This window comes from Lactuca virosa, chromosome 1, assembly GCF_052849685.1.
Source record: "Lactuca virosa cultivar CGN04683 chromosome 1, Lactuca_virosa_CGN04683_v6, whole genome shotgun sequence".
Classification (NCBI taxonomy): Eukaryota; Viridiplantae; Streptophyta; class Magnoliopsida; order Asterales; family Asteraceae; genus Lactuca; species Lactuca virosa.
This window is the reverse complement of record NC_136426.1, coordinates 11,127,458-11,199,546: the sequence shown is the minus strand read 5'-3', so window position 1 is coordinate 11,199,546 and position 72,089 is coordinate 11,127,458. Positions and strand designations below refer to the sequence as shown.

General features: G+C 36.1%; 5 protein-coding genes and 1 pseudogene across 8 annotated transcripts; all 6 read right to left on the bottom strand.

Annotated features, from left to right (window-relative positions):
• Positions 1-26,984: 26,984 nt before the first annotated feature.
• Positions 26,985-27,620, bottom strand: LOC145111308 (uncharacterized). Its single transcript, XM_079047598.1, has one exon. It carries the CDS (start codon positions 27,618-27,620, stop codon positions 26,985-26,987), a length of 636 nt encoding a protein of 211 aa, XP_078903724.1.
• A 5,391-nt stretch (positions 27,621-33,011) lies between these two features.
• LOC145111305 (V-type proton ATPase subunit H-like) lies at positions 33,012-38,399 on the bottom strand (annotated as a pseudogene). Its single transcript, XR_013710238.1, has 12 exons — positions 38,340-38,399; positions 36,154-36,333; positions 35,976-36,069; positions 34,981-35,059; positions 34,769-34,883; positions 34,524-34,685; positions 34,201-34,326; positions 33,989-34,121; positions 33,774-33,881; positions 33,529-33,692; positions 33,325-33,439; positions 33,012-33,251 (listed from the first exon to the last, which is right to left on the bottom strand). The product of XR_013710238.1 is annotated as a V-type proton ATPase subunit H-like (transcript).
• A 132-nt stretch (positions 38,400-38,531) lies between these two features.
• Positions 38,532-41,902, bottom strand: LOC145132472 (Regulator of Vps4 activity in the MVB pathway protein). 3 transcript variants are annotated; one of them, XM_079067284.1, is made up of 7 exons: positions 41,792-41,902; positions 41,432-41,538; positions 40,999-41,131; positions 40,758-40,861; positions 40,332-40,503; positions 39,697-39,837; positions 38,532-39,558 (listed from the first exon to the last, which is right to left on the bottom strand). In XM_079067284.1, the coding sequence occupies exons 2-7, from the start codon at positions 41,482-41,484 to the stop codon at positions 38,725-38,727; spliced, it is 1,437 nt and encodes a 478-aa protein (XP_078923410.1). In that variant the 5' UTR covers positions 41,485-41,538; positions 41,792-41,902; the 3' UTR covers positions 38,532-38,724. The 3 variants fall into 3 exon arrangements, with proteins under 3 accessions (XP_078923410.1, XP_078923394.1, XP_078923402.1); XM_079067268.1 differs by having other exon boundaries at positions 41,700-41,831; XM_079067276.1 differs by lacking the exon at positions 41,792-41,902 and adding an exon at positions 41,628-41,782.
• An 877-nt stretch (positions 41,903-42,779) lies between these two features.
• LOC145132468 (uncharacterized) lies at positions 42,780-44,389 on the bottom strand. The gene has a single exon (XM_079067254.1). It carries the CDS (start codon positions 44,268-44,270, stop codon positions 43,143-43,145), a length of 1,128 nt encoding a protein of 375 aa, XP_078923380.1. The 5' UTR covers positions 44,271-44,389; the 3' UTR covers positions 42,780-43,142.
• A 1,789-nt stretch (positions 44,390-46,178) lies between these two features.
• On the bottom strand, positions 46,179-47,279 carry LOC145132458 (ATP synthase delta chain, chloroplastic-like). The gene has a single exon (XM_079067242.1). The coding sequence runs from the start codon at positions 47,209-47,211 to the stop codon at positions 46,459-46,461; it is 753 nt and encodes a 250-aa protein (XP_078923368.1). The 5' UTR covers positions 47,212-47,279; the 3' UTR covers positions 46,179-46,458.
• Positions 47,280-61,788: 14,509 nt separating this feature from the next.
• On the bottom strand, positions 61,789-66,461 carry LOC145132449 (transcription factor TGA4-like). Its single transcript, XM_079067232.1, has 9 exons — positions 66,048-66,461; positions 65,157-65,341; positions 63,993-64,064; positions 63,433-63,492; positions 63,278-63,355; positions 63,110-63,170; positions 62,717-62,988; positions 62,302-62,529; positions 61,789-62,170 (listed from the first exon to the last, which is right to left on the bottom strand). Exons 2-9 carry the CDS (start codon positions 65,316-65,318, stop codon positions 62,015-62,017), a joined length of 1,089 nt encoding a protein of 362 aa, XP_078923358.1. The 5' UTR covers positions 65,319-65,341; positions 66,048-66,461; the 3' UTR covers positions 61,789-62,014.
• Between the last annotated feature and the right edge of the window lie 5,628 nt (positions 66,462-72,089).

Genomic DNA, 72,089 nt, shown 5'->3' with positions numbered 1-72,089 from the left:
AACATTATAATATAAGAAATCTTGTAAATATATACATGACATATAAATAGGTTTTGAAAAGAATTGGTAAGTTTTGTCATTAGAAATAATAGATTTTAGATTTCAAGACATTTCAATTGTATTCATTCTTGTATAAATGTTATGACTTTGTATTATTTCTTTATAGTTAGCACTTAGCACATGTAAACCTTTACCTACACGTGTCTAGGCTAGTTTGGCAGACTAGCTAAAAAACTAGTTAATAACTGAAAAATTAATTGATAATTGAAAAGCTAGCTGGTAAAAGATGATGTTTGATAAAACTAAGAGATATTTGGTAAGATGTCAAATCCACCAAGCAAATTACATCCTTTGTTTTCAAATAAAACGTAATATAATGGTAAAAAGGGGGGTTTTGTGATAAAACTAAGTGGTATTGAAATGGTTGTATTCAATCACCAATGCAATCGAATAGAACTAGTGTGATAAAACTAAATAACTACACTCCACCCTCGCAAATGATGCCGGAATGCTATTGGCTATTTTTCTCCACTTCACAACCCCACTACTCAAGATTCCCTTGGTCCCCTCCACACTTCACATGATTCAAATTTGGCCAATCATATTCAAGCTTTAAATGTGGATAGTCCAAGCCCAAAATAAGAATCCAAGACCCATCTTCATAAGCCCACCTCATCCAAGTCTTCAACATTTTAAGCCCAAATCTTCTTTGATGGATCCGTAGAGCCCAATGACGCCTCTAAAGCCCACAAAGCTCGTCTCCAAGCTAATCTACAACTGCAACGAGCTCCAAAACCCTGCAAAATACCTCATGCAAAATAGAAAGTACCCGATATGATCCATGATACAGAAAATAAAGAATATACAATGCAATACTAATAAAAATGGCTATAAAATATAAAATAAATTATAAAAAAGAAGGAAATAAAATAAACTATCAAATCATCCAAGGCTTAATCCTTACTTGTCCTCATGTAAGAACAAGATTAAAATGAAATCGGATGAGCTAAGCTAAAAAAGAAAAAGAAAGATACCATAGAACTTTGTCAACATCAGTCAACATGGTCAGAGTCAGTCTTGCATGGACCCCACACATCTTCAAAATGCTCCCTACTTTAGATCCATAAACCACATTCTCGAACCACTTAAAGGGAGAATAAATCACGTCTGTATATGGTTGCGGTGTACAAGAAAAAGGAAACAGAGGATGCTCCCAGTGGGGGCACTTTACATTACCAATGCAGAACATAATGCATGAAGGAAGGGGTCCTCTTCGCATACGATGATTCCTACATTTTTCAGGCTAAAGTGTATAGTAACGAAATAGGGTTTGTAGCACAGCCTCCGGGCAAACATCCGGTTTCAGGGGTTTCTCCCTTGTACTGTCCTTTACCTTCTACCGTCTCATCTTCATTGCCTTTTATCACCAAAATCAAAAGTAAAATAAAATAAGAAAAATCTACTCAACCTAAATCTAAACCTAACAACCTAAATCTTTAATCTTGAACTTCGTTATTTGGTCTTCAGTCTCCTTGCTGCTTGATCTTCTGTCTTCTTATTTCTCTCCTCTTTTTTTATGGAGAGAAGTCTTGAACTTGGATTCTTGTTCTTCTTTTTGTGTTGCTCTTTTTCTTCATTTTTCTTCTTTGTTTTTGTTGCTTTTCTTTAATCTTATTTATTGTCTCTTTTTGTCTTTTTTTTTTCCAATTGCTTCATTTTTTTGTGTTTTCTTCTTGTCTTTCTTCTTGGAAGGTCTAAGGAATTTCACCATAAAGCATAGTACTCCAATAATATGAAAAATGAGTAATGGATAGAGGCTATAATGAACACCTAATGATCTTTGAAAATGTGTCAAGATCTAATAAAAAGGGTGGGGAATGACTCAAAGATGGGTGTTACAGGAAAAAAACTTGGTCCCAAAAATGTGAATTAGGGACCCACCTCAAAGTTCATAAAGCACCTCAATGTAAGGTGTGATAAACATAATCTATCTAACTATCTACTCTAGACCCCTAGAATAATGATGACCTATCTTAAAAAGGTGGTGAGAATCTAACTAAGTAAGGCTCAAAAGAGACTTGGGAGTACTAAGGGGTGTTCCCCCTACAAACAAGATGCAAATCTTCAATGTCTTCAAAATAACTTATCGGGCTAATTCTTTTCTTGCACATGTCGTCCTGACCAACCATATCCCTCTACACCAAGACCCAATCAAGCTACCTGCATCTTACCCCCACATAAGCGGTCTTAAAGTAGTCTATGAGGCTCATAGAGTGTCCCATTTGTCCAATACAAGGAATTACATATCAAGACCCAGGACCAATCTATGATTCAATACATATGACTCGGTGCTATGGTACATGTAGAGATGAGAAGAAAGAGAGAACAAAAATGCATGAAGACCTAAGCTAGAATGCAACTAAAAAAATATGAAAATTAGAAAAGAAAGAAACAAAATATGCAATATTTTTGAAATTTTTTTAATGCAATTTTTATAAATGCCCTAAATGAATTACTCTAAATGCAACTATATAAAACCTAAATGCAAACAAAATAAAAGATAATAATACCTCGCCCCAAACTTAAAATTAAGCATTGTCCTCAATGCTTAGGATGAGAGTAAGGAAGGATCATACCAGGATCAAGGTGGTGGAGGCTCGCGAGGACAGTAACCGCCCTCAGGCCGGAAATGATGTCGAAGATCCTTCATGTAGCTGTTAGTGTGAGTCTGTTGCTCCTTAATACGCCAAATGGTTGCTTCATTCCAGTTGCCTTGAAAGTGAAAGGCAGCAAGCTGACTGTATATACCAAGAGGAAGCTCGGGTCCCGACTAGTGCTGCTATTGAAACTGTTGTTACTCAGGTTGTGGATGGAACTATGCTCCAGAGGGCTAACCATGAAAGTATTGTGGCACTTGCTCGACAGAGCGGACATTATGGTCCTCACACTCAAACGGTCTTTCGTCACCATCATCGTCCATTTACATTTCATCATAATCATCATATCCATCATCACCATCATCATCATCACTCTCCTCCTCTACGCGTACCTCCTCGGGAAGGAACCAGGTCTCAGGGTCAACAGTGGTAAAGGTTGAGATGTTGGAATGTGGTAAGATGTAAACTGGCTCTTTGGCATGATTGAGCCAAGCAAGTTGGTTATTACTAACAGGGAGCATCAATTCCATCTGGACAAGGGTTGTACAGCGAGAAGGTAGATAGGCGGGTCATCCACCGGTACATAGTCAGACTCGGGAAACTGAAGGCCCACACCCAAACCAATTAGGGTAATAAGTCGTCCAATACAAATCTCGTATATGGTCCTGGTGCGTATGTTGTCACATTTGTCCAAGAAAAAAGTGGCAAAACCAGGAGAAGACCAATGGGAGTGAGACATGCAATATAGGAAATATAGCTCGACCGTGTTCATTTGTCCCGGCTCGTGGCGACCGAAGATGGAGGTTGAAAAAATCTGGTGTGTGATTCTCCAACAAGGATGGATGATGTAAGGATCTTTTTGTCGACTTGGATTGAAGTTTGGAAGACCAGTGAGTCAGGTCCAAAAATCTACTTTTGGCATGCTCATGAATTGAGTCCATTGATAATTATAGATGTCGGAGTTTTGGTTGTCGTATGTGCCCATGATAGTGTTGAGGGTGTCGTATGTGAGTCGGTGTTTCCGACCATGGAGTCTAATTGTGAGCACATCCATCGTGTCATCCCGTGTATAAGTGGAGAGGAACTCGAGTGTGGGTTGCTTGTATGTACGCGCGGAAAGATATAGGTAATCACTCCATGTTTAAGAACAAGTCTTTCAAGCAATGGTCAATCCCAAGGTTTATCATCGACTCCTGGTGGTAGAATTTGGTGGCTCGGATTGCACGTTTTTATAGATTTGACTTGAATTGCTTGGTTTGTGCACTAGTGATGGCAGGGTTACCATCACGATCAACATGCTCAGTTGAGACTTTTTTAGATGATCTTGATGATTGAGCTTCGTGGGAAGAACCATGAGACACGTGAATGGTTTTGTTCTTTCCCATTGTACCTGTTAATAAAACCTACCAAATACAAAAACTTAACCAAGATTATCCCTCACACTCGCCTCACACCAATCCAATCAATTCAAATATAAATAAATCGGGCAACCAATCCAAACTTGAAATTTGGCACAATTTAATTCAATCAAATCAAATCAATCCAACTCTAAGCAATGTAATTCAATTATAAGCAACCTATTGCATAACATAAGTCTAGTAAATTATAAATTGAATGCAAGAATCTTAAAAAGAATGTACCAAATTCGAGTGTCGAAACCCGAAAAGAAAACCGTGAAAACTGCACCCCAAGCTTGAATTTGATTCAAAAGGTCGAGTCTTTTGAATCTCCGGTGAGAAACAAGAATTCTGAATTTTTTCGTCAAAAGGAGTGGCAGCGGCCGGCGGCGACGGCAGACGGAGGCCGGCGACATAGCAAGGATTTCCAGCGAGCTTGTTTTTTCAAATTAACCACAGATCAGCGTGCACGGAAGTATTTGGTGAAGAATGCCCCAAGAAATTTCGAATTTGGATGGAAATTAGCAAAGATATTGGGTTTTTTTGTTTTTCCGGCGAGCAAAAGGGATAGTGGTGGCGCTGCTGTTTACCGGTATAAAAGGGCTAGAGGTGATCGAAATTCGGTAGTGGTGAGGATGGGGGTGGTCCGGCGGTGGGAACAACGAAGGAGGAGGGGGCAGTAGGTGGTTTGGTGGTTGTGGATGATTTCCGGCGACCAGGAAGGAGGAGGTTCCTGTCATGATTGGAGGGGTAGGGAGGAAGCCGTCGGCCATTGGAGACCAACGGAGGTGGCGAGGCTGACCGGCGAACAAGTTGACAACGACTGGTAGGCAGAAGCGGTTGGTGGTTCCTCATCGGCGGCGGAAGAGATGTGTAGGGGGCTGTCGCTATTCGACGAGAGTGATAAGGGGGAAGGGTAGAGACAGATGGGTAGGGGTTATAAGGGTGGGTCAGGTTTTGGGTTAGCGGAGGGGTTCACCGGTTTGGATCAGATTTGAAAGGTGAGTCAACCGTGATAGCTAGGGTCGCGCAAAGGGAATGAATGTGGGCATGGTGGCGCACGAAGTTGCGAGGGTGGGAGGCAGGCGCATAGGGATAATAGAATGCACCTCATGTTGGAGTAACTTTGAGTTCGGATTTGTGCGGGTGAGCCGTGGGTCGTGCAACTTTGCGCGGGTGAGGAACCTGGCCGCGGAAATTGCAGATTTTTGACACTTTTTGCAATTTTTTGCTCCACAAACTCCGGTTTTCTTCCAAACTTCACCAAAATCATTGTTAAACCTCAAGATGCTTATTTTAGACCCACTTCAAGCCTAGAAATATCCAAACTTCAAGCGGATGTTATTTATTCATAATGCATTTATTTAATGTCTTTGCCAAGACATAGTCCCGCTTCCTTCAACCTTCATAAATCGGAGTTTCCAATGTTACGTTGTCGAATTCTCCCGTGTCAAATCCTTCATAAAATGGTTTTAAATGGTACCCATTCACGTTGAAGATTTGATTCGTTTCCAAACTCTTGATTTCAAACGCACCATGATCAAACACTTTTATAAAAATAAAAGGTCTGTGCCATCGAGATCACAATTTTCCCAGGAATAGCTTTAAACGCGAATGACAAAGAAGAATTTTTTTACCCGGAATAAAATGATTTCGAGTGATGTCCTTGTCATGAAACGCTTTTGTCTTTTCATTGTAGATGCTTGCATTTTCATAAGACTCGTTTCTCAACTTTTCAATTTCTTGAAGTTGCATCTTTCGGTGCTTCCTGGTTTCTTCGATATTGAAATTTCACTTTTTAACTGCCCAATATGCTTTGTGTTTCAATTCCACCAATAAATGACAAGACTTTCCATAGACGAGGCGGAATGGAGACATGCCAATTGGAGTTTTGTAGGCGATTCGCTACGCCCACAATGCATCTTCTAACTTCAAGCTCTAATCTTTTTGTGTAGGGTTGACCGTCATCTCAAGAATTTGCTTGACTTCTCTATTTGACACTTCGGCTTGACCATTTGTTTGTGGGAGGTAGGCGGTTGATATCCGGTGTGTGATACCTGATGGATTATGAGCATAACATCATTCCTATGGTGTTCATGCAACCCTAATTGCTTTGATCTAGGTTTTTCTAATTAAGCATACAACATTGAATACCAAAGCAATAAACCATAATTTACTAGCATACAAATCTGAAAAAACACATATGATTAGGGTTAGAGAATTTACCTTGATTGTTATGTAGCAATAACAATCACAATCCTTCTTGATCTTGACTTCTGAAATCTTAGTGCCTCAAGTGTTGCACCTCTAATGGAGTCACAAACACTCAAGCAACAAGATGACTTTAGGAGAGGGAAGATTTTCGGCCCTTAGGGTCTCTTAGAAGCATTAGCCGAAAATCCCTTAGTCATGGGGTCTTTTTATACTTGTGGCTGCTAGGGTTTTAGGTGGAAACCCTAATATGACTGCTTAAACCTTAAGCAGCCCATTGACTCCTTCCTTAGAGCCCTTTGGAATAAATCTTATGGGCTTCCCCATAAATTTCATCCACTCCACTCTGTGGAGTCCATCAGCCCAACCAACAACTAACAGTTAATTGCAATATCAGTCCCCTTTATTTAATCAGTCTCTTTTGATCACCAAATTAATTTCTGATCAATACTAATTAAATAATATGATTTCCAAATAATATATTAAACTTGTAATATATTAATAAAACCATTTCCGAGTACCAATTTATTATTCATATAATAAATTCTACTCTCTCTCTTCTTGGCATCCTATCAAGTTGCATGAGTAAAGGCAACCCAAAAGGACCATGCTCATAATCGGGTCAAGTACATACCAAAATAGTTATGGGCTTAGACACCTAATCCAACAGTCTTTCACTTGGATAAGTCTAATAACTATTAAGTACGACTTCAGAACCTGATCAGCAATCGTAGCTTTCAAAAGCCGTTGTCAACTCTGATCTTATCGGAACTGCGTCCTTTAGATAAAGGATCATATATTCCTCCATTCTAGATATCGTATGAACTGAGACATGGATTTTAATCATACTCTCTGTTCATGTGTTGTTTCCCGATTTCCGATTTATGACGACTGACAACAGACTACAATTGAACACATCAACTTAGTCCCAACTTGGCCAAGCGCTTAGGGGTTTCATCACTAAATCATCGAGGGGCCTACAGATATCGCTTTTATCCCACTTTGGGTAAAAGGAACGGATAAACTTCGACTCAAATTCTCGCTTGTACCTACTCATCAAATCACACACAACAATATGTTTTATAACACCAAGTTACTGGTGCGTTTACATATTATCAATGCGCAACCGACTTGCAAACTACAACTCGCACGTCTCCATTTCAAGAATATAAGATATTATCGTCTCACTAATCACTCGTGATAAAGTCCATGAAGTGATTCAAGTGAGCGTGGGTTTAATCCAATACTCAGATCTTATTTCAGGAGTACTCATCAACACTGCAACAGACTTTTGCTATGTCTAAAACGCTTCAGACAATCTACAGTCGGATTCATGACAGTCTAGCTTCAATACCTACTTCCAAAGTATTTATCGACTGTGGATGGTTTGAATAATCTTATTATCCGAGAAGTCAAAACATGCAAAGTGAAACACATGAATAATACTAATCCTATATGGCCCTAAACGTTTGAGTATAAATAAAACACCTTTATTTAATCACCATATTGATTACTCATTATTCATTGTATAATGTTTCGGATAATCAACTTATTACTTGAATTATAACAATAGTTGTCCCATGCTCCAAGCATGCACATTCTGTTTTCCTATGATCCATACTTTGTGAAACAGATCAATTGAACACATTTCCAGTGATACTAATTTCACAACTCCTAATCCTTGTCATAAGTTTAAGAATACCAAATTCTTGCCACTATTAGAATATGTTAGATTCTAACATTTTATGCAACGATCCTTTTGTAATGTCACAGAACCAAAGCCACCAAGACTTTGCCAATGATATTACAAAGTGCTCTATTGGAGATTATTACAAGGCAATTCCATAGACATGAAGTCTCACATTCAAAGTACATTCCTTTGAACATCCTTCTTGCATAAAAGTTTCTAATCTAGACATAGATTCTCGATATCCAACTCCCAATATGGAAACATTTCCATATTTGCCATACGACAACTCATTATTAATAGAATCATATCTAATCATAATAATAATGTCATTATGGTCCATACGTTACTATACTTCCAACTGCCCACAAGTGACCAATCCTTGGCGAACCTTAGATTGTCCTTGACGGTCGTTTAATTATTTTAGTCAAATCCGGTTCTAGTTCTTTTCCCTCTTAATGCCCTAGGCATTTGGAAAATTTTAGAATGTTTGAATATTACAGCATATGCAATCGATCCTATACCCGAAGCGTATAGGACACGATTCATAATAAAAAAAACGTGATACTTTACCAGTTTCTCGCTATAATATTGCCATATATAGAATGCCCCTATGTTAAATCTTTTCAACATAACATTCATATATGTCCTTTGACTAAGTTTAATTAAAATTTCTCGATCTAAGCTTTTAGATTTGAAACGAAGTATAATATTCTCTCCCTTAATTATAGCAAAACAACTTTTCAACCCCTACAACTTTGCAAAGTGAAACTTTTGTTTTCTATAATTAATATTGCTAACTCGCAACACATAAAATAATAATCATGCTTCCACTAACATGATGATTATATCCATACCAACATAACATTTATGCTCCCACTAGCTTTGACACGTATTTAGAAAACAGTTGGACTTCTAGAAATCAATACTTATTGACTTCCAAAGTTCATATTTCTAATACGATATGCTTCGATAATCCTTTATCTAAGATTCTCAAACTCATACACCTTTCCTTAGATAGCTCACATGTGTGTCTAAACCATTTCAGAACCTACAACAGTAAGTCCCGAATGTTCAGACTTATTGCCATTTCTCACAATTCGAACTATAAAGAGGGATGCTGTAATCATAATCGAATTTGAGAATGCAAATATCACAATTGCTATCTCCTTAAAATCTCTCTTAGTGAAAGCGTTTCCTCACAATCATTTTATGAAACGGAGAGAAACCTTATGACACTTAGATTTTATGGTGTATGTGCTCTTATCCATGTGAATTTGTCATAACCATAATCATAAGATAATGTTTGTGACAAATCCAAACTCTTATGGACAGAACTTGTTCATTCTTAATTTCTTGCCATCAAGGGTCCCACCATTGCTTCCAAGTTATTGAGCATCTCACCCCTACCTATCAATGTACTTTCCATTGATCAGGGTGTCTTGCCTCAATGCAATCAATTGAGAAATCATAGAACTCACATGCATAGTTGACTAAACTGGAATGGCACAGAAACAAGAATATGTCAGCATGATAGGTTACAAACCTCAAGTCGTGTGCTAGTGTTTAATAATAGGTTTACTCTTCATTAGTTCTTGAAACTTTTCAAGATCATTTAGACTCCCACAGACCTCTTGACATATAAGATTCTCTTGTCAAGAAACATTTCTTGACAAACAATTATTCAAGAGTTAGTGCAGATTCTTATCAAGAAAAACACTACGCACATTGGTCTTAGTTGGTCTTTTTCTTTTCCAAGACATCACAACTTACCAATTTCAAACGTGCAAGAGTAAGAAAAACATTTTTCTACTCCACATCTGATGAGTGTGTTAAAACTTCTTAAGATGTGTCACTCAAGTCACAATCTTGGAGTATGACTCTAAGACTTGATTTTGGAACGAAATATGACTCATCCTTTTGATTTAACCATTTCAACAATTTCTGATTCCTCTTCTTAGACATACTAGTGCACCAAGGTTTCCTTAGAGGATCAATTGTGATATGGTTTCATAATCAATGAGACGATCATAAAACATGATACTAAAGTACTCTCCCATCTTTTCAGATTGGAGAAACTTTTATCTTTCTGCCCAATTGATTCTTCTTATTCGTTCTGCCATTCATTGAATCTTTTCAATGATTCAGAATTACACTTAATCTTGTAAGCATAACCACATTTACTAGACTTTTAGCAAATCATGACGAATAATCTTATTGTTATTTGTGGTGGACTCGACCAGTGCACAATATTGCGTACCAGATCTGTAACGCCCCATTCCTGGTATGTAATTTAAATATTGAATTTCCTTTCTTAGGGGTACTCAACGAGTCAGTAGCCCCGACTCGTCGATTAGAAGCGGGAATACACGTGGACTTAGTGGGGCGACTCGACGAGTCCATTCCCGACTCGGCGAGTCTGCCAGTCTGGATGAAACCCTAATTCTTAGGGTTTGTACCCTATTTAAACGTCCTTATAGCCCCCATCCCAGCCTCCAGCACCTCTAGAGCGTTCCCCTCAAAACCCTAGCCCTCCATTGGTGAGTTGAGTGATTCCTTCTTGATTTTGAGTGTTTTGGTGTATTCTTGGAAGTGTAGAAGAGAAGGAAGGAGAGAAGGTGCAAAGGAGAAGAAGGAGATCCAGAAACTAGCTTCCATTTGCTACTTCATCTGGTAATAAAGCCTCTACCTTGTTTATTTTCCTAGTAGATCTTCATATATGCTTGTTTCGCCACTCTTGGGACATTTCAAGGTCCAAACTCGAGATTGGAGCTCCCATAGGGTAGTGAACTATAGATCAGAACATCATGGAGCTCCAGGAGCTCAAAGTAGCTACCTTTATGCAAAGCAAGGCCTTGTTCCAAACCCTAGGTTCCTATTTCTAGCTTATTTTGGTGTTTTAGCTTCATACCTCTATGCATGTACGTAAAGTTGGCAACTTTACGTGTTATATCGGCCCTAGAAGCTCAGATCTATGAATTTGATGCACTGGAATCGATTAGAATCAACTGTATAGTGAAGACATTCATAGGACTCGACGAGTCGTTCATTGGACTCGGCGAGTAGGAGTGCAAACTCCCGATTTCTCCGATTTGAGAGTTGCGAGTCGAATCAGTGAGTAGAAGAAGACTCAGTGAGTTAGAACAAGGATCTGGAAGTAGAGGGACTCGGCGAGTCTACGCCCCGACTCGGCGAGTCGAGTCGCGAGTTAGAGAATTGTGAGTTAGGGAACTCGGCGAGTCCATAGTAGGACTCGGCCAGTAGAGTCAACCTGGAAGTTGACTCTGACCAGGACTTTGACTTTGACCAGGGGGTAAATTGGTCATTTACTCCATGAGGAATGAACAGTTTATTCAGAATGTTATGTGATTGTAGCCGGGGAGTCGCCGGAGCAGCAAACAGGGATTTCTCACTTGGGATATCAGCAGCCAGTTATACGAGGTGAGTTCTCCTTCAGTAGGAACGGGTCTACGGCACCAAGGTCGGCCCGTAGTATGATATGATAGTAGCTGAGTGTGGGCGGGGCCCGTATCCTATCTTAGCAGAGTGTGGGCGAGGCCCGTATCTCATAGTAGTAGTTGATTATGATGACAATAAATTAGCTTTACATGTTGTCTGTGTGATACTTGTATGATGGGTTTAGCAGTTGAGTGTGGGCGAGGCCCGTATCTCATCATAGCCGAGTGTGGGCGAGGCTCGTATCTCGAAGTAGTTGAGCATGGGTGAGGCCCGTACCTCAGAGATAGTGGAGCGTGGGCGAGGCCCGTATCTTCTAGACAGTGGAGTGTGGGCGAGGCCCGTATCTCCTAGATAGCGGAATGTGGGCGGGGCCCGTATCTCCTAGTTAGCGGAGTGTGGGTGAGGCCCGTATCTCCACGAGTGTGGGTGAGGCCCGTATCTCCTAGTTGTTGGATTAGGTGTCTAAGCCCATAACTATAATTGGTATATACTTGAATTGATAGCAGCACAGTCCTTTTGGGTTGCCCTCAACCTAGCAACTGGACAAGGAAATTATGAAAGGAGAGATATTAATTTATAAGATTAATGAATTAATATAAATGATTTATTAATATGTTAAAAGATTAATATATTAATTAGAAATCATTATGTTTAATTAATAGTTAGCCAGAAATTAATCAGAATTAATTTTGGGGTTAAAAGAATTAATTATAAAGTGCAGGGACTAGTTTGCAATTAACTAATAGTTGAGTGGAAGGTTCCAGAACCCCCTTGGAAGGAGGTGGACGAAATTCTTAGGGGAAACCCTAGAGATTTCGTCCAAGGGGTCCAAATAAGGACTTTGGATCTTGCTTAGGCCCTAAGCAAAGGATAACTAGGGTTTTCCCTAAACCCTAGATCCCTCAGCTATTTAAGGAGCCTCCTGGCTCACATTTGAGGTCACTGATTTCTTTGGAAGAAACCCTAAGGCCGAAATTGCATACTCTCTCCATCCTCTCTCCTCCAAGTTTCCTTCTTGCTAGTTCTTGGGTGTGATTCCATTAGAGGCATTACATTTATGGTGTTAAGCTTCCAAGAAGATCAAGATCAAGATCAAGAGGATTATCAATTGTTTGCTATAACAATTGAAAGGTATGTAACTCCTAAACCCTAGTTTGTTAATTTCGAAATTAGCCTCTCTCCTCTAGGGTTCTTGTTTTGCAATTCAAAGTTATATGTTCAATAGTTAAAACATAGATCCAAAGTAGGTTGCATGTGAACTTAGGAATTGTTTTCTAGTTTATTTGTTTTACCTAAAACCCATCAGTGGTATCAGAGCCATTGTTTGTTTTAAATTGAATTGCTATAATTGTTGAATTGCAAATAAGGGTTTATAGCTATTAAACCCTAAAGGCCAAATTTTCGATTTCTAGGGTTTTGGATAAAAGGGTTTTTTTCGAAAACCCTAGCCTCCAAAGAACCCTAATCGAAATTAGGGTTAGGGTTTTGAAATCCCTAGCCTCCTCCCTTGTAAATTTCGAAATTGCTAGAAGTTTTAGGGTTTCTTGTTTTGGATAATTGTTACTTAATTAGATTAATTGAATAATTATCCTTACCCTATTTTTCGAAATTTAGAGGGATAAGGATTAGGATTAAATTAATTGATTAATTTAATTAGATAATCCTTACAAGATTTAATAATTTGATTAATAGTTAATTAAAAGATAAATATTAAATCTAGTTAATTGGTTTATTTAAATTTAAATTTAATAGTTTGAATTTCGAAATTTATATAAACCCTTGAAGTTTTAAAATGTTTTAAAACACACCCTATATATGTATTATGATTAAAAGTTTAATATTATATATGTATAAGAATATGGTCAGTCAAATCGCTAGTATGCCTCATTCACGAAGCTAATCTATAAGGGGGGTATAAGGAAACTGCCTATAAAATGGTAGTTGAATGGGTGTCCACTCTCACCCACCGCTTCCTTGATTAGTGGAGGGTCGTTAGCAGAACGGATTTGATAGGACAACTACTTCTCATTAAAAGTATAATGACATTAAAGAAAGTACTAGAACATTATTTTTAAAATCCCAACTCTAGTTACTTTAGGAAAAATGTGAAAAGTATGCTAATCCATGAAATTGCACATTATGCTTTATTGGTCGTTAGTGGAGCGTGTGTGGTTAACCAGCACACTAAAGGGCACTAATAAAGAGTAGTAATGGGTATCTCATAATTGTCATTTTGATGGAGCGTGTGTGGTTTACCAGCACATCAATAGTTAATGATAAATACAATGAGGTTACCAAGCACATTTGCATGGTTATTCACATCTTGTTTGTGATCCTCGGCATCCCAGTCAAAAATAGAAGAGCATAATCTGAGATTAAAACATGCCATTGAGTAGTTTCAATGTATCTCAAAAGAATTAGGAATTTCACTTCGTTTGTTTCGTCTAATGGTGGAATTGGTGAATCGTCATTCACCTACCTTTATGAAATTTACACTTGGATCTCGGCATCCCATTTCTAAGTTGTGAATCTTCATAGTTGGATCCTAACCTTGATATTTTATCTTTGGGTTATTATATTGAGGTATCTTGAAATCTAACTAAAACTTTCTTTCTTTTCAGATGTCTACTCCTGGAAACACTTCTGCTTCATCCTCCTCCAACCACAACTTCTCTTTGCTCAATATCTGCTCCAAAGTCGTTATGGATGGCTCAAACTATAACGATTGGATGCGCAACATCAAGATGGCTCTTCGTTTTGAGAACAAAGAATATGTTCTTGAAAAGGAGCTCAAAGAGCTTGATGAGTCTGAAGCTACTCCTGAAGATCTTGCTGCCTACAAGAAACATTACGATGATGCTACCAAAGTGGCGTGCATCATGGTGGCAACCATGTCCCCAGAAATGCAGAGGTACTATGAGGACTACTGGCCTTTTGAGATGAACAAGGACCTTATGGAAAAGTACCATAAGCGAGCTCGTCAAGAAAAGTTTGAAGTAGTCAAGTCACTCATGGCTTGCAAGATGAAAGAAGGGGAATCGGTTGTGTCACATGTGCAAAGAATGCAACGCTACATAGAGCGTTTGGTCAAGCTCAACATTCACTTTGATGAGGAATTGGCCATTGACATGGTCTTGAACTCACTACCTGATTGTTATGGTCAGTTTATTCTAACTTACCATTTGAACAATACTGAGCAGACCTTGGCCCAATTGCACAACTTGTTGCAGACAGCTGAGGCAGGAATGAAGGGTAAAAGTATACCCTCCACGCCTACAAGTGCCCCTGTGTTGGCTATTGGACAGGGAAAGGGGAAAAAGAGGAAAGGTCCTCCCAAGCAAAACTGGAAGAGCAAGGCTCAAGCTGGGTCGTCTAGTAATGGCCCAAAGGCTAAGCCCAATGGTTCCACTCCCCATGTTTCTGATCCAAAAGAGGCCTTTTGCTTTTACCGCAATCAAAAGGGGCATTGGAAGAGATCTTGCCCACAATATCTGCAAGATATCAAGGATGGAAAAGTGAAGCCATCTTCGGCAGGTATTTACACTATTTCTGCTAATAACTCATTATCTTCTCGTTCATGGGTCCTTGATACAGGATGTGGTTTTCATATCTGTTCTGATTTGCAGGGACTAAAGGAAAGTGAGGAGATAGAGCGAGGAAGGATAAACTTGATCATGGGAAACAGAAAGTCTTCACCAGTGACCAAGATCGGAGTTTATCAGCTTCTGCTTAGCAATGATGTTAGATTAGATTTAATAAATTGTTGCTATTCGTCTGAGATGACGAGAAACATTATTTCATTTCATGCATTGTTCAGACAAGGTTTCAAATATTCTTTTAATGATTTGAATGGTTCAATTTCTGTTTATAAGAATGGTGTTTTTATGTTTGAAGCTTTACCTTGTGATGGTGTGTATGAAACAGTGACTTGTGTTGATAGCTTAGGAAATAGTGTACTTAATATTGACTTGTCTAATAGTGTAGACAAGGCATGCTTGTGGCATTGTCGTCTTGGACACATTAACAAGAAACGCATAGCCCAACTCCAAAAGGATGGAGTGTTGGAATCATTTGACCTAAAATCAGATGATATATGTGAATCTTGTCTTTTGGGAAAGATGACAAAATCACCATTCACAGGGTCTTGTGAAAGAGGTGAAGGTCTGTTGGATCTCATACACACAGATGTGTGTGGGCCCTTCAGATCAACTACAAGAGATGCTAATCGATTCTATGTGACTTTCACTGACGATTATAGCAGATATGGATATATCTACTTGATCAAGCATAAGTCAGAAACTTTTGAAAAGTTCAAAGAGTTTAAGCATGAAGTCGAAAATCAATTGGGCAGAAAGATAAAGATACTTAGATCCGATAGAGGCGGGGAGTATCTTAGTATCGAGTTTAACGACTATCTGAAAGAATGTGGGATAGTCTCACAATTGACTCCTCCTAGGACACCACAGTTAAATGGTATAGCTGAGAGGCGTAATCGAACCTTGTTAGACATGGTTCGTTCTATGATGAGTCGGGCTTCGCTTCCCATTCACTTCTGGGGGTATGCCTTAGAGACAGCCGCCCACATCCTCAATCTTGTCCCTACAAAGAAGGTTGCCAAAACACCTCACGAAATATGGACAGGGAAAGTTCCCTCGTTAGCACATATTAAAGTCTGGGGTTGTGAAGCTTTCGTAAGACGAGAGACTCACGACAAGCTAGCAGCTAGAAGTGAGAAATGTGTTTTCATTGGTTACCCAAAGCAGTCTTTTGGATATTTGTTCTACAGGACTAGTGAGAACGTGGTCTTTGTAGCACGAAGAGGAGTCTTTCTTGAAAGAGAGCTCATATTCAAAGAGGACAGTGGGAACACTATTGACCTTGAAGAAATTCGAGAGTCAGCCAATGAAGGAACCTTAGATGACACTAGCACTCAACTAGAGGAAACAGTTCCTGTTGAACCAATCGATAACTCATTACCTCTTAGAAGATCCACTAGGGTGAGTGTGCCACCTGAGTTGTATGGTTTTCATATTACTTCAGATGGTGACACATTCATAAGTGACAGAACACTGGTAAATTTAGATGAACTAGTCACTTATAAGGAAGCAATGGCAGGCCCAGAGGCTTCCAAGTGGAAAGAGGAAATGGACAGCGAGATTAAGTCCATGTATGACAACCAAGTTTGGAATTTGGTTGATAGTGCACCAGGTCGTAAGACAGTTGGGTGCAAATGGATCTTCAAGAAGAAGACAGACATGGATGGAAATGTGCACACATTCAAGGCTCGACTGGTTGCAAAAGGTTTCACTCAAACCCCAGGGGTTGACTATGATGAGACCTTCTCGCCAGTGGCTAAGATTAAATCTATTAGGATATTGCTCGCCATAGCTGCCTTTCATGATTATGAAATCTGGCAGATGGATGTCAAAACTGCTTTCCTTAATGGGAAGTTGGCTGAAGATGTTTACATGAGTCAGCCAGAGGGTTTTGTTGATGCAAAGTTCCCCAATAGAGTGTGCAAGCTTGAGAAATCCATTTATGGATTGAAACAAGCATCTCGCAGTTGGAATCTTTGCTTCCATGAGAAAGTCAAAGAGTTTGGTTTCTCTAGAAGTGAAGATGAGTTATGTGTGTATATCAAGGCTAGTGGGAGTATAGTAACTTTTCTGGTGTTGTATGTCGATGACATATTACTCATTGGTAACGACGTTCCAACCTTGAAAGAAGTTAAGTCTTGGCTTGGAAAGTGTTTTGCCATGAAAGACCTTGGAGAAGCTGCCTATATTATTGGGATTAGAATATTGAGAGATAGAAAGAAGAGACTAATTGGACTTAGTCAGAGCACATACTTGGATAAGGTACTAAAGAGGTTTAGTATGGAAAATTCCAAGAAGGGAGAGCTACCTATCCAGAGCAATACCAAATTGAGTAAGACTCAATGCCCGAGTACAGATGTTGAAATAGATGACATGAGTCGTGTACCTTATGCTTCCGCTGTCGGATCGATCATGTACGCTATGACATGTACTCGCCCTGATGTGGCATTTGCTTTGAGCATGGTCAGTCGCTATCAGGGAAACCCAGGTAGAGCTCATTGGATAGCAGTTAAGAATATACTCAAGTATTTGCGAAGGACAAAGGACTGGGTCCTTGTGCTTGGTAGCAGTGATACTTTGAGAGTAGATGGTTACAGTGATGCCAGCTTTCAGACGGATAGAGATAACTTCCGTTCTCAGTCGGGCTGGGTGTTTTTACTGAATGGAGGAGCAGTTACTTGGAAGAGTTCCAAGCAAAATACGGTGGCTGATTCTACTTGTGAATCAGAGTACATAGCAGCAAGTGAAGCGTCGAAAGAAGCAGCTTGGTTGAGGAACTTCATCGGGGATCTCGGAGTTGTTCCAACCATCCATGAGCCTATGGAACTGTTCTGCGATAATGAAGGAGCGGTTGCCTTGACAAAGGAACCGAGAGATCATGGTAAGACCAGACATATCGACAGAAAGTACCATTTCATCAGACATAGAGTTGAAGAAGGCCATCTTATAGTAAAGAGGGTGTCATCTGAAGATAACCCAGCAGATCCCCTCACAAAGGGTCTGAGTAGGGCTAAGCATATTCAGCATGCTCGGAGCATAGGACTGAAAGATGATATTAGTTTTAGTAGTTAGATTAGTTTTATTCTGAAACTTGTAACAAAGTAAATGTAATTGACTTTTGGTGATTAAATAATAAAGTATTATTTATAAGTTTGGTTTCTGCCTTTTGTCAATTGTTTATTATTGTGTTTCATTTTTGCATGTTTTACTTCCCGAATAATAAGATTATTCAAACTCCACAGTCACTCATACTTTTGGAAGTAAGTAGTGAATTAAGACTGTCATGAACTGGATTGTAGATTGTCTAAGGATAGACATGGCAATAGAATTGCTGCAACGTTCATGAGTACTCAGAAATTGAGATTTGAGTACTGGATAAACCCTCGCTCAGAGTATCACTTCATGGAATTCATCACGAGTAATACTGAGACGATAATATCTTATAATCTTGAAACGAAGATATATGAGTTGCAATTTACAAGTCGTTCATGCATTGGTGATACGAAAACGCATCAGTAACTTGGTGTTATAAAACGTATTGTCATGTATAATTTGATGAGTAAAAGATACAAGCATATGAGTCAACGTTTATTCGTTCCTTTTGCCCTAATAGGAAAAGCGATATCTGTGGGCCCCTCGATGATTTGGTGTTGACTTATGTGATGGGCCCAGCCAGGACTAAATTGATGTGTTCAATTAGAAGTCCTACATCATCACAAATCAGGAATCGGGAAACATAGATTCTGGACAAAGAGATTGATTACATTCCATGTCTTATGTCTAGGGATATCTAGCAGAACGAAGGATTATATGATCACTTATCTTAGGACACGTAACTGACTGGGTCAGAGTTCGACAGCAGCTTTTTGGAAGCTACAATTTGCTGGTCAAATTTAGTAGGCATACTAGCAATTATAGTTACAGACTTATCCAAGTGGGAGACTGTTGGATTAGGTGTCTAAGCCCATAACTATAATTGGTATATACTTGAATTGATAGCAGCACAGTCCTTTTGGGTTGCCCTCAACCTAGCAACTGGACAAGGAAATTATGAAAGGAGAGATATTAATTTATAAGATTAATGAATTAATATAAATGATTTATTAATATGTTAAAAGATTAATATATTAATTAGAAATCATTATGTTTAATTAATAGTTAGCCAGAAATTAATCAGAATTAATTTTGGGGTTAAAAGAATTAATTATAAAGTGCAGGGACTAGTTTGCAATTAACTAATAGTTGAGTGGAAGGTTCCAGAACCCCCTTGGAATGAGGTGGACGAAATTCTTAGGGGAAACCCTAGAGATTTCGTCCAAGGGGTCCAAATAAGGCCTTTGGATCTTGCTTAGGCCCTAAGCAAAGGATAACTAGGGTTTTCCCTAAACCCTAGATCCCTCAGCTATTTAAGGAGCCTCCTGGCTCACATTTGAGGTCACTGATTTCTTTGGAAGAAACCCTAAGGCCGAAATTGCATACTCTCTCCATCCTCTCTCCTCCAAGTTTCCTTCTTGCTAGTTCTTGGGTGTGATTCCATTAGAGGCATTACATTTGTGGTGCTAAGCTTCCAAGAAGATCAAGATCAAGATCAAGAGGATTATCAATTGTTTGCTATAACAATTGAAAGGTATGTAACTTCTAAACCCTAGTTTGTTAATTTCGAAATTAGCCTCTCTCCTCTAGGGTTCTTGTTTTGCAATTCAAAGTTATATGTTCAATAGTTAAAACATAGATCCAAAGTAGGTTGCATGTGAACTTAGGAATTGTTTTCTAGTTTATTTGTTTTACCTAAAACCCATCACTAGTTACATGCTATGTGTAGATGGTATGTGGTAGATTGGGGAGACTCACTAAGCTTCGTGCTTACGGTTTTCAGTTTTGGTTTCAGGTACTTCCACTAGCACTGGGAAGGGCTCGGGATGATCGCATGGCACACACCACAGTCTTCAGCCTGGGAGCTAGACTATGATATTTGGATATGAGATTTGATTTGAGACAGATACTACGATGTTTATGATACACGATTATGATTTTACTTATGATTTTGGATGGTTGATGACTTTAATAATGTTTTGGAAACGAAATTTTTGGGTTGTGTTTTTGGGACGTTACAAGTTCTCCTAGTCTTTCACTTGACTCACATACTTATGTGAACAATGAATTAATCTTAATTTTCTAAGTACCAAGATTTCCATACATCACATGACTCAAATCATATGATTCCAAGCTTCTGTCCAATTGAAACTTGGGCGATGAGAATCTTTCCTTACTTAGAAAATTACGACACTACCATAATTAACATAACTAAGAATCACATCCACTTAATATTGCTTATAATAGAAACACACAAGCATCAATTTTGACAAATAACATTGCAAGGAGATATAAATAAGACAAAACTCAAAATTTATTTTATTTATGAAAGGTGCGGAAAACTTGTCCTTACAACGCAAATTCGAATGAAAATTATGCTATTACATATTCCTAAGCAATCTATCATAACTCTAAGCAGCAGCTCAAAAATCCGATCATCAAATCATGCGATCGAAATCCATTTCTTTGCGATTAGACTCAACTAACTTCTTCCTTTATGCTTCCTGTCTTTTCTTCGATCCTACAAAACATCAAAATGTAATCTTATCACATTATGTATTAAGAATCTAAAATAGAAAACTTAATAGAGTTAGATAGTGGATTTTACCTGAAGCAGAGTCATACATCTTGACTCTCCTATCTCTTAGATATCTCAGGTAGTCAGGGCAACTTCGTAACCAATGCCCCCTCTTTTGGCAGTAGAAACATATAGATTCTTCTGGAATGGTACACGGGACTATCTCAGACTTAGCCTTTCTCTTGCGTAGAGAAAACTTTTCTGGACTTCCAATGTTGCCATTGCCCATAGAAGGTTGGGATATTGATTTACCAGACAAATTTGCTCGACCAGTGCGCCAAATCATTGGTGATTCAGCACCAATAAGCAAATAAGTCAAATCAATGAGGGTCACATCGTGGTCCATCATATAGTACTCTCTAATGAACTCACTATATGATTCGGGAAGTGACTGAAGAACCAAGTCAACAGCCAACTTCCTAGAGACATCGACACCCAACATTCCCAATCTATCAATATGCAACTTCATATCCAAGACATGAGCACATACAGACTTTCCATCTTCGTGTCTTTTTGCCAATAGGGCTTGAGTGACCTTGAACTTTTCAAGTCTTCGAAAACGTGGGTCAGGGATAATTATTGGAGGAGGTGGAGGAAGTGAAGAATGATTTCCATTTCCACAATCCAATCGTGGAACATCATCTTCAAGCGGAAAACTTTTTCCAACGGATTCAGGAAGACCATGGTTGTTAGACTTTGACATCTACAAAACGGGAGAAATTCAAGTTAGTTGATAAATCCTCAATATAGCACCCAAATGAAATATTGAGGCTAGATCCAACCCAATATTCTACAATTTGGAAGAGGGATGTCGTAATCCAAATTGCAGAACATTTTAAGGTAGGTAAATGACGATTTACCAATTTCCACCATGAAAAACGAAAATTGAAAATTAGGTTTTAAATGAATTGAAACTCCTAGATCCTTTGAGATTCATTGAACCTTTCAATGGCATGTTTAAATCTCGATTGTGCCCTTCATTTTTGTGACTGGGATGCCGAGGATCACAAACAAGGTGTGGATAACCATGCAGATTAGCTTGGTACTCTCGAAGATGTCATCACCTAATCAATGTGCCGGTTAACCACACACGCTCCATTGATCTATGATAATCTACGAGCTACCCATTGCCATCCTTCATTGGTCCCATATTAGTGTGTCGGTTAACAACACACGCTCCACTAACGACCAACAATGTGCAATGTGTAATTTCATGGATTAGCACCAACTCCACATGTTTCCTAAAGTAACTAAGATTTGGGAATTTATGAGATTTTTTAGTTACTTCGTATTTCATTATACTTATAATGGAAGGTTGTGTCCTATCCTACCCGTTCGGCTAACGACCCTCCACTAGTCAAGAGTGCGGTGGGTAAGAGTGGATACCCATTCAATCGCCATTTTATAGGCAATTTCCTAAAACACCCCTTATAGACCAGCTTCGTGAATGAGGCATACTAACGGTAAGACTGACTCTTTACTCATACATATATAATATTAGACTTTTAATTTTATATATAGTACAAGGATGTATTTTACACTTTTAAAATACTAAGTGGTCTAATTCAACAAATTATACTTTTAATTTAATTAAACTTAAACCATATCATTATGGATTTATTAACTCTCTTTTAATTATACACTTAATTAATTAATAAAGCCATAAGGGTGTAATTTGAAATTTTCAAAATACTAAGGTTTTAGAATTTAATATTTCAAAATTAAAACTTTTTAATTAAATTTTAAATTCCAAAACTTGAGGACAAATTTTGAAACTTTTCAAAACATTAGGGTTTAATTATTTAAATTTCAAAAACTAAAACCTTTTAAGTTCAAATTTAAACTATAAAACCTAAAGGGTGTAAATTGAAACTTTTCAAACTTACTAGGTCAAATATTTGACTTATAATAATCCTATATTATCCATATTAACCAAATCCAAAAATTTTGATAAGGATAATCATTCCAAACATAAAAAATCGATTTTAGGGAATAAAAATGAGTTTTGGTAATTATCCTTAACAAAATCTGCTCAAAAAATCGAAAATCCCGGCAACAGCACCCTAGAATCGCCGAGTCCACTGATGGACTCGCCGAGTTCAGGCAACTCGCCGAGTCCACTGATGGACTCGCCGAGTCGGCATCGCAGACAGCAAACAATTCGACTTTTTGATCCTTTGGCAGTTCACTTTTGCATCTATTCAACTAGAAAAACGACCTAGTCTCTGATACCACTGATGGATTATAAGCATAACATCATTCATATGGTGTTCATGCAACCCTAATTGCTTTGATCTAGGTTTTTCTAATTAAACATACAACATTGAATACCAAATCAATAAACCCTAATTGACTAGCATACAAATTTGAAAAAACACATATGATTAGGGTTAGAGAGTTTACCTTGATTGTTATGTAGCAATAACAATCACAATCCTTCTTGATCTTGACTTCTGAAAGCTTAGTGCCTCAAGTGTTGCACCTCTAATGGAGTCACAAACACTCAAGCAACAAGATGACTTTAGGAGAGGGAAGATTTTCGGCCCTTAGGATCTCTTAGAAGCATTAGCCGAAAATCCCTTAGTCGTGGGGTCTTTTTATACTTGTGGCTGCTAGGGTTTTAGGTGGAAACCCTAATATGACTGCTTAAACCTTAAGCAGCCCATGGACTCCTTCTTTAGAGCCCTTTGGACAAAATCTGATGGGTTTCCCCATAAATTTCGTCCACTCCACTCTATGGAGTCGATCAGCCCAACCAACAACTAACAGTTAATTGCAATATCAGTCCCCTTTATTTAATCAGTCTCTTTTGATCACCAAATTAATTACCAAATTAATTTCTAATCAATACTAATTAAATAATATGATTTCCAAATAATATATTAAACTTGTAATATATTAATAAAACCATTTCCGAGTACCAATTTATTATTCATATAATAAATTCTACTCTCTCTCTCCTCTTGTCATCCTATCAAGTTACATGAGTGAAGGCAGCCCAAAAGGACTGTTGGTGATTTGTTTCACTAATGTGATTTAAGTGTAATGGGATTACTTTGTTGACCAAAAGTGTTCTTGATAAATATTAAACAAGTAAGGAAGGTGTGGAGTGCACACTTGTTTAAGTTTATTCAAGATTAAAAGTAGACTGTCATTTAGGGGCGAAGCCCCTGAACGAACAGGGGTCCGGGGGCAGCGCCCCTGGGAGCGGGGTCCAAGGGGCGGCAACCCCTGGCGGGGTCCAAGGGGCAGAGCCCCTGGCTTGGTATTAATCCTTATAGAAAACCCGAATTTATGACAGTTTTTTGACTGTTGCCAAACTGTTTTATGACAGTTTTGACAGTTTTCAGACAAAGGAGGTATTTAACCAATTTTGGTCAGTTTTTTCTGGTACTTACGAAATTCATATATCTCATTCTCTATTCTATTCTCTTCTGAGTCTTATCCAATCAAAGATTAGGGAGTACCACCCAATACTTTGATTTGATAGTGAAATCACAATTCTCAGAATATCCAAGTGCCTTTATTACCCTCAATTTCTAACAAGGACCATGCTCATAATCGGGTCAAGTACATACCAAAATAGTTATGGGCTTAGACACCTAATCCAACAATACCATATCTCTTCATCAAGGCTTCAATCATTTTGTTGCAAAAATGAGTGCCTCTATCACTCACCAAGGCTTTGGGTACACCATATCTTGCAAAAATGTTTAATTTTAAGAAGTCAATAACGGTTTTAGCATCGTCATGCCTTGTAGACTTTTCTTCCACCAACGATATGTATGGATAACCGAAAGAGATGGGGAATGGGCCCATGAAATCAATTCCCCGTACATTAAAGATCTCACAAATGAGGATATGGATTTGAATCATTTCGTTCTTCATGATACGGTTACCATTCTTTGACATCTATCACAACTCTTGAAAAATAAATAAGTATCTCTTGACATTGTTGGCCAATAGAGTCCACATTCTATCACCTTCCTCATGGTTTTATTTTGACCAAAATGGCCTCCACACTCATATTCATGGCAAAACATCAAGATTGATTCGACCTCATTTTGGTGAACACACCTCTGTATTAGTTTATCTGGGTAATGTTTCCAAAGATAAGGTTCGTCCCACACGTAGTATTTGGAGTCACTCTTCAACTTGTCATTTTGGTACTTGGTGAATGTGTGAGTGATTTCTTTAGTAACCAAGTAATTAACAATATCCGCATACCATGGAATGATGTTTGAAATCTAAAAGAGGTGTTCATCCGGAAATTCATCAAAGATGGGAGAAGAGGATCCACCAACATTCAAACGACTTAAGTGATCCACAACTAGGTTTTCGACACCACTTTTGCCCTTTATCTCAAGATCAAACTCTTGTAAAAGAAGAATCCACCCAATCAACCGTGGCTTGGCATCTTTCTTGGTCATTAGATATTTCAAGGCCACATGGTCGGATTATACAATCACTTTTGCCCCGAGAAGGTATTGTCGAAATTTCTCCAAGGCGAAGACAATGGCTAGACGTTCCTTCTCAGTGTTAGAATAATTGGCTTGAGCATTATCCAAGGTTTTGGAGGCATAGTAGATAAGATGTGATGTCTTTCCCTCCTTTTGACCTAAAACCGCTCCAATGGCAAAATTGCTTGCATCGCACATGATTTCAAAAGGAAGCTCCCAATTTGGAGGTTGGATTATGGGAGCGGACGTGAGCAAGTCTTTAAGTTTGTCAAAGGCTTCTTGACATGTGACATTGAAGTCAAAGTCAACATCTTTTTGGAGAAGGAGGCACATTGGTCTTGTGATCTTCAAAAAATCTTTGATAAATCTCCTATAGAAGCCCGCATGGCCGAAGAAAGATCTCACTTCTCTAACACATGTTGGGTAATGAAGGGTTTGTATGACATTGATATTGGCTTTATCAACTTCAATTCCCTTCTTAGAGACTATATGTCCCAAGATGATGCCTTGATTGGCCATGAAGTGACACTTCTCAAAGTTTAACACCAAGTTCTTCTCAATTCACCTTTTTAAAATCTACTTGAGGTTATCCAAGCATTCATCAAATGAATTACCATATACGGTGAAGTAATCCATGAACACTTCAATTATATTCTCAACGTACTCGGAGAAGATGCTCACCATGCACCTTTGGAATATGGTGGGGGCATTGCATATTCCAAATGGCATTCGCTCATAGGAAAACATGCCAAAAGGGCATGTAAAATTCGTCTTGTCTTGATCTTCAGGGGCAACGAGTATTTGATGAAAACCCGAGTACCAATCAAGGCAACAATAATGTGATTTGCATGCCAACCTCTCAAGCATTTGGTCAATGAAAGGATGGGGAAATGATATTTTCAAGTGCTTGAATTCAACTTTCTATAATCAATGCACACCCTCCATCCATTTTGAACTCGAGTGGGTACATTACCCATTGTTATTTTCGACAACCATGAGTCATATTTTCATGGGAACCACTTAAACCAGACTAACCCATTTGGATTCGGAAATGGGGTAAATCATATACACATCAAGGAGCTTGATTATCTCTTTCTTGACAACATCCATCGTTGGAGGATTTAATCTTCTTTGAGCTTCCCTCCTAGGCTTACAACTATCTTCCATGAGGATCTTGTGAGTGCATAGATTAGAACTAATCCCCTTGATATCTGATATTGTCTGCCTCTTTGTGATCTTTTAAAACTTCAACCAATTTGTCTTCTTCAAAATCTTTCAATTGAGAAGAGATCATCACCGGAAGAGTTTCGTCCTTACCTAGATAAGCATACTTCAAGTGTCTAGGTAAGACTTTCAATTCAAGTGTGGTTGGGTGAATTATGGAAGGGGGCATCTTGTTTGGAGAATGAGATAATGCAATGTGAGAGACATCCTTCTTTGTTGACTTGTTAACTTCCAAATTCTTCACAATCTCTTCAACTTCAGAGTCCAATGTATACATTTCTAATGTTTTCTTCAAACTCTGACAATCAAGGCTTGTCTTGAGTACCATCTTTAAAATATCCCATGAGATAAATCAAACACTTCTTGGGTTATTGGCTCAATCAGATCAACTCGATACAATGGAGAAATGTTGCTAGGGCACCTCATTGCTTCAAAGATGTTGAAGTCAATGGTCTCTCCATCAAATATTGATCTTCCCTTTATGGACATCAATGATCGTGTGAGCGGTATTCATGAAAGGTCTTCCAATGACATAGAAGTTTGCGGGAAAGACAAGTTGATTAACTTGCACTAGTACATCTTCCAACACCCCTATTGGAAAAACACTTGACTTGTCTGCTAATTAAATGATTGCTCCGATTTCTTCCAAAGATCCAACATTTAGAGATTGAAAAACCGAATATGGCATGACATTGATTGAGGCCCCAATATCTAACATGGCACTTTCAACATGCAAATCACCAATAGTGCAAGGGATATCAAACATTCTCGAATCCTTGCATCTGGGAGGTAACTTCTTTTGGATAACTCCGGACATATTTGCATTTACTTGAGTCTTTTCATTCACCTTGAACTTCCTCTTGTTGGTGCACAAATCCTTGAGAAATTTGGCATAGCTTGGAATTTTCTTAATAGCATCCAATAGTGGAATGTTGATTTGGACCTTGCAGAAAGTCTCAAGAAACTCTTTTTCTTCCTCCTTTTTCTTTGATGGGGCTAACCGGGAGGGAAAAGGTGGTGATATGACCAATGTCTTGATGGTCTTATTGGAAGATTCGAGTTGATCGGTGTATGAAACAACCGGTTCCTTTGGAGGAACTACCACCTTCGAAGATTCAACAACAATAACCTCATCTTCATCTTCTTTTGAAACACTTTTGGGGTTTCTTTCTCCAAGTTTTTTCCCACTTTTCAAGGTTATTGCACTCACATTGGGATTCTTCTCGGTTTGAGGTGGAAGTTTACCCCTTTGTTCCATGTTGTTGAGAGCGGTGGCCAAGTCTCTAATTTGTGCTTGAGCAAGAGAAGTAACATTATTAAAGACTCATTTGATGGTTACCATTTGATTGGCCTTGTTTTTGAGGTTTGTTGGTAATGTGGAGAGGGATACGATGTTTGTGGATATGGAGATATTTGGGATGGGTATTGGGAAAATTTGGGTCTCATCATAACACTTGGTGGGTTATGCTTTGGTGGGTATGGGTTGTTTGGGTTATTCCTCCAAGTTGGGTTCTATTTGTTTTGAAATCCCATGGGTCTTGGTTGTCCTTTATATCCTGCCATTGCATTAACATCCTTCGGTTCACTTCCAAGTGTGGGACATTTATCCGTATTATTCCCTGTAATTGCACAAATACCACAAACCATCAATTGTTTACCACTTCCCACCACCATCTAACATTAGTCAAATCCAAGAGCTTTGATTCCAAGTGTTGGGTGTTGCTAACTTCACCAACCACATGTGGGGAACTCTCTCTTCATGTCATTTTGAGTCCCAAAGTTTCTTTGATTTTGAGAAATGGTACCAAAAAGTGATCTTATTTCTTGAGATGTCTTGTTGAAGATGTCACAGTCACTTGGAGCATCAATCATCCTCTGATCTTTTTCATTCATACCCGCATAAAATTGTTTAAGAAGTAGTTGTTCGGGTATGTTATGTTGAGGACAACTTGTACACAAGTTGTTGAATCGCTCCCAGAAATCATGAAAAGTCACATTCTCCCCTTGAAGAATCCCCAACATGTCACTATTTTGACTTGATATTCAGGAAGTGGGATAGAACTTGCTATTGAAGGCTTTGAGTAACTTTTCCCATGTGTGAATAGATCCCGGTGGTAAGTTGAATAACCACTCTCTAGCTTTATCTTCCAAGGTGAGTGGGAAGGCGGTTAGCTTGAAATCATCCAATGTCACATGTTCAGGAAACATGCTAACACATATCATATGAAAGGGCTTCAAATGCCTTTGAGGATCTTATTTACACAAACCATAGAACTTGGTTAGTTAATGTATGAAACTTGACTTCAATTCAATCCCTTGGCGGGTTTCAGGATAAACGGTACCAAGAGGTGTATGAGTAACATCCGTCTCCATCATTTGTCTAAGTGTCAACTCTTGAGGGGGATTGGGTAGATTGGGGTTATTCGGATATTGTTGCATGTAATTGGGAGTTTGTTGGTAAGGTGGGTATGGGTATTGTTAGTGATTGTACATTTGTGGTGGATAAGGTTGGTAGTTAGGATATTGGTTTTAGGGAGGTTGTTGTGGTGGGTACATAGGGTATTGGTACATTGGAGGTTCTAAGTAAATTCAATGATTCAATGCTAAACCAAAGAAATAAACCAACAATTATTCATTCAAGTACCAAGCTCATGATCAAAGTATTAAACAAGCATAAGAAATATGAACTAGAATCATAAACATAAGATAAATGACAATCAAACATGAATCCTTCAAAACCCATAAATATCCAAGGGTTTTAGCCAAAGTTAACCAAAATAAAGAAACTAGCCACTCATGGCAGCAAGATAACAATCACAAAAGTGTTTTTGCATCAAGAAACTAACAATTACTAGAAAGATGATAAGAATGTTGATCAAGCTCTCCAAAATCACCTTCAAGGTGCTCTAATGGTGGAAAATCGAAGTGTGGCTGCCAAACCTAACCCCCCAAGGTAAATGGTGAGCAAATGACCAAAATTCCCAAAAGTGTGCAGTTGCGCAGGTACCCTTGCCGATTTGTGTGACGGAGACTCTACCCTCACAAATGATGATGGCATGTTATTGGTTGTTTTTCTCCACTACACCACCCCACTACTCAAGATTTCCTTGGTTCCCTCCACACCTCATATGATTCAAATTTGGCCAATCATCTTCAAGCTTCAAATGTGGATAGTACAAGCCCAAAATAAGAATCCAAGACCCATCTTCATAAGCCCACTTCATCCAAGTCTTCAACATTTTAAGCCCAAATCTTCTTTGATGGATCCGTAGAGCCCAATGACGCCTCTAAAGCCCACAAAGCTCATCTCCAAGCTAATCCACAACCGCAACGAGCTCCAAGACCCTGCAAAATACCTCATGCAAAATAGAAAGTACCCGACACGATCAATGATAAAGAAAATAAAGAATATGCAATGTAATATTTATAAAAAGGGCTAAAAATCTAAAATAAACTATAAAAAAGAATGAAATAAAATAAAATATCAGTATTCAAGCTGAAATATGTGAAATGACATAAAAAGAAATATTGAAGATTGAGTGTTTTTTATAATTAATAAATGATGTCGTGTGTTTCCATATTTAAAGGATTACTCGGCACATAAAGTTGCACCCAGTAGCACTCCTTGCATATTTCTTGGCTACAACACAAGTTACAAAGGCTACCGTTGTTTGGATCCACTACAGACCGCATTTACATCACATGTCATGCTCAATTTGATAAACATGATTTTTCATTCTTTTGAAACTCGCCATCATTTGATATCTCTACACTTTTATATACACCATTTGATGAGTGTTCGGAATCAACAGGCCGGTTATGGGTAGGGGCAAGTGGGGCATGTGTCCAGGGCCCATTTTTATGAGGGGCCCAATTTTTTTTAATATTATATTCAGCAATCAATAATTAGGCCCAGATGCAAAGGAATGAAGATAGTCTGTTAAGAGATTTGTAGTCCAATAGATTGACTTATCCCTAGTACAATTTACAGTAGATTAAGAAAACCAGTTTTGATAAAAGTCAACAAAGAAAATGTCTATCAAGTTTATTGTCTTGTTTAACATCACAAACGACTCAAATCTCTACTCTTATAGACATTGAACCCTACTAAACCAAGAATATATCCAAATTTCAACCCCACATTAACATGAAACTAAAGTGAAGAACATACATCCATCCTCATATATGTATCAAGCTAAACACATGATTTAAATACACCCTAAACATATAAATAGATAACTTAATCAAACTCTACTCTTATAGACATTGAACCATACCAAGGGCCTTTTTTTGGCTCGTCCTGGGCATTTGATTTCTCAGGACCGGCCCTGGGGATCAAACACATCATCAACTACTCCAACAACCACCGCACAAGCTTCGCCTCCACCTGATTGTGACATGTTCCCAGCTACTGATCATCGACTGTTCGAAGCTTCCACCATCGTCGTTGATGTTCCCATCGACCCACCGGTCGCACCGTCGGCATCTCATTTGTTGGCAGACCCCACTCCCACTAATCAAATGATCACATGATCATGAGCTGGCATTTTTAAACCCAAACATCTACCTAACTTGGCTTCTCTTGGTACTAAAAAATTATTTCATGCCTTTTTCACCTCCATGCTTCCTGAGAGTTTTACATCCGCTACAAAACACCCACATTGGTTAAGGGCAATGGAGGATGAAATGTCAGCATTACGGGCCAATGAGATGTGGGATTTAGTCCCTCGTCCCACAAATTCGATTGTTGTTGTATCCAAATGGATATTTCATACGAAGTTTCATTCCAATGGCTCGATTGAACGGTAATAAAGCACGGTTAGTAGCCCAAAATTTCACCGAGGTCCTTGGACTTGACTCTCATACTTTCAGCCGCGTTGTTAAAGCTTCAACCGTTCGTATTGTAATATCTCTTGATGTCATGCAAAGATGGCCCTTGCATAAACATTTATTAATTTTTTATTACACACATATCTAGTCTCCCCAATATTTTATAGGCAACGTGTTCCTCATTCCAACTTTATATTAGTCTCCCCAATTTTTTAAAGGTGGCAAGTTTCTCATGTAGCATTCCAACTACTCGTTTGTATTTTAGTGTGCAGACATATCAAGAAACTGCATGCATTTTTTCAAGAGAGTGATAAATTCTTTAGTAATTGTACTTGTTATGAATTCGTGGTAAATGAAGAAAACTTGGGAAAAGTTTGAACTGAATGCATAGATATAAAATGTGTTTATGGTCTACGAATCAGATAGTTAGTAAATATGGTTATGATTTAAAAACAAGCATTTACACGCCGAACTTGACTAAATGTTGATTCTATGCGTATTCCGTTTGATTCTATTGACATCTTTGCACATACTAATTTATGATTGTTTAGATTTTTACATGCTAAATGTCATAAACATCATTATAGTTTGTTTTCTTTTTCTTATTTAACCACTGATTGATTTTTTTTCTGCTTTAACCATTTAGATTAGTTTTTATTTATTTATTTATTTATGTTAGAAAAATGGGGTATAGAAAGGCTTGGAATTCTGAGAATTGTGTTAAACACTTTCAGATTAAAGCATTTGGGTGGTACTCCCAATATTCTTTAATCGGATAAGACTCAGAGAGACAAAAACTTAGAATGTTTTGAAGATAGTTTCGTATGTACCAGAAATGAGACCAAAACCGACTATATGATCTTTGTCTGAAAACTGTCATATGACAGTTTCAAACTGTCATAAAACTATAAAAAAAACTGTCATAAAAACGGAAGTTTGGACAAGGGTCAAACAATGGTCAATTCTCTGAAAATCCGATTTTCGACCCCAGCCAGGGGCTCTGCCCCTTGGACCCCGCTCACAGGGGCGCTGCCCCCGGACCCCCGTTCGTTTAGGGGCTTCGCCCCTAAATGACAATGTACTTTGAAACTTGATCAAACTTAAACAAGTGTGTACTCCACACCTTCCTTACTTGTTTAATATTTATCAAGATCTCTTTTGGTCAACAAAGTAATCCCATTACACTTAAATAATATTAATGATAACAAATCACCAACAATTTATGTTTTACATTGTAAGAGTTTCTCGGTAAAGAATCTAGTAAAAACATCGAAATAATGTTTTTATTTAGTTTAATGGTTAAATCATAACAAAATCCGTCGTACATGATTAACCACACAATTTCAAAATATAATGTTTTTTTATAAAATTCAAAAAATTACATAGTAGTTTTGTAAAACGATAATCAAAGTCTCAGTTATTGAACAAACACTACTACAAAAAGGAGCATTACCGACGGCCAAAACCGTCGGTAATCCGTCGCTAATGCTACCGACGGAATTGTAACAAACCAAAATCCGTTGGTATATTCTTGTCGCTAATTATTTGTAACGGATTTCCGACAGCTATGGCTAACTTTTAGTAACGGATTTTCCCGTCGGAAATAGTAACGGATCACCAACAGAATATATTTTGCAACGGATTACCGATGTAACTTGTTTGCAACGGATTACCGACGGAAAAATGTACTAACGGATTACCAACGGAATCTGAAATAACTTACTAACAGATTACCGACGAAATCTCGAAATGACTACAAATTTTTTTTGTAACAGATTAGCGACGGATTTTGGCATTATAAAAAAATTTTACAAATTAATGAAGAAATTAAAAACTAAAAATAATTACATGTTCAACATAAATTTTTTAAAATACATAAAATCTACATTTTAAAACCAACAAACATAAAATTAAATCCACAAATTTCAATCATTTGACATACATTAAATCTATAAATTTCAATCCATATCGTCAAATATCATAAATTTCAATCCATATCGTCAAATATTGTCGACAACCAATAGAGCATTCCTTCTTGATTAGCTCGTGGATTCCACACCTATCATTGAGAGTTGTTATCTAGAGAGATATTTATATATTGTCAAAATACCATAAATGCCCTCAAATATTACCTTTTATCTTCCGGTGAATTGCTTCAAAAGATCATTCATTTTTCCAAGAAGACGGCTTTCCATGTCCTCTCGTAACTTCACCTCACTATCAAAATTGGCTCTCTAATTCATTTATCTAAAATATGGTGCAACATATAATTAGTATAAAATAGAGAAGGAAATAGCAACATACTTTACTATTTTTATCATAATATAGACACATACCTTCCTTTGAGATAAGGCATAATCATGGGATGATGAGCCACACTCGTAAGGCACAATCACACTTCCTTTGAGTACTGAATAAATTGCGCCAGGTCATAGCACGCAACCGCAAGCGCCCGTGGGTCCCCGGAAGTTTCCAGAATAGTCAGCAGCACACAAAGTGTCTTATATAGTAGTTAAAAAAACGATTCGTTAATTAAATTATCCAAGAATAATAATTGAAAAAGATTAAATAAATAAAAAACCTGGAAATCATTTTCTTCAAAGTTTGTGCATTGGAGACCAGTCGAGGTGACCTTCTTTATGTTGTCTTTCAGACCTTCTTCCAGATTATTTAAAGCCTCCAACAGATCCTACGATTATAATAATCTAATCGTTCAAAAGTAGTTATTAGTAGACCGTTTTGGTCCTTCAAGTTTCAATGTTATGCATTTTTAGTTATATCAATTAAATTTCTGACCTCATCACTCCATGCTTGAGCTTTCAAGATTTGAAGTTTGAACAATTTGTGGAAGTCCAAGATCCACCATTTGAGCTCCAAAGCTTCCTTTTGACAGCAAGTTCTTGAAAGTCAACACTATCAACCTCACAACCTGAGAATTTAATAATTAATTAATTAATTAGGATTTCAAATAAAATATATGGAAGGGTAAAGTTAAGGGGTAGTAGAACCTTTTCTTTGGTTGAACCTTTGACCACTTCCAACAATCTTGGAAGGGCTCTAGATGTAGCCAAGTATTCAATTGCAGGCTCATAGTATGACAGAAGCCAAACACACAGGCATGTTTCATACAGAAGCTGTTTGTTTAATCACAAAACACAAGTCAGTAATTGGAATTCATGATTCCATTCCATTCTGGAATTGGATTCAAGATTCCATTCCATATGGACCCAATTCCATGGTTGATAAATTTCGCTATTATGAAGAATGGTGGAAGGAGTTCGATTTCGTTCTTTGGTTTTTATTAAAAGACCAAAATACCCTTGTAGGTTACCTGAATTGACTGTTGAGTGGATGCTGGAGAAATTAGTGTGACAAGAAGTTTGACTCCATCTGCTTGAACAAATGAACACCTAACAACAGGCTCCTTCAACAAAGTTGCTAAGCAGTTGACTGGAGCTGGAATGCTACGTGTAGGATGTGAAGGCTTCTTCAGCTGTAAAAGTAATCCAGAACTATTTCAAAAAAAATTTAACTGTTTTTCTACTTATAGACATTATAATATAGTTCATAACAAACCCGAATACAAAGCCATTCCACCAATCCTTTCAAAACATCATCACTTGCAGTGATTTTCTTCTTTGAATACGTGGCCTTTCCATTTGCATTCAGACCATTCTGCTTTGGCCTAGCACTATATAAAAGAAAATAGAAATTAATATGATTTAAATGAATAACATTTAATAAACAAACCCTTTTGTAATTTGTATTGTGAGTGTTTATTTAGGTACCTCACTATAGAAGTGAGTACCTTGGAGCTCTTCTCTTGTATAAACCAGCTACCTTTCCATAACAATATGTAGTGCAGACCTAGCTAACGTGACCATGAAAAAGCTGATATCATTTATCATCTGTTTGATCAATTCAAGGCGTATATTGATAATCTTAAAGAAGAAAAGAAGAAAGAAGCTGCTGAAGATGCCGTGTTTCCATGTGTTCTTAAAATCATGCCCAATTGTGTGTTCAACAAGAAGGATCCTACTATTCTTGGTGTCGATGTTCTTGAGGGCATTGCTAAGGTAATTTCTGTTGCTATAACTGAGTAGATTTTTCAAAGTAGAAAAGCAATTGAAAGTACTTATACTTATACATTTCATTAAAATTAAAAAAATGAGAATTTAATAAGTTATGGAGAGAAAGTTTGAGCCAAAGAAACAGACCATCTTTATATAAACAACACTTTATCCAGACAGACATCTTTACTCATTCCACCTGTATAGGACTTAACGGGGGAAAAAGAAACAGACCCTAATACTTGAATTCAGTAATTCGCAAACAGATCCTATCATGTCTGGTAGTGGTGGCTCACTCGGACTTTCTGAAGGTATGCAGGGGTATTTTGGGAACCCTGGTTCAATTCCAGCTATGGAAATTGCAAAATTGATGCAGCTTGAAAGGCAAAAATCTATGTCTAGTCCTATATTGTATTGTTAATATGTTAAGTAAAAAATGGCTGCTTTAAGAGTTCAGACATCCTATATTCTAACAACACTATGATTAAGTAACTATTATGTTGTAATATTAAGATCAGATAAACAGTGATTAATTATAACAAGCTTTAAATAAACAGTTTTATGAAGAGTATAAGACTATTTATCAACAAAATCTAATTGATAGGTTATCTAATGCTAATTGGAGATATGAATATGATAATCCAATGAAGAAAAAATATAAACCTAAAAATCAATCGATGTAATAGAAAAAATAAGTTAGGGTTTTTTTTTACCATAACTTGGAGAGACAAAAAGCTGAAATCGGATCCAATTGTAAGGTCCACCAGGTGCAGCAGCAACTTCGACGGTGGTGGCGGCGGCAATAGACTAAGGCGAGGCTGGCCGTCGTTCGCAGAGAGATAAATGGTGGAAATTTTACTCCGTTAAGAGGCGGTGGGTTGCAGGTCAGACCAACAGTTGGAGGGAGAAAGTATGTTGTGTCGCAGACTTGGAGGAGCCGGAGGGATTTGCTGCCGGCGGTGATGGCGGATGCAGTGGCCGGATGGTTGAAGATCGGAGATGAGTGGGAGGAGTTTTTTGTTCACGTGAACTGGAAGGAGAAGAGGGGAAGCGAGAGTAGGGCAACACGTTCTGTTTTTAGTTTCAGTCACATTTACTGAATTGTCCTCGATATTTAAAAAAATAAAAAAAGAAAATCGAATTTCACTAACGGATTTCCGACGGAATTTCAATTTTGTTGATTTCCGTCGGTAAACCGTCGGTATACTGTAACGGATTACCGACCAATTTTATTCCGTTGCTAAACCGTCGTAAAACGTCGCTAATATCCAATAATTTGTCTGTCGGAAATCCGTCTCTTTTTCCGACGGATTTTTTCCGTCACTAAAATTCTGTCGCTATTGCTCTGTTTTCTAGCAGTGAAAAAATAATTAATGGTTAAACAAAAAAAATCTAAATTATAATGATTTTTAAAGAATTTGGCCGATGGGCATATACTTTAATCCTTAATATATCTCGCCAATTAAATCAAAAGGAAATTATGATTCTTATATTTTCGTTTTTAACATATTTGTTTATACTGAAAATGTCAATATTTACTTATAAAATCGAGTACTTCTTACAAAATAACATAAGAAAAATAAATAAATATATAAAGATACAAGGGTAAACCCTTGTAAAAAAAAAAAGTTTGGTTGATTAAAAAAATCATGACACCTTGTTTTTACAGTTAAATATAAAAAAAAAAAAATCTATCAAAGCCAGCCTGCTAAAAAAATCATCAAATTTATATTTTTTTTTCTAATTTATCCACAATAACAACTTTTTGGTAGTAGGTGGTATTTTTTTGGAAAAAGTTGTTAAACTTTTAAAAGTTGTCAACGGTGTTGGTATTTTGCTATTTGTTTTTTTGTTATTATTATTATTATTTTTTTTTTTTCTAAAATTGCTCATTGTTCTCGCAATAACATTTTTTTCTCTAATTTGACAAAATATCATCACAATTCACGTCCTTCTCTTGATTCTTTATCTTTTCATCGTTGGAGATAAATTGCAGGTTAACACTTCTTCAACGTCGTAGCTTCATAAACAAATAAATTCAAACGAATTGCAAACATAATTTGTATTTCACCATTAAGTAAAGATAGGGTACTCTTATTAATAACTATACCTAAAGGCTTAGCCGATAAACAAAAAATATGTAATAACTTAATTCCAAAATAAAGCATACTTCTCCTATCAACATGCATATAACATACATAACAATCATATATGACTAACATTAAAAAAAAATCATAATAATTTGAATGCAACCAAAACCATAATGGATATTTTAACTCAAGAGGATGTAGCAAGTGAAATGACAATTAAGTCGACGTTTAATTTAGTGAGATTGTAGAAAGGCGATGTAGCAAATGAAATAACAATTAAGTCAGTGAGATTGTAGAAGGATTAAATGTAATCTTTTAAATCCTTTTTTTTTTTTTTTTTTGTTTTAAACTTTTATTAAAAACAAATAGCAAAATATTGAAATTACTTTGTTTGATTAGTTAATCTTGCAAATACAAAGCTTAATGAAAATAAACATCATAATAAAACTTTTGAACTCACAAAGATCGAAAGTAATTAGTTTGATTAGTAAATTTATTTGCCAAACTTAAAATATCGTCTTTAAATAAATAAATAAATAAATAATAATAATAATAATAAATTGTTTCCTTTATTTAATCTCTCTAGCCTTCATTCTAGGTTTGTCACTCAACACTCTAATAGTCTAATGTAATGTTTGACAATCCAAATAGTATTCACCAATCACCAATGTAGCATGTGTGGACTTGGAAATGAAAGTAAGATTTTCATCAAGTCATTTAATTTGGTGAGGCCTTTCTTTGTTCATCTATGAGCCCAAAATTTAAAGGGACAACTATCACCTTTTCTTGTTCCCAATCCCACCACATTTCACTTGTAGCCTTTGTGTAGAAGATTTTAGAATCCTAGGTGGACAACCTACATTACACTTTCTCTAAGTCCTTCATTATCAGAAATGTCATCCTCATTATTTGATGATTCTTCAATTTTTTATGTGGTAACAGAGAGATTGCATAATTGTTCATTATCAGAAAGGCATCATGTCCAACCTTTAATTCCTGAGCACTAAATTGTTCATCTTTGCCGTTGTCATCCAATTCATCATCCATCACAAATGGTATGAAGAAACTTCGAGGTCCTTTTCAGTTTGGATCTAGCTTTTGAGCCAAGCAAATTAAGGACTAACTTTCGTCTTGATTTTGGGAAAACATAACGTTACAAAACGATCTTATGACAATCTGTAGAGTATTAAGGATTGATTCATCAATCTTTCTCATCATTATAAATCTCAGACCACAAAATATCAACTGGACTATCTTAATGCGATCCAACCAAAACATAACTATGTCACTTTACACAAAAAAAATAAACCCAAAAACAGAAGCAATATGTATAAGAACACTGAGATAGAACAAGAAAAGACAACATCATCTCTCAACCAGAACGTGAACTATCAGCAAAAGATTGATCACGAGACAGTTCACCGGGGCTCCGTGAATTAAACAAATTTGGATACGACATAAACCCATCCTCCATTGATGTCAACCTCTGTGGCTGATGATGAGAAGAACTCAAGGATTCTTGAGAACTCAAAGAACCATAAACACCATTTTCATTTTCATCTTTAATCGAGTCTTGATGGCTGAGATTTCGGTTCTCCTCCGGTGTATGAGGGTGATGATTGTCGCCGGAAAACGGGTTCTCAGGGGACTCGAGTTCGTTCTGTTTCTTCATGAGTTCACTGATTCGGAGATGGGCAAGGCTTGCGGCGGCACGAGCGGCGGCTGCCGCCCGTTCGGCGCTTTCGGCGGCTGCCATAGCGGCGGCCAATACATCCTGTAAATCGTCATGGACACCGGGTTTGATCGTCGGAAGTGGGCGGGTTTCTTTTGGTACAGTGGTCTGAAACTCATCATTCATGGTGGTTTTGGTGACGAGAGACGGGCCGATTTCTTTCACTGTGGTGGTGGCTGATGGCGGAGATATGAACGGAAGAAACTGCTTATGGTGGGATTCCGGCGGTGTTTCTGATTCGTTGTTGTTGAGGTCGGATAATGCGGACTCTGGAAACGGAAGCATTTCGGGTCTGGAATCGAATTCCGGAGGAGCAGAAGAAGGTTGTATGGAGGAATTGGGGACCTCGGGAAAATCTAAAATGTCAAATTCCTGATCAGAGTCTGACTCTTCATTATGGGTTTCTTCTTGTGGTTCTTCATGTTTTTCTTCTGGAAGAGGCAATTTTGTAGTGGCAAGTTGTGAGGGGCCATTCTGCAAAAAAAAATGTAAAATTGTTGACAGTTGTCGATTTGTAAAAGTTAGAAATTGAGTCAAGAAAAAGAGGGTTTTCCTTTTTGACTTGATGCAGGAAAAAAAAAACGACTTAATTGAGAAAGTGAAACTGCTAACCAGCAAATCTTCATGTGGCTTGAGCAATTCAGTTTCAGATGCAGTAGGATCCCAATCAAGCTCATGCTCCTCTGCAATTTCCTTCAACAGATTGAGCTTTACATCCGGAGGTGGAGCACGAACAGATAGGTGTTCGATCAACTGCAATATCAAATCAAGAAAAAGGGTAAAAAAGTAATTAGCCACCATCTTCAATCAGGCACATTTTGTTCTCTAATTCCCTATTAAGGCATTGTACAATGAAAGATCTATCCAACTATTTGGACAATGTAGTTTGAAAAATCTACACAATCATAAACTTGCTTTGTATTTTGATGGCATTGTTATAAATATAATTGGTGGAATTTTCAAACTACAATCTTTTTATAGAAAGAAAAGAAAGTAGAGTGTTATAAGTGCATTGCTACTTTTTGCATTTAACCAAAAAAAGAATGCAACACTTCTTTTTAATTGATCCCAAACTATAAGTCCAGCATTAGCCTTCATAGTAAATTAGATCAAATCCAAGAAATCAAAATAATATTCAAAGCATTGATTTCAAGCTAGAAGATTCCTCCAATTTATCATTATAGAGGTCATTTTAGAATAGTCAAACACTCCCTAAAAATAATAAAGAAACAGTTAAGTTTTATGACCTGGCGGTTGACACCACACTCTGGCAAGAGTTCAGTGGCAGCAATAACAAATTCTTTGCCATATTTACCAGCAAAAGCCATCTGAACTTGGATCAGCTCAGGAAGATCTGCACATCTTGGAGCAGCAAAACAGAGACTTGAAATCGCCTCTTTCAGATCAAGAGGACATTCCCTGTATTGTATGTAGGACAAGATTCCATAAAATTAGATAATCAGGAAAATTGATAATATTAACAAGAACTAACATTTCTTGATAGCACATCAAGAAATCTGACCTATTAACTGTTTTTGGCATTCAAATCATCATATCATAACTTTCACACTTGTAGTTCATGAAAGCATTCTCAATAGAAGGCTTAATTAAAGGGGAAAAAAACAAAATGACCAAGAATCTAAATTGAATCATTAAGAGAGAATCAAACATACTTTTGAGTTTCAATAATTGGAAGACGAACAACCACAAGCTCACAAAATAACTCGATGATTTCTTGAGCTGCCATCATTTTTTCTTCCCTTATAATATGCTCCACCTAAATAAGACACATTAACCATAGATCCATGAAAATGTACTATATGAAATACAAAGCAAATCATATGTTTTTCTTCTCATGGAAACAGCTACATGAATGAAAAATAATATCAATACAAAGAAACAAAGGGATTATACTCTGATTCGAGCAGTGGCTTCTTGACCAGTCTCAAGAAGTTTGGCAATGTCACGACGCATCTGCTTTATATGAATCTCTCTACGATTCCTCAGCAGTTTTATGCGTGGGATCGTCAGTTTCAGAAGTGTTTTACTGCATTCAACAATATGAAACCAAAATTATTTAAACATCGAGACAGAAGAAGACCAAAAACATACAGAGTCGCGTTCTCATCCAAGAAAAATCAATGTTTGAGCGACCTAAGTCGTGTTAATGAAATATCATCCATCCATAAAAGAAAATATACTCTGATTTTGGTACAACAATAATGATCACATAAATTTCAATAGAAATCAACAAGAATAAGAGAAATCCGGATATAAACAGTGACTAAAACTTGAAAAATGGAACAACTAGATAATGTTTCGAGTGAATTCTGTAGAAATTAAATACCATTTTGAACCCTTGAACGCCCCCTTGCTGAAGAAAGAATCAAGCATCGACATCTTGAATTCGCCTCCCGATCTTCCGATTACAGTTATATATGTGCACTGGATTGTCTGATTAAAAAAGAGCAAAGGGGTTATCAAAGAAAACAGGATCAACTAAAAAATATGATTTACTAGTCCTATGTGTCGTACACACACACCCACTCCACTATGAACGAATTATACGCGTCTACAGATATATCATCATCAAAGGTGGAATTTCGTTTCCTTACTTAAGATGGAAGAAATTGTTTACTTCTTCGTAGATTCGTATCGCGAAGCTTTTATGGTAAAATTGAGATATTGGGGATATTTGATTTCTCACCTTCAAACTTGCTTGGATGGAGAAGCCCGTCGACGCAATTTAATTAAGAAAATTACATTTGCACCCCTCAGATTTCATATACAGTCTATTTCAGCCTTAAAGTCTAAGTTGAATTTGAGATTACAGTCCATTTCAGCCTTAAAGTCTAAAGTGAATTTGATCTGAATATCTGATAGCTAAAGGAGTCTGTTATTATAAAGGTGTTAAGAAATCCGGGTAGGACACAAAGTTCGGTAAAAGAATATGGATATTTAATGGATCGTATGTGTTTATTTTCTGTGATTAATATTTCGATCTTATATGCATAGGTTGTATAAAATTTAATCATGTGATAATCCACCAAAGACACTTTCTATTGCAGGCTTAAAAAGAAATCAATCTTACAAGAGAATAGATGGAATGCTCGATCACGTGAGTGAGCCAAAAATAGTGAAATATGAGTCTATATAATTATGTAACCGGAATTTGGATAACAACCAACAAGTAATTGTTTTGGGAAGCTATTAGTGGTCATCAGAAAAGTACAACCGTTTTTCAGAATTTTTGTTGCATAAACAAGATCATGCATCTGCATCTGACACCACAAAAAACATTGACATACTTTTGAGTGGTATTGTAGTAAATAGTAATAGATATACATCAGGATTTTCACTTGGAATTTATTTTTGTTATTTTCCGAAAATTTATCATTTTCATTTGTTTTTCAGATATCATTTTACTTTGAATTCTATTCGTATCCAATACACAACTTTCTTCATCTCTATAGTTGTGAGAAGCTTCTGCAACCATTGATACTCTAGCTCTTGACAAAAAAGAAAATTCAAAATCATATTTCTCTATATAAGGACCATGATCAATTCGATGAGATGATATATATTTAAATTACGCAATAAAAAAAGTAAAAGTACAGTATTAGATGAACTGTTAGTCATCTATATCCGAATATTGATGTTCCCATCAACAATATCATCAAAGAAACATTCCACCATTTTTACAAGACATAACTCGATTTAAATCTCGAGTTTATCATCAACAATTACAGTATGCTAATGTGAAAAACATAAGCTAAACCCATTTATCCCCAATCTCATCAATGAAATCTAAGGTACACAAAATGGTAAACAATTGTGAAGGAAACCTCCATTATAAGCTTGTTGCAGCTTTTCCAAATAATTTTCCTTAGTTAACCTATACCCACACAGTGATCAAAGAAGGAAAACCCTAACAATGTAAGATTCAACACTGCTATCATCTCATAATCAAAATCAAATGAAAGGAAAGAACAACAACTATAAGAAATGCATAATGAATCAGCTGAAATTGTAAGATTCAAAAATAAGATCTTCTTCTACTATGGTTTCAAAATTTTGGTAAAAGTGTCATACATATGATCAGGGATCTCTTCCTTATGACGCTCCACAACCTGCTTCACAAAATCTACATTAGATAAGCACAACATGGAATGAAACTCCTTGTTCACCCCTTTCTCTTTCAAAACCATATACACTTGATACCTCGGTTTCACCCTTTTCTCCAAACTATACATCAAAAGACTACCACGAGTGGCCAACCATGAAGGTGTGTAACCAAGTTCTTTCATGAAGAAATCCAACCCTTTACTTAATCTCTCCTCAGAATGTGTAAAACAAATCGGTTGACTCTTAGCAATGATACAGATATCTGAATCACACCACCCGAAACTCTTAAACACCTCAAATTTCTTCTGCAAATTCAACTGATTCATGGAACAAACAGCAGAAAGCCCATAAGAAAACATCTTTGAACGTGGGGTAATCCCAAACTCCCTTTCCACTTCAAGAAGTTTCGCTTCTACCCTCACAGGGCTCTGAGTAACCAATCTAGGGTTCCTAATTATAACCCTCTCGATGTCCTTGATGGAAACCCCGTGTTTTTCCAGTAATAACACATTGCTTCTGAAGAACTTCCCATAGAAAGGCCAATGTGATCGTTTTATAGCTTTAACAATTTTTTCTTTACTGCCCAAAATTCTTCTTAAAAGATTGATAGCCGGTATGATAGATGTATGTAAACCTCTAACTAAAAGATTCGGATCCTTTTTAATGACAGCTACCAGATCCGGTCCCGAAAACCCGATTTCAAAAAGAATCTTAAATTTGGGTTCTAGGGTTTTATCAACTTTCCGTAATAGAATTTGGGGATGGGAGAGAACTACGGATTTAATGTCAGTTTCGGATAAATTGTAGTTTCTAAGGAACTCGATGACGGATTGGGAGTTCTGGGTGGACTTTAAGTGGCGTACCTTTGTAGAGGCGGAGATGGCTTCTTGTTTGGTGAATCCGAGGGAATCGATGAGGTAATCCACCATGAAATGCGGTTGAAGATCGGTGGATGGAGAGGATGTTGTTGTTGAGCAGTGAAGGAGATTGAGGAAATAGGAAGATGAATTGACGAGAAATGTCTTGGAAAGTTGGCCATGGCTGCTGCGAACAGAAAACATTCGTCGAGACTGAGCCCCAAAAAGAAGGGCAAAGCTCGTAAAGATGTCTCAGTCACAATATAATGACATCGGAACGGCGACGGGACAATATAATCCGGTTCAGTTGTTTGTAAAGAAACCTATTTTCTAACACAATTTTTTTTTATAGATGATTACGTATAACAATCAAATATCCTAAATTTCTTGTTAAGTTAAGAAAGTTGGATGATGTTTAATCCTCTTCATGTTTACATGACCATCATAAAATCAACAAACTACTTTAAATATTCACAAAGGTTTGAAAATACTTGAAATTGAAATAATCAAAGATATATTTTTAGGCTTTACGTTATCCTGAGCTCACAATTTTAATTGTATTTCCTATTAAGTTTTATTGTAATTTCATTTTGAAATACATAACCGAGTCTGGCCGAGCTCGACCTTAAGCTTAAATTAAGAAGCCAAATAAGCCATGTCATTTCTTTAAACTTAAAAACATATATGATTCTCCTTCCCCCATTCTTTATTCATATTATCGTTTTCTTCTAATCCAGCAAAGCAAAAGAGAGCCTAGGACGAAACCTTCAACCTAAAATTCCAAATATTAGCCATCAACTAGAAAACCTTCTTCATTGTCATCTTATATTCTTGGAAGCTGAATCGACATATAACCTTTCATCTCGATACTACTGCCTGAATCCAATCAGAATGAGGACATTTGGATGATAAATATTTTGGGAGAAGATTTGTATATTGCCTCAATTCTTTGGTAAGTAACTTGATTCCCAATAAATTGAAGAAGAACATCTATTTCTTATAATCTATATGTACTCTTTTCATTATCTAGAATCCAAAGAAAGGATGTGAGTTCTTTGAATGGTTTGACTTGAACTTCCAAATAAATAGTATATAGAGGTTGAATTATGGCTTTATTGACTGATTTGTAACTACCATTTTAAAGAAATTTTGGACATAAGTTGATAGTTAGTTGTACAAATACTTTTAAGTTGTACAAGTACTTTTAATGTAATATTGACGATATTTTGTACGGATGTCATTATAATGTAATATCGCCACCAAAGGGTCTTGAGTTGACGGATAGGTGCCTCTCAGCCAAAATGTTGAGGGTTCTAGTCTCGCTGCGGATGAAAGGTGTAGATTTGGTAGTAGAATAATGTGTGCGTGTGTAAGTCATTCTTAAAAATAATAATAAATAAATAAATAAAAAGTAATATCGGCCATTTCAATGTCATTTATAGCATTATACTTACATTTTAATGTCATTCATAGTATTTTATCTTAAATTTGAATGTTAGGACCGTCAATTATAGTATCATACTTTTATTCATTTTAATGTGAATTATAGCATTTTTACTTTCATTTCAATGTGAGTTGTAGCATTTTACTTTCTTTTTAATGTCAATCATAGCATATTTCTTTCATAATATTTTCAATTACGTGTAATAGTCACATTTTAGTGCAAAGAGATTCAACCTCATTTTAAGAATTTTTGTCAGCTAAATGATTTAGTTTCATGCCTACAACATTTTTGCAATTTAGTTTCAAGGGGCATTTCTGTCAACACGCTCTCAAATCTAACATATCACTACTTAAACCAAATAGATTCAACCTGGTTTTGCGAATTTTTTACACCTCTATAAAAGTAAAATTTTAAAGCAATCTACTTTGATTTTAGGGCAAGTAGGACCTACTTTCAACAATTTATACCAATATACTTTATTTTTATAACAAAGTCAAACCTACATGTAACGTTTTATAGCAATATACTTTCTTTTTACAGAAAAGTCAAACCTACAGATACATTTTATAGCAATATATTTTCTTGTTTTTGTACTTTCAGCCACAAATTGACAGGTTTTTTAGCAGCATGAAGCATTAATAATGATAATACATTCTACTTACAACATATAAAAAGTTATAGCAGGTTGCTATAACACACAGGTCAGATAACAAATTTCAAAGTAACGTATAAATAGTTGCGACTAGAATTACATACAAAAGGTTGGCACCTAAATTATACAAAAAGAAATGACTAGTGTTTGCCAACAATACACCTAAAATATGTTTTAAACCACATGGTTATTTTGTCATTTTAAATTAGGGTTTTGAAAGAATGAACTCTAGTGAAAAGTAAAAAACGAGTAATGTGTCTTCTTCATAGATTTGTAAAAAAAAGTTGAGAATTTTATCATACTGGAATTGGAATATCTCCGATCTCAAGCTGTGCAGCAATTTCTTCCAATTGCTTCTTCACACTCATATCAATCAACTTGGATTGAGAATTTCCATATCTGATCGTGAATCCGGCCACCAATGACTCATCAATCGCCGTCTTAATCCTCACATTTCTCGCTCTGGTGAGTCTCTGCACTTGCTTTGCGATCTGCGCCAAGTGTTGCCTCTCCAGCTGCACTACAGAAGTCACGATCGCCAACTCCGTCTCCGTCAACTTATTGTAAACAATCTCGAATTCCTTTACTATCTCTTTAATCAAATCGATCCGATTTCTTTCGATCAAGATGTTGAGGAAGTTGCATACGTGTAGTTGGAGGCTCCCCGAAGATGTTATATCATCGATCAATTCTCGTTTTTGCTCTAGACTTACGATTGGACTAACGAAAAAGTTCAACACTTGTTTGTCGGAGAAGAGTTTATCGACCTTCTCGACGTCGGCGGCGGTTGCCTCTAGGGTTCCGTTTGATCTCGCGACCTCCGCCAAGGCAGATGCGTAGCTTCCGGCCGCGGAATCGGCCATTTTGGCACCGGTATAACCGCCGCCACGCCGGGATTTGTTTGTGGTTTTGGTTGTTAGCTTCGGGAGTCTTAGGCCGCCGGAGAACGAAAGATTTGCTGGATTAATGGAATTAGAACTTGGTGATCGAGACTGAAATGTGACCAAAGAATTTTGTAGAGCGGCAGTGGAAGGGGCGGCGGCGGCCATCTTTTCCGGCGAGGGGAGAAAAGGAGAGGCTCGTTAGTTGGGAGGGTTTTTTTTTTTTGGTTTGTGATACAAGTACCTTAATTAATTTACCTCCTAACATCAATCAAATCAACTTTTTATTTTTTATTTGACATTATTTTTTTTTTCTCTTTTTTCCTTTCTGTTTTTTTATTTTTTTTCTTTTTATTTTATATTTTAATATTATTACTATTAAATTCGGATGACATTTTAAAAATTCGGTAAACGTTATAAATTCGCACGACATTATAAAATTCGAACAACTTTTTTGTCCGTAATTAAAAAATATAAAAAAATATTTAAAAACCGATTTTATATAACCGTTTGAATTTATAATGTCTTCCGAATGTTAAAATTTTGTGCGAAATTTATAATAATAATAATAATAATCAAAATATAATAATAATAATAATAATTAAAAAATAATTAAAAACAACAAAAAAACAAAATAGGAAAAAAAACAAAAAAAAAACAACAAAAGACAAAAAATCAAATCAAGGGGGTGGAATTGGAAAAGAAAATGGGGTACTTATAGAAAACCCCTTTTTTTGTGCAACCGAAGGTAGAGATTAGAAAGCGGAAGGTGATCAACGGTCGAGAACGGGGATTCGTGAACAAGGAGAAAGATTAGGCTTTTTATTGATATTTGATATTCAGGATTAAATTATGTACATGTCGGTTTTTGTTTGATAGTTGTAAATAGATTAGAAGTGACTGTCTGTGTTACTAAAACTTGTTGTTTGATTTTATATACGAATGATTATGTAAAATGATTTACCTCAAACAATATTTTTTATAATAATTTATTTATGATTTATCATTTAATTTATAACATTATATTTATAAAATATTTAAAAATAATTTACAAAATGGTGCTATAAATAATTTACAAAATGATGTAATTTACGATCATTCTTCAAAAAGATACATACAAGCACAAAGCAGTTTTCAATACAAAGAACCATTAATCCACAATAGACAATAGATATGTTTAAGGGTTCGTTGTGTGATTGAGAACTTCTTGGTTTCTTTGGGACACCATCAACCATATTTCACAACAAAGATGAATACTCCTTTCCTTTTTTCTCGTAATGTTGATCAAAGATGCTTAAATCTTGATGACCTTTGGTTGAAAATGAAGTCTCTTTCACACAACTTTGATCAAAGATTTGTAGTATAAATTTCGTAGGGATTTACAATAGCATATACAAACCATCACTTTGGTGTGCCAAGTGTTCCTAGTGGGACCCACCAATGAAATTGATGATCCGTGCTACCAAATATGTCAAGTTATGAAGTTATCTTAATATGAGAAAGCAAATACACGTATAATAATACGATATTATTTGATACTAGATTATATACCTTACAACATGAGCAAATTCTATTAAGAACATTGAAAAAGTAATAGCCAACAACAAAAGTTTTCCCTGTACAGACGTTAAAAGACCTCACACAATAGTTTGGAGCAACGAAATCCTTGCACAACAACATCAAAAAAATCATGACCATAACAACAAAATAATGAACAAGAAAACGTGTAGAGCAAGAGCAAGTCAAGAAAATGAACAACAAAAAATCATTCATTCTCACCACCGAATGGTTTGGCTACAGAAATATCATATCCTATTTTTCTAATATAATAATGTAACATCCTGCTTCCTGTCGTTTCTTATTTCAGGGTCGTGGGCCGAAAGTCGATTGTGTAAAGGTTTTAGTCCTTAAGGAGACAAAGTTTAGTCCTTGTGGAATGAGGTAATGATGGTTAAGAGATTTAATGTAACGTCCCAAAAATAAGACCCAAAATTTTTATTTTTCAATTAATAAAACATTATCCCAAAACATCAACATAAATCTCAAAAAGATCAAATGTATCAAACATCACAAATTATCAGAGTTATCATGAAAATGCAGAACTATATCGTGTGTGCACTGCAATCACCCCCGAGCTCTTCCCTTTTGCACCAGAACTACCTGAAACATAAACTGAAAACCATAAACACGAAGCTTAGTGAGTTTCTGTGACATCCTCAAATTCACGGTCCTTTTAAAAATTTTATTTATGCTTATTTGAAAATCAGAGTATTCATTTTAAAGAATAATATTGCGGATTTTGTTCCCCAAAAAAACATGACAATAATATTATCAAAGCATTTACGAAGAAATGTATTTTTGTTTATATTAAAACTTTGGGATGTCATCGTCAATACAGAAACATAAGCATAAACAGACATTACATTCATTTACACTAGTGATTTACATCTCCTTAAATCTCTTAGTGTAAAGTAGCTTCGTATTGACACTTGTGATACAATTAAACTGAGTGGGTCAGGTTGGGAAACCTGGTGAGTACATAGGGTTTTCAACCCACAATAATAAAGTTATTATGTTTCATCATCAAACAATTAACCCAAGTACCCATCCCCATTATCTTCTTTGTTTCTTAAGGGTGTTCCCTAAGAATCATCTATCATTCACCCATTCATTCCTAAGGATTGTCCTAAGGGATAGGCACGAAGTCCATCGCTGCTAGGGTTTATAAAACATACACTAAGTCCATAGCTGTCGAGGTTATTTGTTAGGCACTAAGTCGATAGTTGCCGAGGTTATTTGTTAGGCACTAAGTCCATAGCTGCCATGGTTTATCTCTTTTATTGACAGTGTTATTTTAGGTAGTCCAACCATAATACATGTCAATGGGTTTTTAGAGTACATCTGATGAACATATCGTTCACAACACCTATAGATTGCAAGTCTGCTAGTGTTCCACTGGACTGTCTAGAATAGTCTGTGGTTGTCATCTATACTCTGCTAGATGACTAGGCAATCGCTTGGGTCATCGTTTCTCATCATCTTCCACCTCTCATCATCTATATCATCTTTCATCTCTCATCATTCATCTCATATTTCATCTCTCATCTCATCTCTAATCTACCCATCTTTACCCATCATAATTATAGGTATAAACTACGTATACAGTTTAAATCGAATAAAGCATGTATATTTTGTTCATCCAACATAGATATCAAGAACACAGATAATATGCACACATAGCACGTAATTTATATTAAATACTTCATATCTATGTGTAAGATGAAAATAACCATACACTCACTTATTAAAGTGATGATTCCAAACTCGGGCAGCGCTTCGCTTCTAACGATTCTATTTCCCTTCGACGAAACCTAGCATTATTATTGCTAAGTTTTAGTCTAATATTTATTGCGACTAATTATCAGTCTAGATTCATCATTAACTCAAAGTCTACTTTCATGATCTATCAAGTAAGGAACAACCAGGTAGGATCATAGCAGAGGTATGGTCAATTTGGTATACGAAGTATACTGTTTGGAAATCCCACTTTAAACACCTCACTAAATCACAGCATAGACATCATCTACATAAGTAGATCAATCAGTATAACGACTTGGAATCACTGATAAATCTTGTTTATAGGTTCATAATAACGATAATAAACTTAAACATAAGTTATACTTAAAATACGATAAGCATAACTCAACTTACAGGGGGTTTTAGCGAGGAACCGGGCTCTGCGGGGGCAGAACTTCCGAGCCTAAAGCTCTTCTTCTCGGATCCTTCTAGCGCTCTGGGGCTTTCCTCTAGCAATCAGGAGTTACTAGGGCTTTGGGAGAGGTTTACAGAGAAGTTAGAGAGAGAGAGAAAGGGTTATGGTGTGAGGAAAATGAGGTGCTCTCGCATCCTATTTATAGGCTGGAAAATGGCCAAACTTGTCCATTTTGAGCCTCTAACTCTTCGAGTTGGTGCCACATGTCACCATCTGGTGGCAAGGCGTGGGGAGAAAGCAATGGTCCAGATTAAGTCACGTCACCCATTTCGCAGCAGCACCCTTCCGACTTCTAAATTCCGTAACTTTCGCATACGAGCTCCGTTTTCAATGTTATTTATATCCACGTGTAGGTATTGACAAGATGTACAACTCTCCTTTTGACTCCATCGGCTAATTCTCGACTGATTTTAAATTTAACAGTATGAGAAAATTACATTGTTAACGACTGTGTAAAATTCATAACTTCTGCATACGGACTTCGTTTTCGACTATCTTTTTATCGTTGAGCTCCTATTAATGAGATCTTCAATTCTCATTTAGGTTGTGTCGGCTAAAAATCGATCGATATAAAATTCGAATTCCGGGTTGTGCACTACTATGCTAAATCTTAGAAAAATCATAACTTCCTCATACGAAGTCAGATTTGGACGTTCCTTTTATGCACGTTCTTGGTATAACGTATACTATGACTTTTGTTTAGATCTCTAAGGCTAAAAAGTAATTTATCAAAAATTCACTTTTTAAGTTATGCGGTGCCGTGCCGGTTTTGCTATAAAACTTCGATGAGTCATAACTTCTTCGTTATAACTCGGATTTCGGTGTTCTTTATATGTACAGAACCCTTGTGACATATACTATAACTTGGTTAAGATTATTTACTCTGAATAATCTTCCATAAAAAAGTCATTTTTAACGCTTATTGTCACTAAATTGACTAGCCCAAATCTGCGGGCGTTACAGTTTCCCCTAAATACCACATACCGCACATATCAAAAGTATAATGGGCCCTGCACGATTAGTGTAACGGGCCCCGCCCTAACTCGCATAATGGGACCCGCCCACTGAGTATAACAGGCCTCGCCCTAACTCTCACAACGGGCCCCACCCAACATACAAACATACAAATAAAACAAGTAATGACATACAAATTATCCATTGGGCCTTCGACCTGCTAAACACAGTGAGGAAGACTCACATCAGACTGCTGAATCTCACAGATCAGTCTCTAGCTGTTGGCCCGACAATCCTCGCACTATCATCATAGATAACATCCAATTAATAACTGGGTTCCAATCCATAATCACCAGTCTAAATTAGGGTAAAAATACCATTTTACCATTTACCTAGCTTGGTCCAAGACCAAGGCCCAAACTAACTACACTAAAAGGCCCAATTCCAAAATGGTCACCCAAAGCCCAATTTTCCAAATTGGGACCAATCCCCTTTGTGGGCCTTCATCCAAGAGAACCCAAAATAAAACATCAGCCCAAAATAAACCTAATGGCCCAACAAGGCCCTATTCACCTAAAGTCTAAACATCGACCAAAGCCGAGAAGCCCAAACTTCTGAAGCCCATCTGCTGATTACGGTGGGCGTACTCAGCTCGTACGCTTAGCGTACACGCTCTGGTGCTAGTATGCGCAACGTACCAGGTTGTACGCCCAACGTACTCCCCAGTTGGCCAACCCACATCGGAAAGCTCTTAATCTATTCAGCTCCTACTCCATACTCTCAGATCTGGTCCTAAAAGATAATTTATCACGTAAAGTTGGCAACTTTACGTGCATGCATGGCTTAATGAGGCTCTAGAGCTCAAAAGAGCTTAACACATGCATGAGTCCATAAACACTATAAAGTTTGCATCTTTATGCTTAAGGAACCCTTAATATGTCAAGATCTAAAAGGTTAAACTCCGGAAACGGCCTTAGCTCACAAGGACTAACCAAAAGGGACCAAAATGACCATAAACAAGCCTAAATGAAGATCTATTCAATGAGTTATCAAGCTATGAACTTTATACCTTAAAATCCACGAAATGGAGAAGCTAAAGTTGGATCTCTAAGCTCTTCTCCAAAGGATGAGTCTTCAATCTTCTCCTTCCACTTTAAGATGCACAAAACACACCAAAAATGCTTCACAAGAGCTCAAAAGCACCACACAAAGGCTAAGGGACGAAATTAGGGTTTGAGGATGTGGAGTTTGGTCTAAAATGTCCACGAGGTGGGCTAATGATGCTTAAATAGGGTACGAACCCTAAAAATTAGGGTTTGTCCCTGGCCTGCGTACGACCAACGTAACCCACGTACACCTAACATACGTGGTCGATGCCGACAATCATATTTTCAGCTAGTACGCCAAGCGTACTAGCCAAAAGGACCAAATTACCAACTTTTTAAAATAGAGATTAAATGTGAAACTTACCAACTTCAAGTGTTACAATTCTCCCCCATTTGAATCAGACTTCGTCCTCGAAGTCCGCTGCTCCGAACAACTCCGGATAGTGTTCCCTCATCTCATCTTCCGGCTCCCAAGTCTACTATGAACCCTTGCGATGTTGTGATTGGACTTTCACCGATTCAACAACCTTGTTCCTCAACAGGGCCGGTCCAAGACGATTTGAGGCCCTGGGCAAAATAAAAAATGAGGCCCTTTTAAGTAAAAAAAATTATAATCAAATAATGACAACTAATGTACGAAACAATCAAATAATGACCTCTATTTTTAGGACACATCCTGGTTGCAAAAGGGCAAGACACAAAAACATGACAAATGAAGGTACTTGCACACTTGAAATATATAAGATAGTAATACTAATTCATGCAGCTTATAAAAAGTAAAAACCCTAAGGTAAATAGATTTGGTTTAGAGAATATCTACATATAAACATACATGCTAATGGTTTATTTGTTGATGCACCAATGAATGGTTACCTTTCTAATACTAAGAATTTTAGGACCCCAAAATATCACCTTTTCAAGTACTAAAAATTATCCTTTAATCTTATATTATTCCACCACTGAAAGAGAGGACCAAGCACAAGATAAGTAAATATTAATCTATGTTTTTTTGCACATAACAAAGAATTAATAGACTATATAGATTTATACTATTTATGGGGAGAGTTGTAAGAGTACCTAAAGGTTCTTACGAGTTGTGACTCGATAATAAATTACAAACCTTTCTCCTCCACTTACTTGGGATTTCCTTTTCCTGCTTGATGGGTTGACTGTTGGTTTACCTGTTGAAAATAGTTACATGTTATTTATGTAACAAAATCAATAACAAATAATAAAAACATGGCATTTTATTAATAGAATAGATTTCATTATGACATTTCATCAAACACTTAACAGACAACTAAAATCACATATTTTTTCTCTAGGAAAGAAGCTTGTTCAAAAGAACCTAAATTTTTTGGAGGGAAATAATCAAATAAGCTTGTGCAAAAGAACCTAAATGGAATGTATAAATCGATAAACAAAGAAAATTGGAAAATATAACTAGATAAGCAATACATTACTTTTTGGTTGATATACGCAACCCATTTCAGAAATAAGAGGCATAATCAGACTCAAAATCAGAAATCGAAACTTAAATCTGGAGCTATGGAAAAACTAAGAAAATGGAAAAAGAAAAGCAATAAATTACCTTTAGGCTGATATCGACTTAATCCATTTCAGAAACCAGAAATCAGAGGTGCTTTCAAAATCAAAAATTAAGAGGCGTATTCTCCCTATCGTTTTGACAATTGCTTCTTGAGAACGAGAAGTGCTTTAGGAGGTGGGAGGAGAACTGGGAGATTTAAGAGGCTGTGAGGGTCTTTTCCTTTTTTCCCGCTTACGAGTAGCAGACGCGCAAAAAAAATATGTAAACTGACTGAAAAATGTAAAAATTTTAAAAACTTTACAAGCTAAGGATCGAACACGGGCATCTTATATCAGCTTTAATGTCTACAGGGGATTAACCATCCCAACTGCAAGTACCTTTGATTCATTTTCGCTAATATATTATATATTATCTAAAACCACATATATAGTAATCTACAAAATTTAGGGGCCCCGAGATTTGGCGAGGCCCGGGGCGGTCACCCAACTTGCCCTCCCTCTAGGGCCGGCCCTGTTCCTCAAGGCTTTCATTTTTCGGTAAAAAATCGCTACCGGTCTCTCAATATAATTCAGGCGGTCGTCTACCTGAATATCCTCCAACGGTACCACTGCGAAATCATCCACTAACGTTGACTTGGACCATTGACTTTTGGTCAAATTGATAGTCTTAGAGTGTGGACTAAGGTTTGACCTTAGGTATTATAGCACCGATTTATAAAAATTTTGAGCGATGGTTGTTTGATTGCAAGTGTGAGGCGAGTCTTCTCATTATACTGTGTAGGATGCTAGATTGTCTTTGTGAGTCTTGCATGAAAGATTGTGGTTGGATCATAGCACTTGTATGAAAGACTGTGGTTGAATCACAACACCTGTATGGTAGACCATGGTTGGATCATGGCAGAAAAGACTACAGTTAGGTTTTAGCAATGGAAGTGATTGTAAGATTATGGTTGGATCATAGCATTCTGATGGATTGAAATACACCCCTAAGCTTAGTTGGGCTAGGCCCACTAATATGTATGGTATGTGGTATTTTAGGTAACTCCCTAAGCTTTGTGCTTACAGTTTATGTTTTAAATGTTTTTAGGTACTTCTGGTTCCAAAGGGAAGGGCCCGACTTGATCATACTGCATCACCTGGAGATTTATTTTGCATTGATTGTTATGATTTTATGCTGATGTTTTGAGAATACTTTTACCGTGCTTGTCTTTTGAAACAAACGAATGAATGTTTTTGGTTGATCTAAAATGAATTTTTTTTATTTAGTATTTTTGTGTTGTTATACATGTGCTTTAACAAAAACACTTGTTATAAAACAAATACAAAAGCATGGGGTGACAATTTACCATGAAATAACAATAGTTAAGGTAATTACCAAACAAAGCTAGTTCCATTTATAATTTCTAAAAGAGTCCATTTCTAGAACCAATACTTCTAAGTCTTGCTTTTTGATTCCCAAGATACATGAGACTTAAAAATAGTGATCGTAAGAATGGAAATCTCATGAGCTACATTAGTTTAAACTCATCAAATAATCAAACATTTGAAATGATCTTTTATTTAACTTATACTTTGTATTTTCCAAAATACTTGATAAAACTTTAGCTTATTTCAAACTTTATGCAATGTGATATGATTACAAAGCATGTTTAAACTTTCAATATAAATTATACACAAATCAAACTTCATACAAAAATATAAAATACATAATGCATAATCGTACACATCTCAGTAAAACTAAGTCCCAAACAAACTTGATGTAAAATAAACAAAATTGATTGCATGAGCTTAAATTGAATACAACCAAAGAAAACTTACAGGTTCTCCCATATCTTTTAGTGTATAAAAATACGAGCCTCTAGACTCAACAATATAGTAACAAGTGATAAGATTTAACATGACTTAAGTGTAACACTCATATATTCGGGCTAGTCAATTAAAATAGAATAGGCTATAAAAATGACATTTTTATAGAATATAATTTAGGATAAATAATCTTAACCAATTTATAGTATATATGTGACAAGGATTCCATACATATAAAGAACACTGAAATCCAACTTCGTACGAAGAAGTTATGCTTCTTCGAAGTTTCGCGATTAAACCGACACGACTCTACGTATCGTAAAAAGTGAATTTTTGATAAATCACTTTTTAACCTAAGATATCGAAACGAATTTGTAGTAGTCGTTAAACCGAGAGCGTGCATATAGAGAGCATCCAAATCTGACTTCATAATAGGAAGTTATTATTTTTCGAAGTTCCAATGTAGTAGTGCGGGCACAAAAACCGAAATTAAAAACAGTTGATTGTTAGGAAAAACAATCTAAACGAGAGTTGAAGATCTCATTAATAAGAGTTCACTGATATAAATAACATCGAGAATGAAGTTTGTATATAGGAGTTATGCTTTCTGTAGCGATCTCTGACAACCTAAGTCTATCAAAAATATAAATTCTTGATAGAATGAGAATTACCTATTGAGGTCTAAAGGAAAGTTGTAGATCTCGTTGAGAGATTTCTGGGGATATAAATAACATCAAAAAAGAAGCTCGTATGAGCCATTTCAAGAATATGAAAAAACTGTGTGCGCGAAGTGTGCCACACGTGTTGATGACGTGGCACCACGAGAGGGCGCCATGTGGCATGGTCGGCTGCCCACTTCTGCAAGGGTTTAGGTGACATGACACCACATGATTTGGACATGTGGCGCCATAAGAAGGTGACACATGGCGAAGTTCTAGAAGAAATGACGCGGAGCAATTAGGCAGCAACATGTGGCACTAGGAAAAGGAGGACATACCAGCATTGTGCGCGGCGCACCTCCTTCCTTTTTCTATATATAGTTGTGAAAACATGCTCATTTTCCCTCACAACTTGCCCATAAACTCTCTGGAGATCTTCCTTTATTGAGTTTGATTTTCTTAAGATAACTAGAGTATTTTAGCTAAATTTTGGAGTGGCTAGGAGTCCAACAAATAGAAGAGTTCGGGTTAAGATTTTGTCTGCACGTTTTCCCGGTTTCCACTAAAACATCTGTAAGTTAAGCTACACTCTTTTGTATTCAGTGTAACTTATATTTATTGTTATAAGTCGTTATTATGAACCAATAAATAAGATTTATCAGTGATTCCAAGTCATAATACTTATTGATCTACTTATAGGAGAGATGTCTAGAATGGTCACGTTAGCTTGGTTGTTGGATTTTAGAAAGGCTACACGCCGAAATGATCCTGCCTCCCAACTGTCGTGCCTAGTTGATCCTTACTTTATAGATCTTGATGTGGACATTAGGATTAGTGGGAATCTAGACTATAATTATCATAGTCACTAGGATTACGAAACTAAACTAAGGCTTAGTACTTTATGCGTCTAGGTCTTTTGAAATTACGAAGCGAAGCGCTGCCGAAATCGTCAGTCGTCCACTTTTATCAAGTGAGTGCATAGTTACTTTCATCTTACATATAGATATGAAGTATCTAGATAATTTCATGCTTTATGTGCTTATTATTTGTGCCGAAAATGTTATGTGTTAGATAAAATAATATGAGATGACATTCAAATCGATTTAATCATATAAGTATTATAAACTTATAAATATGTATTGGGTAGTGATAGGGGATGGTAGATAAGAAATGATAGATATGTGATTGTAGATAGGTAATGATAAATAGGAGATGACTTGGAGATGCCCTGACCTTGACTTGCGATGTTGAGATGTACTCATCTACCATAGTATAGATGGCGACCAATGACTAATCTAAAAATGTCATGTGGAAACACCGGCATGCCCGTAACCTGTAGGTGATGAATTAGGAGTTTAGGCGACATAGTAACTACGTATTCATGCGATGATACTCTAACCTTTTTTGGACACGTATTGGGGGAGTAATCCCTAAAACAATACTATCTATGCGATGTAGGCGATGATCCTTAAGAAAACTCCTTAAAAACAAACATATAAGAAAATGCGATGTAGGCGATGATAGGTAAAGGCGATGTAGGTGATAGTCCCTAGGATAATTTCTTAGAAAGGAATAAATAAAAAAACAGGGATGGGTATTTGGGTTAATTATTTGACATTAAATATGTGAATAAATCAATTACCTATATTATTGTGGGTTGAAACTCTATGTATCTCACCAGGTTTCCCAACCTAACCCACTCAGCTTATTTGTATCACAGGTATCGATGTGAAGACACATTGCACTGAGAGATTAAAGGGGATGTAGATCATTAGTATAAACTAATGTAAGGTCTATTTATGCTTATGTTTTGTATTAGTTATAACATCCCAAGTTTTGAAAAGATATCAATATCGAACGTTTCTTCCGAAATATTTAATGTTAATATTATCTCACATTGAAATAATATTTTTGGGACCAATTTTGTAATAAAAGAAATACTCTCTTTTAAAATAAGCAGAAATACAAATTTTAAAATGACTGTAAATTTGGGGATGTCACATCAAGCGTCACGTAACAAAAACAATAACTCAAACATAATCGTAATTATACTCATTGAAGCCTTACGGGTTTCCCCATACCTTGCTCAATATAGAAATACGGTCTTTAGGTCATAGATCTATAGAAAAAACCATATGATTTACCCTACATCTTACTAACCGAAGGAAGAGTAAAAAAATCACATTCCTAATGACATCTTGGCTAGACATATACTTCATGACCGGAGGTACCATCTAATATAGTCTTCTAATTAACTCGTCCAGACAATTGACAACTATAAAACTATAAATGCATTCATAACATAAAACTCAAAGCTCAAATCACAAAGAAATGATCAAACTCAACTGACTAATTTAATTTTATTGAATAATGATACGAATCAATTGTTACAGAATTTCCTATGAAACAATTGCTACATAAAATTTGCTATGAAATTTACTATGATGTTATAATTACGTAGCCAAAGTTTTGCTAAAAGAAATATAGGTACAGAGTCTCATTAACAAATTGTGTAAAAAAAATTAGTAGTTATTCAGATTTAGCTATAAAATTTCAATTTTTTCCAACATAATTTTCCGTAACAAAATCAAAATCAAAATTTTCTTATAGTGGAAATCGGTTTAGAATCGATTAATCAAATTCGTAGCACGACTGATACTTTGTGACATGATGTATTCGGGTTTGTGTATCTTCTATTCTATTTTAATTCAATTCCTTATTTAAGAAATATAATTAGTTTATATATATATATATATATATATATATATATATATATATATATATATATATATATATATATATATATATATATATATATATAAAAGTAAATTACATGAATGTCCCTTGGCTAGGTACCAAAAAGCAGTTTAGTCCGTATTTTTAAAAATTAATTCGGACCGTCCATGTGTTTCCATTTCCTTGCATGGTTAGTGCCTATCGCTGTTAGCCGTTTGTGGTTTCGGTTTAAATGCCCCAAAACATTTTTAGTCCCCCGTTTCTTTTAAATTTATCATTTTAGTCCCTCGTTTCTTTTTAAAAGACTACATTGCCATTTTTTATATTTTTTCACTTATTTATAACTTATCAATTAAATTAGATTAATTATAAATTTTAAAAACTTATATCATTTTCATCTCTCTCTATCTCTCTCTCATTTTCTCTTTATTCCCTGTCTTCTTTCTCAATTCGGGCAACTATCTCCTACTAATCATCGACAACCATCTTCTTTCACCGTAGGCACCTTCACCAACCACCACCTGTCAACATCAAATTTGATACTATAACCAAAATTTAAAACTCAAACCCAAATTTGATACTAGAACCAGAATCTAGTACCTATAATCAACACCAAATCCTAATCTAAAACCTTTAATCAACACTGATTTACGAGATGAAGTCCCAAAACCTAAAATCAGTTATGAAATCCCTACATCGATGCAAAATCCAGAAGGACTGGGATGTAGAATCGAAACCCTAGATTTGTGTCCTATCTTCTTTCTCAGCTTTTGCAACCACCGTTTATCACCATCGGAGAAGAGAGAAGAGTTGTCGAAATTTAGATACGCGAATGGAGTATAGATCTGGAATCTAGATATAAAAGGGTTGTTGATAGCATGCCATAAGTCACATATTTCTCCATTGTTGTCCTTCAATAGTGTACATATATCAATCATTTCGTAACAAATTTCATCCAAATCCACTCAAACCCGTGCGATTGGCACACCAGGGCTTCCGCTATAGTTAGTTATTATATAACACATTTGGTGGTATTTTTACATGTTTTATATATATATATATATATATATATATATATATATATATATATATATATATATTAAATATAATGGTTTGGTTCGGTTTTTTATGGGACAATTTTAAAATAAAACCAAAACTGAACCATTTGCATTTGGTTAATAGAAATCAGAAACCAAATCATTATTTTTAATAATGGTTCGGTTATATCGGTTAAATTAGCTACCGTTCGATCTTCGGTTTTATATCACCCCTAAAAAAACTTTTGAGACTTATTTGATAAATATGTCTTTATATTGATTGTGATTAACCTTGTATAGTTTTAAACAATTTAAATTGTTTTGAATAATTTTTATATATGCATCAAAATTAAATATGTTTTAATGTTATAAGAGTAAATTTTATGCTTTCAAGAGTTCTAGAATGCATGCAACCCTTTTTAAATTCGAAAATGATGCGGACAATACCATAATATTAGACTTAGGGAGGAGGGAGTCGATGTAGTTTTTTGAGGTGGTACCGGCGATACTTCCTGGTCATGATACCGTGAATGCAATTGGGTTAAGTGGGCTATGAAATAATTGATATCAGCAGCTTATAGAACCCGCTAGAAATTTTGTTTACTTTGCATGTCTCTATTTGGCATTTTCTATGCACGTGCCTTTCATTTAATTTTCAAAGAAATAAAAAACACAAAAGGATCCGTGACCTTTTTTCTTTCATTTTTTTTCTCTTATTTCTTTTTCTTTCATTACTTTTGTTTCCTAGGTAACTAGACAAAAAGCAGCTAGTCATTACAATTCATGTCGTTTTAGATTTTTTTTTTCTTTTTTTTGGTTTCAAATTAGCAAAAAATAATTTTTAGAAAAAAATATTATGTTTTATTTTATGTAATATTTTTTAATTTAATTAAATAAAAAATAATGATGTGACAAGTGGGTTGAGTGGGTTGAGAAAGATAGGGTTTCCATATGTTGTGGGTTCGGAAAGATGGAAAAGAGAGAAGAAAGAAAAGCTGATGTGGCAGTGGGTTTAGTGGGTTGGGAGGGATGGACTCCTTCCTCCCTTAGAAATTCAAAACAACCTAGGAAAACTCAGCCTCTTGCATATATGCACAACATCATGTTTTATATCTACATTCTCAAGCAACCATAAAAACATATATGCTTTTGGACAATATAAATTGGTAAAATGAGTATTATATCCGATCACATAAATCATATATACTTGTAATATCGGAAACCTTTGTGAAAGGTGATCTCAAAGCTAGCTCAAAGCTTCTTCGATGACTTGGTGGCGAAAGTGAGGTTTGTTGTAGCTCAAAGTCTCATGAAGACTGGTTCACCAAATTAAATGAAGTGATTCTAATACTTTTAGCTGGTGGGCTCACGAAAACGGGCTGACCAAAGGGAATTTAGTGCACGGAGGCGTTGAAAGTACTCCCCTAATGCGAGCAACCCTCTTGCAGCTTGATGTGCGGTTAAGATTCGAGACATTTGTTGCAACACTTGTTGTCGTAGGTGATCCGCCTGCATGCATGCGATTGCTTTCATTGTAAGCGGAGCACAAAAAGTTGTAACTACTTTTAATATTTGACTTTAAAAATCTCATGTGAGTTGAATGTAACGTCTAATTAAGGTAGCATTATTTAATTAATTACCTGGTTCAAGAAATTCTCGATTCCTTCAAGCCTCTCCATAGCTAAAGTCATTTGTGCATTGTAACTTCCAACTCCAGTTATGTCGATAGTGATACCCTGAGCAAGGTTCTGTTGAAGCTTTTCCATTCCTAGACTCAATGCATCCTCGGCTTGTTTACAAGAGTGTTTCAGAGTCGAGACGCTCATCAGTTGTGCATCCGATAAAGGCTCAAGTTGTGGCAATAGTATCTACATACCCATACATGAGAAAAGAACAAAAAACAATGTGTCATAATTAATAATCGCTGTATATTATGCCCTCTTATATTTTCCATGCTATAATATAAGCTACAAAAGGGTATTTTTGGAGCTCTATATATACGTCCAAAAGTGAATTGTGATTTTTTTTGGGTAGAAACTAGTAACAAGGTCTTACGTATAGGAGCTCTGATGGTCGTGGACCTCCAAGCCACTGAAAGAACCTTTCGAGGGGCGTTCTCCACAACCCATTCATCGTATAAAACACATCAGCTTTTGCAGCATTAGCTTTCAATTGGAAAAGCTCATAGTAGTGGTTCAAGCCACTGTCTACGAATATACGAAGCTCTAATTCGCTTACATGACTTTGCAACACGTCTTTAAGTTCATTGTCCTTTTTTTGTTGCTCGGCAACCCACAAATCATATGCCATCTCAAATGCAGCGATACCTATACCAATTACAATTAGTAGTCCAGATTAATTAAAACCTTAATTTTACTTGGATTAATTTAATAGACGATCCATTAATGGATTGTACGTACTCATGTACAACATAATTAAGTCATGTACCTGGATTGACATTATTAGGTAACAGACCATTGCTTGTATTCAGTAAACCACCGTACACACGCTGCAATCAATCAAACAACCACCAAGAGTTCATGGAAATGAATGACCAAAAGATTATAATTAAAGAAGCAAAAGAGGAAAGTCTTTTTGCGTGAAATTTTGGTTCACCTGCTGTCGAGCTCTCTCGAGCTCCTGCTCCAACTGCGCCAACTTTAAACGACCAGTTTCCAATTGTTGAACGTAGGCCTATGGAGACAATGTAGAAAAAAATAGAAGTTGAAGATCCAAATGTAACACACTCAAAGTGAATGTTTTGGACAAACCTTTTTCCTCAAACGGCTTTTACGTGCAGCTTCACGGTTTTGCGCTAGCCTTCTTTGCAACTGTACGTAGTTACATCGCAAGTGAATATATATACAGGCGCGGAGCTTCAATATATATATATATATATATATATATATATATATATATATATATATATTTGGGGTGGAAATATAATATGTATAAAAAACGGTGAGAGGGGGGCCACAACCAAAATTTTATATTTTTAGGCATAATATGTATAAAACTAATATATAGGCCAAAATTTTATATTTTTAGGTATAATATGTATAAAACTAATATATAGGGGCTACTTCTATAACCAAAAAATCAAAGGGGGGGGGGGGGGGGGGGTGGCACAGCCCCCTTGCCTTAATAAAGCTCCGCGCCCTATATATATATATATATATATATATATATATATATATATATATATATATATATATATATAATCAAGGGGGGCCCCTCGCCCTAGTAAAGCTCCGCCCCTGTGTGTGTATATATAGCTTATGTACACACATATATAACAATAACAAGAGGAGAAAATGAAGGAATATATCACCTTATCAGACATGTTTTTGGCTGCTTCATTATCGGATGAAGGTCCTATCGACTCCTGCGAAATGTAATCCGTCTAAAAGTATCGAAACTTTATATGTTAGAATGGAGATGTATATGTTAACATGGTCCTTATATTTGTATAGAATTACTAGAGTAAACTTCAAAATTAGTCCTCAGTGGATTCCAAAAATCCTATAGAAGGGGTTCAAAAAATTTCAACTTGCATTAGTATTCAAATATGCACCTTTTGTGATTTTGATTTTGGAAAACTTGAAATGACTGTTTTATCCTTTTAATTTTACAATGTTGGTAAAGAGTCAAAGGATTTCCGGCATGATTAGTGTGTGTGTGGGGGGGAGGGTATAGTAGTGGAGGGTGGGTTAATTATTCAAATAAAAGAAATGTTAAAGTTAATATGGTAAAAAAAAAAGTTAAAAAGGCAAAACAAATATTTAATGGACCAAAGTTAAAAAGATTTTGAAGTTATCCATAACTTTTTGCAAGCTAACATAAACCACTTGTGGAGTTTACTTAAAATATTATGATTCATTCAGTGAACAGTGTTAATTAAAACAGAGTTCTTCCAAATTAACATGCCAACGACACATATGTTTATCTTAATATGCCAGATGTGTTCAAATTGGAATCTCCTTTTTAAACATTATTTATGTAGATCTAGTACCTTAAATAATGGTATAGACATATATATGTACAATAACATATAAGTTGTCTTATTCCATGAAAATGTATTGTTTAATAAAGAGTTTTTCCCAAACACACATTTCATCCGTGTTCGTTGAGTGGGCCCTATATATATATACTTTAATAAATGAAGGTTTTTTTGCCACATGTCTTATTCTCCTTCATTTGGACACATGACATTTTCTAAAATTTTTAAATTTTCTATTTTCCACTTGTCATTTTATTGTATTTTTCATTTTATTAAATTAAAATTTCATATTTAATATGTAAGGTAATATATATGTAAGATATTTATTAGAAAATGTTTATATATGTAATGTATTCAATACATTAAAGCTTCATTAATTTTAATAATTCAAATTTTTTCTCATTTTTCTTAAAAATTCAAACTTTTCAAATTGTTAAAATTTCATATTTAATATATATATAACTTGTAGGCTAAGCATAGAGAGATAAAGTCCACCTTGTTGGGTAGCCTATTGATCATAGAGGAGGAGGCGGTGTTTGGGGTTACAATATCGCATCCAAAATTAGTAGTGTCGTCGTCCCACATTCCGATATGGTGAAGTGGCTCGAATATGCCCATCCTTCTCGAAGTAGCAAATTGCGTGGATGTGGATGCCATTTTCTACGTCAGTAAATAAAGCCCTAAATATATAGCAATTAAGATTAAGAATGAGAAAATCATCAATTCTTGAGTATACTCAACTCGATCAAAACACCAATATTTATAAACTTCAAAACATGAACATAGTGGAACATAGACTTCCAGGAACAGAAGATGAACACTTTTTTATTCCTATTTCCATTCTTGATTATTGAAGTTCAAGTATTTATTTTTCTCAAATTCAAAGTTAACAAAATGATTATTTTTTTATAGTTTTTTTTTAAAAAAATAAATAAATAAATCAACAAACAATTTTTTTTCAAGAGAAATATGTTTTTTTATTAGTTTCGAAGTTCAGTGGTTGCTTATTTGTGACTGTAGAAGTCAAAAAGTTGATTCATATACGAAGGTATCTAGCAAACAAATTAGGATTTCAATTCTGAAGAATAATCATTGCATCACAACTCATGCTACTGCCCACTGCGTTAAGAAAAAACACATCATATATAGAATTCAACATATCACATACACACATAGTAATAAAAAGTCAGCTTATAAAATTCAGAAGACTTAGTTTAAAACAAGAAATTAAACACACAGTTTCACACACAAAACCCTCTGATATATATGCGAAAAACACATAGATTACATCAAAAGCAGCAGAAAAACTTATATATCACAAGAAACTGATTGATAGAAAAGAAAACGATGAGAGAGAGAGAGAGAGAGAGAGAGAGAGAGGCCAACCTGTTCATGAACTGCTGAATGCTGAAGGACAATCTTCCAAAACCAAAAAGATACAATTTTTGGGGGGTTTTATAAACAAGAAATTAAACCCACCAAAGCAAGTAATAAAAGTAAAGCGGGTTTGGGTAAAAGGCATCAAATCATATGATTTTAAGAGAAAAAGGAAGATCATCATGGGTTCAAAAGCAAGAAGACACCCCCAGTTGGCCAAGAAACAGACAACATAAATAAATCGACAAATTAAGCACTAAACTTATAATCAAAATAATAATGGTATTTGAATTACAATAAGTAAAAGGTTAAGCTTTGTGGAATCACAAATACAAAACAGTTAACATCATCGTACAATAATAAAATTGCTTTGTAATTATTAAAGCAATAATACTTTTGGAAAAATAACCGTTAATTAGATATTATTAATTACCAAAGGACTTCTAAGATATATTATTAGATTTTTGGAAACAGCAAATTTATTAAAAAAGCAACCAACCGACTAGCCAGAAACTAGCAAGAAGACGTAGTCTGACAAAACCAAAAAGAAAGAAATAACAAAAAAGGAGTAGACCTCGTAATGAGACGGGTTTGGAGCGAATCGACCTTGATCAAATTTCGATTAACAAATTTCAAAATCTAATCCAAACCCGCTCCGTAACCCGCAGAGTTTAGAATAATCAAACTCATATCTTTATCCATCGAATCAACAGATATTCAAACCCGCCGCATAACCCGTAGGTTTTTTGAATAATCAAACAAAAATGTTTATTTAGAAAACACATTACATACTCGAGGATTTTCGATTGGAATTAAATTCACTATTGTAGTAACTTCCCATTGATTTTTGAATGTCAAATGCGGTTATAGAGAATAGCAATTGCAAACTTTCTTCCGATTGATAATGATTTTATTGATATATAAATGAAATTAATGATTGCTTGATAGAATATTAATGAAATAATACCATAATTCTTGTTAATAGACAATCTAGAAGTTGACTCATCGAGTCCTATGTAAAAATAGTTTGGCCTTTGGCTTTTTCCCTTTGGACTTTCGATTACAGTTAAAATAAAACTTTAGACATGATAAAATATAAACATATATTTCTAAATTTATCCGGGGCGGGTTATAAACGAATCAGATTGGTGATGATCCATACCCGACCCTTTTAATAAAAGGGTTAACGGGTACGAGTCGTTAACTATGCTCCAAACCCATATAATTCTTAAGGGTTTGAATCGGATCAGTGTCAAAACCCGCTCCATTGCCAGGCCTAAACAGGAGGTAAGGTATTACAAATTTTCAAAAGGAGATACCTGCCAATCATCCCATGTGCCGACATTTATATCCCCCTGCACTTGATCCAAAAAAACAGCGTAGATTTGACGATCTCCACTCCTCTTGTGGGGTTGGTGAACATCGCTTTGAACACCCAGTTGTTATCGTATTTCCATATATTCCATAATACACCATAACATATGGTGAGGAAACGTTTACGCCTTTTGAGACTATTGCCCCAAGACTCCACGTAGACTAGTAAGTCATTAACCTAGTTAAAATATATGGGTTGTAAGCCGCACCATTGGAACACTTTCTCCCTTACTATGCAAGCAAACAGACATTGCATCAGGATGTGGTCTGCATTTTCCTCCCCGTTGATACATGCACCACAACTTAATGAATTCACATTGATTCCACGTGTAGCTAATGCTACCGCCGAGGGTATTCTATTTTGCATAGCTCACCAAATGAAGCAATTTACTCTTTTTGGCGCTTCCTTGCTCCATTTAAGGATTGGGAGGAGTTGGAGAGGGTGTAAGAGAAGTTCGATTTTTTTCCCTCATATTACACACTGTGTACTTTCCATCTAAATCAATTATGCAACTCCACCTATAACCACCGTTTACTAGACGAATATCTGATAGTTCTTCATTTAACTTAGCAAGATCGTCATTTAAACCTGCATCTGTTGGGCATGATTTCCAGTGTCTAACGATTCTACCGTCAGCCACCCGATCAACAACTAAGCATCTCTTTCTAGATTCAACTTTGTACAAAGCTGGGTATTTGTTTTCTAGGTTTTGTGGGCCTAGCCATTTGTCAAGCCAGAACAACACATGCTCACCAGATTTGATCTGCAGTCTGAACACATCTCCAATATCCATTCCAAATTTGTTGAGATCCTTTCTAACCGAGATAACGTTATTCCATACTCCACGTAAATTCCTATTAGACAGAAGATCATGTGGTTTGTTATGAAGATTATGTATACCTTTTATTAATTGACCCCATATTGACTCATCTTCATCCTTTAATCGCCACCACCACTTTACGATTAGACTCATGTTTAATTCACGGATAGATCCCACGCCAAGACCGCCTTTTGATTTGGGTGCGACCACTTTGTCCAAGGATACCTAATGAATTTTCTTTTTGTTTTCATCTCCGCCCCATAGAAACCTTATTCTAATGCTTTCTAGTTCGTCTGTGACTGCCACAAGAGCCATGAATAGGGAGAAGAAGTATGTGGGAAGATTGCCAACCACCGAGTTGGGTAGCGTTAGTCTGCCATCAAAGGAGAGTGATTTCGATTTCCAAGTTGACAGTTTAGAATGGAATTTGTCTATGATTGGCTTCTAGTTTTTTTTATTAGGTTCATATTTGCACCCACCGGGACCCCCAAATAATCGAATGGAAAAGAACCAGCTTCACATCCATGAATATTGGCCCAATTCGAGGTTTCTCGTTCCGAGGCCCCAATTCCAAAGACTTTGGATTTATAAAAGTTAACTTTAAGCCCCGATGACGCGTGAAAACATTTTAGGATTCTAGCGAGGTTTTTGAGATTTGATCTTGACCATTCACCCACAAAGAAAGCATCATCGGCATAGAATAAATGTGATATCATAGGACTATCGTTGGGGATTTGAACTCCTATAAATATCCCTTTTTTTCTCGCTGCTTCCATAGCCACATTAAGACCTTCCATTGCAATGATAAAGAGAAAAGGGGAAAGTGGGTCTCCTTGCCGAACTCCTTTTGAAATTTTGAACTCTTCTGTTGGCGAACCATTTATTATTATCGAGGCTCTTGATGATTTAAGACAGCCGTGAATCCAAAGACGCCATTTGTTGCCGAATTCCATCTGGTATTGAATGGAATCAAGGAACTCCCAATTTATAGAGTCAAAGGCTTTATCAAAGTCTAATTTGAACATCAGGGTCTTTTTCACTTTCTTTGCCCACGTATATATTTCATTTATTACCAAAGGCCCATACAAGATGTTTCTACCCTCTACATATGCAGATTGTACATCACTGACGACACTGCCTATGACATATTTGAGTCTTATCGCAAGGATCTTCGAGATGATTTTATACATGCATCCAATGAGGCTAATAGGATGGTAGTCCGATAATGATGATGGATCTTTTACTTTTGGAGCTAGTGTGATGAGTGATGAATGATGAATTGCAACCTCGAGCAATTGTACCATTTTCATCAAAATGCAGGATAAATTTCATCACATCATCTTTAATGATACCCCAGTAGGTTTTTATGAATTTGAAGGTGAATCCATCCGGCCCCGGGGTCTTTTCACTCCCACAAGCCCACACTGCAACTTTCACTACTTCCGGACTAAAAGGTGCTTCAAGTTTTATAGCCTCCATCGTGGATAAAGTTTTGAAATGAGGGCTACTGAGTTTACGCCTCCAGACCCATTGTTCCTTAAATTTATTCTGAAAGAACTGTTGAGCTTCCATCTTGACCATCCTTGCATCAGATGTCCACCTACCATTTATCATCACCCCGTTGATTCTATTTCTCTTATTCTTGTTGTTAATAAAACCATGGAAGAATTTGGTGTTCTCGTCTCCTTCCACGATCCATTTGATTCGTGATTTTTGATTCAGGTCCAACACCGCCAATTTTTCTAGTTCCAGTATTTTTTGGAGTCCCTGGTCACGACATTCCAGTTCATTGTCTGTTAAGTGTCTTGATTCTGCCAATTTTTCTAGTCACGCCACCTTATTCTTGATTATGGAAATCTCCTGTGCTTCTTCTTTATCTATTCTTCTCTTCCAGTTCCTGATTTGATTTTTAAGGAATTTTAGTTTTGCACCCAAATATGCATCCGGATTACCGTCCAGCAAAACTTCCTCATGCTTCTCTAACTGTGGATGATATAAATTCTTTTCTACATGTTTGAAATACTTTAAAATAGATTAAGTTTGTCATTAAAAAGATATTTATTAATTATTTTAAATTCCATTGTTAAATAACCGATTCTAGTTTAAAAAATAGCTATGAATTTACGTAAACATATGGTAATATACTTATAAAATAGACATTTTTACTTGCACCACGTGCATTTAAAACCTTCATGACTTTTCAATTTGTTTCCAATAAATAATATAAATTGGTTAATAATATTAAATTAATACAAAAACTAAATTCTAATAAAAAATTAACTACACTACAATATTAAAGTATCTTATTTTACTTCTATTTATAAAACCATGACTTTAATTTTTTAACATATTATAGTTAACGTACTAGTTTAGATATGTTGTTTTATGTGAGCAATTGTAATTTTAAAGTCACAACTTTTGTAGAGTTTATGATTTTATGCAAAATAGTTAAATTATTAATTTCATATAATGTTAAACGGTTAACTTAAATCAAAATTTTAGTTAAACTTGAAAAAAATCGAGAGACTATTTTATAAATAGTTAAAAGTTATAAATTATAGTGTTAAACCTAAACTGTAATCGCAAATCAACAAAAAAAACATGAAAATATTTTTTATAATCATTTCTCAAATAAGTATCTTAAAAACAACTTAGAATAAGAATAATTAAAAGTAATATTATATAGAAAATTTATAATGTTATCTTTAAAAACAAAAACAATGTTTGTTGTTTTAAATAATTCCAATCAAAGAAACTAAAAATATTCATCAAATAAATTTTAAAAAAGTTAAATTTCTGAAACCAAATTAAAATAATTAAGAGTTTCCAAATAAGTTATTTTAAATAACTTACAACAATAATAGTTAAAAGTAATATTATATATATAATTTATATTGTTACATTTAAAAACAAAAACATTATTTGATGTTTTAAATAATTACAATGATAGAATTAAAATCTTAAACAAATAAACTTTTTAAAATTAATTAATCATAACACCACCTATAAATATCATTAAACCATATATTATATTTAATTTTATTCATGAGTAACCTGCAGGTAGAAGCCATTGAGACAATTAGGATTATAAAATTTTAAAAGATGTCTACATTGTAACACCGTAAATTTCCAAACAATTTTTTTCACTTTAAATCATATTATTCTCATATAATTGTTTGATTAATAATCCAGGTTCCTCAAAACATAACTCTTTTCTCTGTGTGTACAATCGAGCCGGTGCCTTCCCGCGATCCTAAGAAAAATCTGAAAAACATAACAAATAACACGGTAAGCACGAAGCTTAGTGAGTTCCCCAAAATACCACACACATCTCAGTAGCCTCTCATGGCTATACTCAGATAAGACCCTCCGGTCAATGTGTCTCAGTGGGACCCTCCGGTCCCAGAACCCAAGTGGACCCTCCGGTCCTAACCCAATAAGCTTATAATAACAATACTCGGCATAAATCACAGTGACATAATGCAGAATATCACAATACACAAATAAGCACATAAAACATCTCAGTCACACAAAGATACCACTCATGGTAAGTATAGTGAGAAGACTCACCTCGGATGAAGAACAGCCCCAAAAAACGATGCTGCTGCGCACCGGCCTCTAACTCTGAGCCAAACCCACAATTAACCCAATTAGGAACTAAGTCCAAACTCTCACTCATTAGGTCTAAGGGTAGACCATTAACCAACCCATTATTAGCCTAAAACTCATTCGGCCCACCAAGGCCCAATAATAAATGGGCTCACCCGAGTCCCACTCTCAAAACTAAATGGCAAGCCCAAATTAAGGGCCCAAGCACGAATATATATATATTCCTTCTGGTCCAATACTCAATTGC

Excerpts from the sequence above, each read along its gene's own strand:
- LOC145111308 (XM_079047598.1), bottom strand. The coding sequence starts at position 27,620 with ATGGAACAAAGGGGTAAACTTCCACCTCAAACCGAGAAGAATCCCAAT.
- LOC145132472 (XM_079067284.1), bottom strand. The coding sequence starts at position 41,484 with ATGTCGATGCTTGATTCTTTCTTCAGCAAGGGGGCGTTCAAGGGTTCA. Across the intron at positions 40,862-40,998 it reads AAGCCACTGCTCGAATCAGA|GTGGAGCATATTATAAGGGA; the intron begins GTATAATCCCTT and ends TGTCTTATTTAG. Across the intron at positions 39,559-39,696 it reads AGCCACATGAAGATTTGCTG|AATGGCCCCTCACAACTTGC; the intron begins GTTAGCAGTTTC and ends TTTTTTTTGCAG.
- LOC145132468 (XM_079067254.1), bottom strand. The coding sequence starts at position 44,270 with ATGTTTTCTGTTCGCAGCAGCCATGGCCAACTTTCCAAGACATTTCTC.
- LOC145132458 (XM_079067242.1), bottom strand. The coding sequence starts at position 47,211 with ATGGCCGCCGCCGCCCCTTCCACTGCCGCTCTACAAAATTCTTTGGTC.
- LOC145132449 (XM_079067232.1), bottom strand. The coding sequence starts at position 65,318 with ATGGCATCCACATCCACGCAATTTGCTACTTCGAGAAGGATGGGCATA. Across the intron at positions 63,171-63,277 it reads TCGAGAGAGCTCGACAGCAG|CGTGTGTACGGTGGTTTACT; the intron begins GTGAACCAAAAT and ends GATTGATTGCAG. Across the intron at positions 62,171-62,301 it reads TCGAGAATTTCTTGAACCAG|GCGGATCACCTACGACAACA; the intron begins GTAATTAATTAA and ends GCATGCATGCAG.